This window comes from Mchenga conophoros, linkage group LG12, assembly GCF_057382185.1.
Source record: "Mchenga conophoros isolate Kocher_MC1m ecotype Shallow Benthic linkage group LG12, M_conophoros_male_GT1.1, whole genome shotgun sequence".
Classification (NCBI taxonomy): domain Eukaryota; kingdom Metazoa; phylum Chordata; class Actinopteri; order Cichliformes; family Cichlidae; genus Mchenga; species Mchenga conophoros.
This window is the reverse complement of record NC_140537.1, coordinates 6,043,672-6,115,005: the sequence shown is the minus strand read 5'-3', so window position 1 is coordinate 6,115,005 and position 71,334 is coordinate 6,043,672. Positions and strand designations below refer to the sequence as shown.

At 41.7% G+C, this 71,334-nt stretch overlaps 4 protein-coding genes across 7 annotated transcripts in view; all 4 read right to left on the bottom strand.

Annotated features, from left to right (window-relative positions):
- Positions 1 to 18,814: 18,814 nt before the first annotated feature.
- Positions 18,815 to 35,249, bottom strand: mxd1 (MAX dimerization protein 1). Of its 2 annotated transcripts, XM_085293466.1 has the most exons (6): positions 34,113 to 35,242; positions 33,369 to 33,468; positions 26,113 to 26,142; positions 21,710 to 21,824; positions 21,362 to 21,521; positions 18,815 to 19,939 (listed from the first exon to the last, which is right to left on the bottom strand). In XM_085293466.1, exons 1-6 carry the CDS (start codon positions 34,177 to 34,179, stop codon positions 19,743 to 19,745), a joined length of 669 nt encoding a protein of 222 aa, XP_085149592.1. In that variant the 5' UTR covers positions 34,180 to 35,242; the 3' UTR covers positions 18,815 to 19,742. The 2 variants fall into 2 exon arrangements, with proteins under 2 accessions (XP_085149592.1, XP_085149593.1); XM_085293467.1 differs by lacking the exon at positions 26,113 to 26,142 and having other exon boundaries at positions 34,113 to 35,249.
- A 763-nt stretch (positions 35,250 to 36,012) lies between these two features.
- snrnp27 (small nuclear ribonucleoprotein 27 (U4/U6.U5)) lies at positions 36,013 to 40,991 on the bottom strand. Its single transcript, XM_085293465.1, has 6 exons — positions 40,804 to 40,991; positions 39,457 to 39,583; positions 38,989 to 39,101; positions 38,800 to 38,879; positions 36,673 to 36,737; positions 36,013 to 36,321 (listed from the first exon to the last, which is right to left on the bottom strand). The coding sequence occupies exons 1-6, from the start codon at positions 40,838 to 40,840 to the stop codon at positions 36,267 to 36,269; spliced, it is 477 nt and encodes a 158-aa protein (XP_085149591.1). The 5' UTR covers positions 40,841 to 40,991; the 3' UTR covers positions 36,013 to 36,266.
- A 960-nt stretch (positions 40,992 to 41,951) lies between these two features.
- Positions 41,952 to 67,232, bottom strand: add2 (adducin 2 (beta)). 3 transcript variants are annotated; one of them, XM_085293462.1, is made up of 15 exons: positions 66,862 to 67,232; positions 57,859 to 58,048; positions 57,195 to 57,336; positions 55,602 to 55,753; positions 53,275 to 53,355; positions 51,972 to 52,121; positions 51,716 to 51,859; positions 51,394 to 51,492; positions 50,386 to 50,562; positions 49,842 to 50,090; positions 47,239 to 47,355; positions 47,042 to 47,128; positions 46,810 to 46,936; positions 45,158 to 45,241; positions 41,952 to 43,239 (listed from the first exon to the last, which is right to left on the bottom strand). In XM_085293462.1, exons 2-15 carry the CDS (start codon positions 58,003 to 58,005, stop codon positions 42,986 to 42,988), a joined length of 2,010 nt encoding a protein of 669 aa, XP_085149588.1. In that variant the 5' UTR covers positions 58,006 to 58,048; positions 66,862 to 67,232; the 3' UTR covers positions 41,952 to 42,985. The 3 variants fall into 3 exon arrangements, with proteins under 3 accessions (XP_085149588.1, XP_085149589.1, XP_085149590.1); XM_085293463.1 differs by lacking the exon at positions 66,862 to 67,232 and adding an exon at positions 62,363 to 62,500; XM_085293464.1 differs by lacking the exon at positions 45,158 to 45,241.
- Positions 67,233 to 70,866: 3,634 nt separating this feature from the next.
- figla (folliculogenesis specific bHLH transcription factor) overlaps positions 70,867 to 71,334 on the bottom strand; it is a 9,482-nt gene continuing 9,014 nt past the window's right edge. Inside the window, exon 6 of the mRNA XM_085293076.1 lies at positions 70,867 to 71,334. This exon is cut by the window's right edge and continues 41 nt beyond it. The gene's annotated coding sequence lies outside the window, so the exon portion shown is untranslated.

Here is a 71,334-nt window from a genome sequence, read left to right as displayed (position 1 = left end):
TCCCAGAGTGTGTTTTGGTGGTGCTGCAGTCACCCCCCCCCCCCCCCCCCCCCCCCCCCCCCCCGGCCACCGCAGTGTGGGAAGACGGGATAATATCATATTAGTGGCAAAAATATGCGTAAAGTGTGTATTTTTTACGCACTTTACGCACTTTACGGGGGGGGGGGCTCCTATGTTTCAGTGCTGTGCAGAGCGGTCTCTAGCCTTGGTCCTGATCTAGGCTGGAGACAGAGGCGAAGGACCACGCCCCTGCAAAGTACAGGACACCCACCCGCGGGACCGCAGCCTCAACAGCTCCGAACACCACAGGAGGCGCCTCCAGTGCTGCTGCTCAAGCTGCCTGTCTGGAACAGATCCCAAGTGCAGACATCGCCGGGTCATCTTAAATCACCTTAAACTACTTTCCATTGGTCTCGTTTCCCCCACAAATTATTATCAAACAGGGGTCAGTGAAGAGTTGCCATTGTCTAAAGTTACCGAACAATGGTAACTGTGAGCAGAAATTGATATTTTATTTAGCTTTATGAATTTGATTGGATTTATTTATTTATCTGCAAATTTGGAAAACAGTGACTTTTAAATAGAACTATTTGCACTGTAGCAAATTATTGTCACATATCATCGGACTTGTTGTTTGGAATGCAAAATTCCTTTTTAATAAGTCACACTGATTTCAGTCAAACATTTCCAGAGTTGATGCACTGAATTAATCACACGTCATGAGTGACGAAACTTCTCGAATGCAGTTTTTTCCTGGGGGCAGCAGGGGGCGCCCACTCTGGCTGTAAAGGCTAGGCAGATTGTATAGATGTATATGAGAAAATGACCCTGAAGTACACTCTATTACCTCGATTGATGTCCACAAATGCTAGTTTTCGGTCTTATTAAATATAACATGATACTTATTTTGTAAATTATAGCCCACCTATAGCTTCCCATGTAAACACTGGGCCAAACCAAACATGTTGATTGAGTGATGTGAGTAAAGCAGCAGCCCAAAGAAGCTTCGTAGTGGAATAAACATTAAAGCAGGGATGCTTTATCTTGCCTTACTTTTAAGCTGTATAGTTGTGAGAATGATGGTTCAAAGAGCTCACCTCAACTCTTCAAAATACCAGCCAACAATCAAAAAAGGAATTCCATGACACATACCTCTATCTTTTATATACAGACTGTGCTCAAAATTGAATTTTATGTGACCACGTTCACTATAAAATCTAAACCTTTTGCTTGAATATGCTTGAATGTGTAGCTAAACACACCTGAACACTGTGGGAAAATGTCTCAGGGCTGAAGCAGATGTGTCACAGTTTTAATAAGGAGATGAAGATTTTTGAAAACAACTAATTTTGAAATAAGCTCATAGCTGAAAAAAGAACAAAATTCTTGAAAATCTGTGTCCATTTGCCCCTGTAGTTTCTAATGAGACAAACAGGTCTTAAAGAAAATTGAGAAAATAAAGTTTATAGTCTAAATATAACAAAATGTTATATTTTAAAGAAGTGGAGCAAAGATACAGCTGAACTGAGAGACCGGCCGAGCCACTTTTCAGATCATTTTGATGTTGATTTTGATCCAGGCCTTTCCACAAATCATGTAGTTTAAATAAATAATAATAATATTATCAAAAATCTGAATAAAGATGATGTTTTTCACTTTAACTTTCGTATTTTATTTGATGAATGCATGAACACAGACAGAGAGAGACATTTTAATCACTAGGGGGCAACAAAGCACCAACGTTACACTCCTGAGCTCACAGTCTGAACTGATGCTGAGCACGTGTAAACAAAAACTTCCTTATTATAGTATCCTTTAATTCCCTCATGTTCATGACTGCAGCTCTAATGTGGATCGTGCTTTTGAGCTCTCCTGGGAAGATGCCCGGGCCTTTGATAGAAGGCAGTGATGATCTGGTGAAGGTTCAAAGTCACTGAGCTGGGATGTAAAACTTCAACATAGTGGGCATCTGTGTGTGTGTGTGTGTGTGTGTGTGTGTGTGTGTGTGTGTGTGTGTGTGTGTGTGTGTGTGTGTGTGTGTGTGTGACAGTGAGGGACCTTGGCTCTTCCATCATTGTGACCATCAGTGGCAACAAAAGGGCCTATTGATGCAGGGGACTGGTGACTCAGCAGGAAATATCAGGTACCCACGAATATCTGAATTCTGTGCTTGTGTCTCCTCCCTGCCCACTTTTGTAGTTGCCATTCAGCACAGTAACAGCACGTACACCAGCTGTATTTAAATAAGCTTTGTTAAAAGCATCATAATCTTTGATATCAATTCCTGATTTTCTGTCTGCATTTACTGCAGCTTCAAAAACCTTCAGTTCAACGTGCAGGTGAAATGTGCAGTGCTTTTTTAATATAAAAACAGGGACGCATTCATTCTGAGGCGTCAGTGCAATGAAGTGCAAGCAAGACCAGTGGGGAGGATGTTCTTTGCCTGCAGTCAGTGCCGCCAGGTGGATTTTCTTCTATGCTGGAGATGCACTGGGGTGTTTTATGGCAAAATAACAGAAAGAGGGCGCTGTTCTTCCAGCAAAAGCAGGAATGAAGCTTCCAGGGTTTGTAGCAAATGGTGGAACAAGTGAGAGGTTGGAGGGATAATAAAAAAAATAACATGTTAGGTATGAAAAGGCAAACAAGCAGGAGATGCCAGGTAATAAATCTCTCCGACACGTTACTTGAGGAAACAGCTCGTGTTAATAATGACTGCGTTCCATTTTACTTACCCTGATTTATTATGCATGCTGGTTCACTGGCATTGCTTACTGGGGCAGTTAATGGAACCAAGCCATCATTCATTTTATTAGTTACACTTGTGCTGGCCACGCTTTGACTAGTCACAATATCTGCCATTATGAAGGCCCCCTCTTAGGTTTCTTAGCAACATTGCTGGTACACTGCAGTTGGCTGTTTGAAAATAAGCCGCTGTGTCTAATAGCTTATTATAAAAATCACAAACAGGCAATATCTGGGCAGCTGTAATGTGGGGAAAATGTTCTGCATGCCAACTGGGAAACCTTTATGTCTCGCAGCCCAGAGTGATTACTAGCTATTAGCATTTTAATGATGTGATGGATAGGTTAGCGCAGACGCTGGTGAGGAATAAATGTCTGATTAAAGATTGAAGAGCTACTGTTGCTGTGTTTTTATAGCTGGTAAAAAAATACACATATCTAATCTTATCAAATGCTCAAGTACAAGAGTGTAGCATACAGTGAAACAGTTGTTCAGGCTTAGAAGTTCACCTGTAGGCTATAGACCACACAATATTACATACAGCTTTGCACTATGAAAACACATGTGACGTGACAGTTTGAGAGGTGGCTCAGGACTGTGCAAAAGTTTTGAGCCAATCCCTGTACCAGTGCTCTCATAAAGACTTCTGTAACTGAAGAGAATAACTGCGAATCATGAGCTGGACTTTGTATTTGTGTTATTTTGATTCTGACTTGTTTTATTCTGTTTTATGTGTTTTGATGTTACATGTGATGTTTACCTCGTAGCATGGTAATGGTGTGCATTCTTGGCTAACTCTCCTTTTAAAATGAGATGTTAATCCCAAGGGCCCCCTGTTAAATAAAGGTTAAAGGAATACTTTTGTCTGTTAAGCCACTCAACCTATGAAGCTTTTATGCATAAAAAGGCATTTAACTCAACTCGAGGAACCAGTGTCGTGTCTAGACATGGTAACAGACAATGTAGCAAAGAATTGAAACTCTATTTTTAAGCACTTTGTCACAGTCTGATGCAAAAACACACACTTTGTTCGCCTTTGTTAGTTTTCTCTATGAAAAGTGCACACAGTTCGACAGGCATAAAAACAGCATTTTTGCACCAACAAGGAGATTCCAGAAGATCTGTTTGCTGAAAACTTGGCATGTCTTAGTATGGTGTGCTGCGTGTCTTTAAAAAACAAATGAAGAAACTGCATGTGTGGAGGACAAAAGTTTTTCCTTCCCACTGTCACCAAAGTGCTTGCTCATAGGGAGTCATATGATTGTTGGGTTTTCCTCTGTATGTATTATTGTAGGGTCTACCTTGCAATATAAAGTGCCTTGAGGCGACTGTTGTTGTGATTTGGCGCTGTATAAATAAAAATGAATTGAATTGAATCATTTCCTTAAGAAACAGGAAAAAATCCAGCAAAGACCTGATACAGGTTCAAGACTTTTGCACAGTACTGTAAATCTTTTGTAGTTCTTTCTTCTTCTTCTTTGATACCTGGTTAGCATTATCGCAGCTACCTGCTGTTATTTATCAATGAAACTCAGTGTGTAAGGCTAGCTAGCTGAATCCAACAAATGTCTTTCAAAGTGCCACATAAATATCCAAATATTAACTTTAACTAATATTAACTTTTTCCAATGTAGCTCTGCTAGCTTTGACAATATTGGGATGGTGACTTTTTGACTATTTCTATTTGCTTTTAACAGGACAAGTAAAAATAAGTGTCACTCAGAAACTGTTTGTAAACTGTAATAGATGGTGATTTTCACCTATTTGAAGAAGAAGAAAATATTTGCTTCTCTTTGAAGTTTTTAATATGACATACTTAAAGAACATACTTCAAGTACAAATGACATTTCTTTTCATAATTTAAATATATTAAAAGCAACATAAAAGTCACAGTGGAAATGTAAGTACACACACAGATTTACATCTCTAAATTTAGAAACAGAGAGTATGTGTTAGTTGCCAGAGCGATGTAAAAATCACAATGATTTAGACCTCAGGCTAGGATTAAATTAGCATGTGGGAAAACCATGTTTCTTGACACGATTCACTTGCCAGTCCTTCTCTTCAGTTTTTACACCTTCCACTTCAGTGGGCTGGATTTGAGTCTTGAGCTTGCTGCTTTTGGCCTGTGGGCTGTACATGTTTGACACCTCAGTTATAACATGTAATGTAGCTTCCTCAGGCCTAAATGAAAAGACTGTGGATGCTTCTGAATCTGGCAAGAGGAGGATTTTCAAATGATCTGAAATAAATCATGACACCGTCATGGATAAAAGCTTCAGCCCAAAAGCAGACTGGAGGGTTATGGAGGTAGAGCCATTCCAGTCTTGGTGACGGTGGTTATAAATGTACACAAGTGAACTGTGTTTAAATGTATTTGTATTTTTAGAGAAGAAAAGAAAAGATTCGTTCTTTGTCCAGTGCCCACTCCTACCCTGGCAGGACACCAACGTTATGACTTACCTTTCAGCAGCCAGCTACTCGGTCTTCCTCTCTCTGCAGTCCAGCTACAGTCGCTGCCAGCAAAGTCCCTCCATCTTCGCTGTGGTCTCGTAATTGACTCATAAAAAGTGTGAACAATGTTAACACTTATACACAAGGCTTAGGCACATATATAATTGAATAGATGTAGCTCCTTCATTATGATTTGCTGCAGCTTTGGAACACAGGAAACAAAACAGTTGCCATTTACATTGCGGGTTATTTCAACACTTACTCATTCAGTGGTGTTATTCTCCACATGCGTGTATATAATGGCCTCTAATAACTCAGAAAACACACATCTCCGTGGAGACCTGGGCACAAAACAGTCTCTGGCAGCCCTGCTCCTTTGAAACTCGTTTCCCTTTGGCGCTTTGATATGCCAGGTGTTTCTCAGAAGCACTGAGCAAGGCTCTCTGTGAAGCGCTTCACTACATGTCACGTACAGGCCACTCAGCTCCCTCGCCTTTGTTCTATCTTGGATGCACTGATCTTGTCTGATGTGCACTCTTCGCTCTGGTCCACTGAGATCCCTGTTTCCCGCATGCAGACGATCTCCTCCATCTGTTTGCACACACACACACACACACACACACACACAGGGACACAAACCGCACATATACACTCATTGAAACCCCTTTACCTCAACCTACGCTGTCAGGTATTATGGAAGATGATCACGCAGAGTTCTTGTCACTCTGCCACAGAGCCATGCTGTATCTGGCTGCTGCAGAATTTCTATTCAGGGCATGAAATACTCTGACGCTTCAGTACATTTGTGCAGTTTGCACAGAATTGTTCTTACCTACGAGTGATTGTAGAGGGGCCTATGTGACTTGATGTGCTCTTTAACATTAGGGTTAAAACTTTCCTTTTTGATAAAGCTTACATATAAGCTGGATCAGCTGTCTCTGAATCCTCCCTTGAGTGTTTTCTCGTTCACTCATCGTTCACTCTCTGTGCCTTTATGCACCATTTAATCATTACTTATAACTAAACTCTGCCTCTTTTCCACAGTGTGTCTTTTGTCCTGTCTTCCCCTTCTCACCCCTAACCAGTCGCAGATAGATGCCTCTCCCTGAGACTGGTTATGCCTGCTTTTTCCTATTAAAAAAGAGTTTTTCCTTCTCCTGTCACCAAGTGCTTGCTCAGAAAGGTGGTTCGATTGTTGACATTTCAGCAATGTCACCCCCACTCACTCCTTGCTTTGGATGACCTTGACAGGTCACATGATGGGTTACGACAAGATCTCACTGTGACGGTAAAGACTTGTGCCTTTTTTCACACCTTGGTTCAATGTGATGACTCACATGATCAACAGTGGGTCAGCGACCCTCACGACCACCTCTTAAGGGAACAACACCCACTATGGGTTAAATACCTGGGACTCTTCACCATTTGTTTTTAGAAGTGAAGAAGTTGGTGAGGTGAAACGTCTTCGCCAACCTAACCCTACCATGACCTGACTGAGAACTTACACATGTACATGTGATGTGTACATGTGCACACAGACAAAGCAATCACACACAGGTGAATATAATTATGGAGAGACTGTGCTAGTCCAGGAAGCAAAGCTAACACATGACAGGGGAAGCAACCCTTCAAAATAAAAGAGGGACTAACAAAAGAAGACTGATACAGACATGAGTGTTGATTCCCCCACTTGCACTTAACAGGTACAAATTGTGAAAATAACCAAAACACTAAACTAAACATGGAGAGAGCAACACAGGACAAAGACATGAACACAGAATAATGAAACAGAAGGAGGAACAGATACCAAAACACCCAAATAATTGAAACTACTAATAGAAACCAATTCATGAACCAAAACCCGGAACACAAAAGTGAAACTTATTATTAAAAAAATATGAGGTAAAACAGGAAACAAAAACTCAAAGATATCACAGAAAATAAAGCCCTAATGCCAACCCCATTTTTCCTATTCTTCACCTTTCACATCATTTTATTGTTACAAAGAGAAAGAAAAACAACGGAAAGAGGGCAGATTCCTCGGAAGAGTCCGTGGATTTTTTGAGGGACCCAGAAATCCAAGAACTACAGAAACCAAGACATCAAAAACTTGAGAGTAACAATAAAACTTCCACAGTTTAAACAATAACAATTGAAATATATTCTGAAAGAACGGCACGGTGGCACGGTGGTTAGCACTGTTGCTGCACAGCAAAAAGGTCCTCAATTCCACCATCAGGCCGGGGTCTTTCTGTGTGGAGTTTGCATGTTCTCCCCGTGTTTTCGTGGGTTCCCTCCGCGTACTCCGTCCAAAGACATGCAGTTAGTGGGGACAGGTTAATTGATTTATCCAAATTGCCCATAGGTGTGAATGTGAGCGCAAACAGTGACAGACTGGCGACCTGTCCAGGGTGTACCCCGCCTCTTGCCCTATGACAGCTGGGATAGGCACCAGCTCCCACCGCGACCCTGAAAAGGATAAGCAGAAGCGAATGGATGGATGGAAGAATTCAAAACCCCACAAGAACAAAAATGCTAGCACCATGATAACACCACCTGACAGACTGATTAAATGGTGCAATCCAGCCACAGTCTGCTGATGCCTCTCATTCAGTTTTCTTTTCTTTATATATATTTTCTATAATTAGTCGTGCTATATTTCATAAAGATACTGTAAATCTTGACGGTCAGTGTTTACTGTGCATAGTACTTTGTGAAAACTAACATTTCTTCAAATAAATTTGAATCTGTCAAATAATGCAGGTTAGCCAGTGCGATTCAGACCAGTACTGGTCCTTTGGTGACTTTGTGAACAGTGCCGATTATGGTTCCTCACTCTGTAATAGTTCTTATTGCCAAAAGGTTGGAGTTGTCACAAGTTGCGAAATGCTCCGTCAAACTGCAGAAAATGTTAAATGTGTAGGAAACCGACACAGATAAACATTTTCCTGAAGGAGGAAGATAAGCAAGGACAGCAGAACATAGGAAGAGCATTGTTACATTACAATGGAGATAAGACGTGTGACATAAATGACTAGACGACTAATAGACTGCTACAGTGAGTAGTCATACCACAAAAACGAGCATGACGGGACTTTCAGGAAAACAGACAGTGTCAGGATGTCCGGTGATACCCAGCAGTAATTTGTTACCGCTGCACAGAGGATGACTTTTTTCCACTGCCCATACTTTTCTGTTTTAAAAGTATTATAGAACATGTTTGAGTACGTATCGTACCGAATTGTGCGAACATTGCAGAAAAAGTGCTGTTTTTAGCGCACATTTACACTTTTTTATTACCAAGTGGAACGTAAAACCTTGAGCCCATGAAGTGAGTATCCAATGAGGATTCACTGTGACAGACAATAGCAGTCAGTCATCCGTGGAAGAATAATTGACTGGTGCAGTAGGTATTCAGTGGGAGAGAAACAAGTATGACAAGCCTGTCAGGAAATCAGAGGAGCACACTTCCAACGCGCACTCATTTTGACAAAGTATCTAAGCAATTTAACCGTCCTGGCTTGCACAGTGTCGGCGACAGTGACTTGTTCATTGATACAAAAACTTGATTTCGACACAAAATTCAAAGGTCTTGTCTCCTGCGACTTGACTTCAGTCTCCTGAAGGTTAACTATATGTTTGTATGCTGTGTGAAAGCTGTTAAGTGAAATATGGCAAAGCAGCTGCAGAAAAACTAGATTCAAAGACATCAGTTGAGTAAAAATTGTAAAGAAGTGTGTTTGTTTGCAGTATAGCTTGTGTGAGCCGTGTGCCATTTGTGTCTTATAGCTTCATGTTGGCAATGGGAAACATCAGACATTGCCGATAACAGTAAACATACAGATCATACGTAAGTGCTTAATGATCACCATCAGACAGCCACCACGTCTGTGGGCAGAGTGAGTGGGGTGGAGCGACTCATTATGTACACTCCATTAGTGACTTGTCGCCCACAAATGATCAAATCCCTGAAGTTGCCTCTCTCTTTGTTCGTGAGGTTTTTGTTGTTATGTTTCCATGGCGCACGTCATTTGTTGTTTGATTGTGATCCTTGGGTGTGTGTGTGTGTCATGTAGGTGTGTGCCTGTATTAGATGTCTCCATCCAGGTCTGTGTGAGGTTGCGTATGATTGGTCCACTTAAGTTCAGGTCCATCTTATCCAGGTCCTGGATAAGATGCTGGATTTGACTTATTTGGCAAATTAGGACGTGGACAGGTTAGCCAGTAAACCTCTGACCCTGATACACACCCACAAACAAACATTTACACACAAGTCAATACCATTGCTACAAACACACCAGCAACTGAGTTATGTCAGTACACTTAGCTGGAGAGTGTACTTGGCTCAGCCTTAGGTCTTGAACTAGCAATAGCTAGCTAGCTAGCTAGCTAGAAACCCATTTCAGAGTGTGCACACAGTTTCCGTCAGGCAGATGTGGACTGTCCTGATCATTCAACTGTGCTGAGCCTGTGTCAAGCCTTTGACAGCTAGGACACACAGCTCAGTTATCAACAAGCAGGGCTGGAGCACCAGACTGTGGCCATTTAAATAAGCAGTCTCTGTGAGCCCTCTTGCTTTCATGATCCATACCTCTCACAAAATTTTTCAACAAATAATTGCACTGACAACAGTACAGTAAACCACAGTGGTGATGAGGATAGCCAGTTATGACCGTTCCTATACCAGTTTGATTTTTAAAAATCTGTGATATGTCCATAAGTCTGCACAGTTTCCACACATTTCACAACATACTGTAGTCTACAGTTACTTTGTGGAAAAATCACTTTCCTTCTGTTTTCTTTATGGTATAAAAAAAACAAAACAGTAAAATGCTAATTTAATGCCGATACCCTAGAAATGTGTTTTATTTGCAGAAATGGGAAAAATGACACTGCTGTCCTGATTCAGCGTAATGGTTCACTTATATCCTCTCATCATGTTTCCCATGCTCTCTTCACTATCGTTCCACCGTCCTCGATCATATCTTCATGCTCACTATCTGCTGCACAGACACACCCTCTATAAGAATGAAGTGTACAGGACTACGATTCGCCTCTTAACCTGCTTTCAGCCTCATACTGTTCTCCATCTATTGGATATAATGTCTTCATAAAGTGTGATGTTTGAATAAGTGCAAAGTTATTTGTGTTTACTAAAGTAGCTTGGTTGTGTTTGTTGGTTACATGACATATGCTAACTGTTTTCTGTAAGTGCTTCTTTGATCTCATCCAATACAAAGGTTAGACATGTCAAACACAGCGGTCTAATGGTCTTGCAGATATCTCAGTGATTTAGTAAAACATGAAAACCCTTAAGAGCAGGTGTGTTGGTGTGCTGCCTGATGGTGTTTCATTAGAGCTAGCAAAATTAAGTTTTTTCATTTTCTAATTAAGAAGTCACTGTGGTATTTAAACAGCTCTTTCATCAGCCTGAAAAGCACTGGCTTCCTTAAAATGCCTTGCATACCTCACAGCCTGGCAGCCAGAATTGTCATGGTTCTCGATCTATGATCCAGCGTTTCTTTGTTCCCTCTTGGTATTGTTTCGTTTCCTTGTTCTTCTTAGTTTAGTCATTAGTATTTCCAGGCCTTTGATTCTTGCTCATTTAGTCTGTTCCCTGTCATGCTCTGGTAGTCTTGGTGTGTTCTCCCAAACCCATCATGTCTCTCTCCCTTTCTGTGTCCCCCACTCTCTCGCCCTCTCTGTCTCCTCAGTCTGTCTTGTTCCCAAGTCTGTTTCTTCCACAGTTCCAGTGTCAAGTCTTAATCTGCGTCTAAGGTTTATTTTGACAGTTTCCTGTCCTTTGTTCAGTGTGATTAGTTTTGCTTCCTCCCTGTCTTATTGTGTCTGATTACTTCCAGCTGTGTTTCCTGCTGTTTCCCATCCGCTCTTTATCCTCTGTCGTCTGCTATTCCCTTGTTATTCCTAATTAGTTCCCTGTTTCCAGTTTCCATATTAGATTTTTGTGTTCATGTATTTAGCAGAGGTGTGGACTCGAGTCACATGACTTGGACTCGAGTCAGACTCGAGTCATTAATTTTATGACTTTAAACTTGACTTGAAAAAATGTTCTAAGACTTGTGACTTGACTTGGACTTTTACACCAATGACTTGGGACTTGAATTGGACTTGAACCGGTTTACTTGAAAAGACTTGATATTTTACCCCAAATATAAAATTTAACATGCATATTATATAGAGATTGAAAATGTGACGTCATTCACGGGTAGAACCGCAAAGGATTCTGGGAACTCGTGGCAAGCGGTACTAGCGCACGCAGGCTTTCAATTAAAATCAGTTATACAGCGATAAAAAGAAACACAAAAATGTCAAAAAGCTGTTGTGTTATTAACTGCAATAGCCGGTCGCATGACAGCCACGGGAAGCCGACGAGTAAAGAGATCGGTTGTTATCGGATTACGTCGTTGAAGAGAAATTGTTCGAGCCATGTTTCCAAAGTAACAAAGAGGCGACTGGATTGCAGCCATTCAAAGATCAAATATAACGTCCCAGAACACTCCAGCTCACAGGTTAGTCTGCTCCAAGCATTTACACAAAGGTCAGTCTGCTGTTGTAGTTAATGCGTCATTTTTCTTAGCATAATTGGTGATATAGGTTACAAGCAAGTCTGGCGCTGAACAGAAATTGTCGCGCTATGCTCCTTTATTTATTGTGTTTATTGTGCATAAATAGTGAATTGTCCTGACACAATATTGCGTTTCGCTTCTGTTATTATGGTACATTGACAAAAACATATACTTTTATTCACAGGATAAAACAGTTGTTTTGTATCACTAATTGCCCAGTACGATTACAGCATACAATATTATTGTCACTGCTACATTTCTGTGATGCTACCAGAAATTATTTCCACTGCTAATTAATTACCATTGAGCTCAAAGGTCCTATTAATAAACGGTTAACGAATGTGTATTTATGACGACGATTTGTGAGACTGGTAAACTTATGATACGTACGATGGTCTTTACTTTCTACACGGTGCATTTCAAGGTCCTGCACCCATCCGTCGGTAAACTGTACCTGGGCTTGTTGCAGTGACCGGAAGTTACTAAACTTCATGAGTGTGTGCACTCACTCCAAGAACCGTATGATTATAAATATGCATATAAATATGCTAAGATGAGATAGCTGACTTCATCTAACTAGCAAATGTTTTCCAGGCTACGTTGGTGATGCAGTTTTTTTTTAAATGATATTTTAAAAAAAATATCATTTATTTATGTATGATATTTTTGTCATGCAATTTTAAAGCTGGTCCTACAACCGCATCCAAGAATAACATGCAGCTTATCTCAGAACTGTCGGTGAAAATTATTCTTGGAGCTAGGTTTAATTGAGCTGCATTTTAAAGAGGTGCAATTTCACAATTTGTGTATATTTTCTAAGTTCACTATTTGTCATGTGTTGAGAAAAACACAGATTTAAAAATTACATGGTCTAATATTTACATTTAGCATAACTGCAACATGCTTTTTTTCGTTTTTTTTTTTAAAGACTCGAAAGGACTTGAAATTCAAAATTTCAGACTTGTGACTTTACTCGGACTTTTACACCAGTGACTTGAGACTCGACTCTGACTTGCCTGACATTACTTGAGACTTGACTTGAGACTTGAGGATAAAGACTTGAGACTTACTTGAGACTTGCAAAACAATGACTTGGTCCCACCTCTGGTATTTAGCGATTGTTTTTTTTGCACAGGCAGTAAAGCGGCCTCTTTAAGTTGACCTTTTCATTTGGGTCCTACCTCTGCCTGCCGCTAGTGAATCCTTGACTATCAGTGTTGGTAAGCTGAAGCTGAAGCTGTTATCAATACAAATGATTTCTTGGAATAACTTTTACTTATTACTATATGAGCTCATCTTGTAAAGAGGGATGTACTGCTTTTGCCATATAATGTCACATCCTTATAGTTATAGTGTGTACATTCTCACTGACTCCAGGTTATTTCAGCTAAATTCTGTTTTCTTGCCTCTCCCAATTGCAGTGCATAGTCCTAGCTGCGGCGGCCACTGTAAGACTAACATGTTTAAGTCGGCCGAGAGAGATGAAAAACATGACTTTTTTCTATCAGTTAGTGTAGAAAACCATTTTGTATGCACTGTATTTTAACATATTCTTTTAATATAAACACTTAGGGGGAAACCCTGAACTTTTCTTTTGACAAGTGCAGCTGTTTTTGCTGCTGTTAGCTCCTGTTAACCTCCGATAGTTGCTGTTAGGCTCTGTTAGCTGCTGTGAGCCAGTGTTAATTAAACTTTCTTTGAAGTTGGTCTTACATTGTTGGACTAGGATACTTAATAATAAAATCTCATAGGATGTGATAATGTAATCAAACTTTTTATCATAAGGAAAACTGATTTTTTTTTAAAGGATACTCAAGCCTAACATTATGCCTAACTAGCCTAATGTTAGCTTATAATCAGCTGTTGTTGTTGTGAATATAATCTACTGATAATAAGCAACAATATCAGGAATAAATAACTGTGTTTATACACGTTTTTGTGTGTTGAAGACATGAGGCCTGAAGTGAGGAGAAAGAGGATCGCCCTGTTGCATCGTCCTTCGCATTTATGCTTCTTTGGGGAAGAGGACCCCTTCTTAGATGAAAAAAAAAACAAAGGTATTATCCTTCATATCTTGAGTCTAAAGGTGCAGAAACAACTTAACATTTGTCTCCACAGCACATGAACGTCTGCAAGTTCTTTTCTCCTCCATCTGTGACGTATTGCATAATAATGGATTGGATTTATATAGCGCTTTTCTAGGCACCCAAAGCGCTTTACAATACCACTATTCATTCACTCTCACATTCATACACTGGTGGAGGCAAGCTACAGTGCCTGAGATGTCCATCTCGACCACTGTATTCCAGATGGTGATTCAACATGGTGGCTTACACAAACTGGTGCCCACTGCTTTGTATTTTTAATGGATTATTTATATGTTTATGAGGCTATATCAGCTTGTTGGAGTAATTACATGCTCATCAATGTATATTTATTTATCATTACAATATTGTTATTTATATTACATAGCCTCAGAAAATTACTTATCATACCTAATGAATGCTGAGAGCAGTAAAGGTTTTACTCTGGTCACGTTTCTTTAAATTTCAGTTACTGCTTCTCCACCTCTCATTTCTTCTTTTTGATTCCTCGATTTTGCTTTCTTGGGGAAAGACATGACTCAGGATTCACATCAGCAGTTCTCTATTTATAATAAATTAGCTGTGCTGTAAAAGCAGCCAGAGTGCAGGTGGACTGAATCATTTTGCATCACTTGGAAGAGGTGAACAAGATGAAAGCCTCATTGATTCAACCAAATGATTTATTAAGATAAATAACATGAATGTATTTCTTTTTTGTTCAGAGACCCCAATAAATGGCACAAATACAGTAGTTGGTTATTATATCTTAATCATATATACCAATGAGGATGCATTAACACACAGTCACTGGTAATGGCACGGTTTGGAGCACCATTCAAATGGCATTTTTTTAAGGAAGGGCTTAATTTCAGTGAAACCATGTCAAGCCACATTTTGCATGCATTCCAGCAGCCTGACTCCAAAGAGCCTGGATGCTAAACTGGCATACCTGCAGTCCAGACTTGTTATAGGAAAAACATATGCATAAAACAGCAGGGATTCTATAAGAAGCAAGAATGGTACATGGAAAATGTATTTCAAAACCACAGAAATTCACAAATCCACAGTTCTCAAACACAGAGGGGTTTTTTTTCAGTTCTCTACTGAAGTGTAGTTATAGGCCTGACAAGAAAAACCGTATCCACATAAGGTGAGTAAATTATCCAAGTCAGTCTGCTGGCCTATGTTAGCTTATTGCTCAGAATTGGTTTTTGTTGTACATTCACAGAAATTGCCAGAGTTTACCAAATTTCCTGTTAAAAGTATTGTGTTCATTTATAAAAAAAAATGACCTAAGGATTTCAAATGTTAACATTGGTATTCAGCTCAGTCATTAGCATTTTGATATATTAGTACATCACATAAAGTTTGGGAAGCCTGGTGTAGATGGGATTTGTCACTAAAAGATCTGTGTCAGCATAACATACTTAATTAGTTACACATTGCTAGTAATGTGTTGGACCCCCCTTTGCCTTCAGAACTGCATTAATAGTGGCATAGACTCAACAAGGTGCTGGAAACATTCCTCAGACGTTTTGGTCTGTGTTGACATGATATGATAGCATTTCCACTGTGGCTGGTTATATTGCTGGAAGCAGCCAGCCATATAGGGATGGATGTGGTCACTAACAACACTCAGGCAGGCTGTGGCCTTTCCATGATGTTCAGTTGGTGCGCAGAGAAGTATCCAACTTCGGTAAGCCCGTGTGAACTGTAGCCAGTGTTTTGTGTTCTTAGTTGACAGGAGTGGCCCCTGATGTGGTCTTCTGGCTGGCTTAAGAGTCGACATGTTGTGTGTTCAAAGAGGTTGAGTTACTGTTGAACAATTCGACATTTACCATGCTTTTCCTGCCATGATAGGTCAAGGTACTTGTTGGTCAGTTACAACATGAACTGTGATTGTTTGTGGATGCAAAGGGTGGAGAGGACTTGCATTAGATGCAGCATGAAGGGATGCAGCCTTTTCAGGAAACCCATCCCCCTCTTTCTTTTTCCATTCTAGCTTCGTGTGTGTTGCCTGTAGAGCAGCAGTCAGATGGCGGTGATCACACAAACATGGGATTTGGCCAACAGATTACTCTGGAACACAATGGATGGCTGGCGAGGATCAAGCCCCTGCTAAGGCTTTCTTTTTATATTATCTTCACACACACACACAAAAAAAATGCTCCTCATTACCGTCTACTCAACCTCTACGTGAAAATTACCCATTGTATGAGAAACCGGTGGGCTGGATTTCCCCTGACAGCCTCCATTTGTCCTCGTCCCGTATGCTTAATAATCACAAACCATGAACAAAGACCACGACAAGGAGATAGGTAGGTAAACAAGGGTTTCAAATGTTTAATTCATTTTAATATCACTGGCAAATATAAATTGCTGCTCAACGATTCATTATCAAAGGGGGGCTGTTTCTCCCCTCTCTTACATTTGAAGAGATTTCTTTAGAAGACAGTGTCCAAATTCTCCAATTTCTTAAAAAGTTAAGTGCACAAACCTTAATGTTATTATTCAGCAAACAGACGTTTGACCTTTCTGAGAAGAAAGGCAGGAGGTGACGACGATGTTCGATGGAGCCGTGACGAGGGGGTGTTGTCTTGTGTGTTTTGTGTCTAATGCGATGAGAGCACCACGCCTGAGACCCGTCACGAAGAAGAAAAGAAGGGAATGACCTTTGTGATGCACGTCGCTGTTGTCGTAAACACACTGTATGCGTCTGTTAGGCCGTAACAGGTGTGTCCGTTTTGAGCCGCTTTGTATGCAGGGATAAAAGTGTGCAAAAAAAGAAAAGAAAAGCCAAATATACACATGAACGTGAGTTTTCCCCTGATGTGGAAAGCTGTAGCTTAAACAACTGGTCTGACTGTAGTCTTGTTCTTTGAGAGATTCCACACCTGCTTCTTAAGGCAGATGCTGAGAGCACCAGGGTCTTTGTACTGGAAGTGAGAGGGGTGCGATGTGATCACTGACACATACAGTACACTGCCCAGCTACACACACACACACACACACACACACACACACACACACACACACACACTTTGCCTGAACCACTGATGCCAACGCAGCATGTGGAGGAGGGTGTATTGCTCACACATGGTTGCATGGCACAAACACACACACACGCACACACACACACACACACACACACACGGAGATTAGTGGAAGACAGAAATGAGACGATGGATGGGGAGGAGAGAAAAAAAAAGGTGGCTACCACAGAAAGACATTAATGCTCTTCTTCAAATAAAACAAATAAACAGAAACATGGATTTACAATGTTTTTAAAATCACCCACCCTCTACTACCAAAAAAATACATCTCTGAAGACAATAATGCAGTAAACTCACACACACACACGCTCACATACTGTACACACACGTATGCACCGACAGATGGCATTACAGTGAACACACCTGCCCACTCACACCTACTTTTCAACACCCCCACCCCCCCAACCCCCACCTGGTTAGCGTGGCTGCACAGTCCCTCTCCGTTTGGACAAAAATAAGCAGAGTTCGACACTCAACGACTAAACAATCTCATATCTATTTTTCTGCTTTCCTTTTTTTTCCTCCTTTTTTTTGTGTTTTTGTGTTTTTTGGCGTACCATCATCATGCTTTAAACTGAGATCTGCAAGTGGCGCATGCACAACACGCAGGGAGCTTCTTTTGGCACCGTGCTGCTACGACTGCAGGGGTTGATAACGCGTACATTCAGAAGAAACGACAACAGATCTGCGCTCCTGTCCCTGCCCGTGATGACTGGGAACCACACGCGAAGAGGAGGAGGAGGAGGAGGAAGAGGTGGGGTAAAAAGAAAAAGAAGAAGAAAAAAAATCTCACAAGGCTCAAGAGCCATTTTGTCTGAGGCACGGGCGTGGGGGAGGGAAAGGGGTGTTGGGAGGTAAACCGGCAGCGCCACTGCGCTTGACCCGGACACCTGCTCCTCTCACTTTTTCTACTTTCTAATCATTTTCTTTTTTAAGTTCTTCAGTTTTTTTGTCCCATTATCCTTCTCTTATGGGCTTCGAAAATGGCTAAAAGAAAAATCAGAATCAGCCACAAAGAAATCACTTCCTAGGAGCACCGTGCTGAATTCAGACAGACACTAAAGCCTCGAGGCACAAAGAGACATTTCTCAATATTTTATGGATTGACTAGGCTGTGCAAACAAACTACATATAGGAAACTCTCAATAAACCTCACAAGAAGAACATAAGCTATAACTAATTAAATTGATTGTTTTTGTATATTCATCTATAGATTTATCTAATAAATACATCTGCTGATAGACACTTCTTTCTGTAAACTATTTACATTAAAAGGTATATATTTCTGCTAAAACAATAAATAGCTATGAAGGCAAGGCGAGGGAGAGAAAACTGATTTAGTTTAGCTGTGAGCAGAGAGAAAGAGAGATCCTGTGTGTGTGTGTGTGTGTGTGTGTGTGTGTGTGTGTGTGTGTGTGTGCGCGCTCCCGTTGAAAAGTCAAAGCCGACCATTTGTATTTCCGAGTGATTCACTTCATCTCAAACTGGACTCTCTTCATAAATAACTGGTAGGAACATCCACTCGCAAACCAAAACAACAACAAGTAATGAAATAATGCTCTCAGCCTCACCTGCCTGTCTTCTTTACATAAGTGGAATGTGCTCTCAGTAGATTCCCTTCCTGTTTAATACCTGGTGAATGGGGCAGTGAAGAAGTAGTGTACAAAAACGTACCAACACCCGCCAGAGCGTACCAGTATTGGGCCCAGTGGCTGGTGTTCATAATATCCATGACAAGCACACATAAGAAAGGGATGATGTTTGAAAAAAATAAAATAAATGCCCCGCCATCAGAGAGCGGCATAAAAACAATCAAACCCACCCCTGAAAACCCTCCCCAGTCACAATCTCATGCTGCACAATTTTTTTTGTTTGTTTTTTTCTTTTTTGTCGGTTTTTCTGTTACTTTTTGCTCTAAAGGGCAGGCATGGACAAAAGATTACAGGGCAGTTGCGAGCCTGCCTGCCAAAGCCCGAGTACTGAGGGACGTATTGCTGTCGACAGTTTAACATCACTCACACACACACACACACACACACACGCGCGCTCTAGTTTAGTGTCCACAAAGTCTGCCGACTGACATGTTTTTCAAACACTCAGTTCATCTGGTGGCATTGCTGCCATGGCTGCAGCGGGAGGGTTGGGTGGGGCTTTGCTAAGGGACAGTGTTTGAAAAAGGTGATAGTTTTGTTTACAAAAAAAGCTATTTTAAGTGCAAAGTACCATGCACATACGGTCGACCGGTGAGCGGGACGCAAAAGCAAAAAAATTAAACAAAAAAAGCCCCGCACCATGTCAGCATCACACCTTTGGGAGAGATGGAGCGGTCTGTGTGTGTATGTGTGTGTACGTGCGAGTTGATGTTATGTGTGTGAAGTATGGGTGAAATCTCATAAGTGCTTCCCATGGCTCTTGAGGCATAGAAAAAGAGGCAGTGGGACATTGTGTGGTAACATTCTCTGGCTGAAAGTTGTGTTCTGTTTTTGTGTTTTTTTGTCGGATGGGGGTAGGGGTGGTTGTGGGGGGTGGAGTGTCTTTGACGTCCCGCTCGTATTATCGGTGCGGAGCAGAGCGGGGGACACCCTAAAGACTGACCGCTGATGATGGGCTGGATGTCTTGGAGGTGTTGCAGTCTGAATGGAAGTCGGTGTGCAGACAGGAAGTCCGCGGAGGCCCAGCTGGAGGAGGGGCCTCAGACTTGGTCAGTCCTGGTAAAGAGGGAGGAAGAAGGGCAGGAAGGGGAGGTGAGGTCGGAGCGGGACCAAGGAGTGGTGAGGGGGCTGAGGGAAAGAGGTGGGTGCTGGGTCAGTGACGAGTGCTGTTTATAGGCTGCAGCCCAGCTGCTTAGCCTTCTCCTGAGTGTCCTGCACGTGCTGCAGGCTGGCGCTGGAGTAGCCCTCATCGCTACAGCTGCTGCGCAGGCTGCCTCGCTCGTCCCCTGAGTCGCTCACGCTGCTGGTGCTCCACTCCAAGTCACCCAGCAGGTAGTCCATCCCCTCCACGTCCACATCCAGGTCCTCTGTTTGAACAACAAGAACACAAACACGACACCATTAAAGAGCTGAATGACAACTATGTCATATTATTCATCTACTCAAGTTTCTCCACTTATAGAGAGGATGTTATTATTACTAGTAACACTAATTAAACAACTAGTGCGAGTTAATGGTGGAACCTGTACAGCCAGCAGCAGCAGCAGCAGCTGGTAACTCCCTGCTCTGCACATCCTGCAAAAGCTCTTTTTTCCTGTATTTAAAATCCCCTTTAAACAACAGGGACAAAGCTACACAGCATAAGGGTGACACATGCACAGATCTGTTTTCATTTTAACCATTTAAAGGTTTTTGATTTTGCTCTTTTATTGAGTGACTTAATGCATTCAGGTTGTTTGATGTCATGTCCCTGTAACCCGGTCCAAATAGACAAAAAAAGAAAAGAAAAAGTGAACACTGACAGTGCTCATTTGTGCTAGGAGCACTGTCAGAGCTACAAATGACTTCCAAACAGGCCGCTGGAGTGAATGTGTCTGACCAAACAATCAGACTTCATTGAGCGCGGACTGAGGTTTCCCACTGGGCCTGGTGCTAACTACACAGCACTGTGGAGCTGATTGGCATTTGCCATAGAGTAGCAGATTTGGCATGTCCACCACTGTCGCCCTGTGTGTTTTTACAGATGAGAGCAGGAGATCAGGGACGTCCTGGTCCAGACCTGGGAGGAAATGTACAGGACATCATCTGTTGTCTCATTAGAAGCATGCCCTGATATCATCAAGCATGCATATGATCCACAAACTATTACTTCTCCATGTTTCTTCTTTCCTCTTTTACATCATTTGCTTTGGAGGGAGGACATTAACCATATGACTAAACAACAATGAATGCCACATAAATGGCACTCAGTATAAACTGCTGAGTATCATTTGGAGTTGCTGCAATGACATTTGTCAGAACGGAGGCGTTTGATGCATAATTTTTTTTCACTTGGATTTTTGGGGTATTATTAAATTGAGCGCTCTGTAGGTTGATCACTTTTGTTTGTATCAAGAAATGTAGCATCCTTTCATTCCTAACACTTTACCTCGTCCACATCAGTATAGATATCCAGAATGTTTTTTTCACATTAAGATCTGATGAGTGTGTTTTTATAAGCAGTGTATTTACTAAGACGCTTTACTTTGCACTGTGGAAGATTGTGTTTAGTGATGATGATGAAGACAATACCTGACACAAGAACAATAAAATGATGCCTATTCTGAACTTCCTGCACAACGGTTCACCTCCATATTTTTTTCATGTGCTTTGAGAGAAGATGTTAAACCATCTGAATATTTGCCCGGAGGTTCCAGACATGAAACATGTGAAGAGTGACATGAATAAAAGCATGTGGTGGTAACAAAGTCGTCTGAGCTGGCCACAGCTCTGCCTGTGTGCAGCCTCACCCTGGTCAGAGTCGGACTTATCAGAGGACTGAGTGGAGCCGGTGCTGTCCATGCGGGTCCTCTCCACTCCCAGCTGCTCTAGACGCCTCCTCAGGTGTCTCCGCTCCCGTTGTAGCTGCTCCAAAGTGTGCTGAGCTTTCCTCTCGCCCTCCTCCAACCTCTGCAAGGAAGAAGGAGAGAAAACGGCGCGCTTCATGAACAGCTCCTAATCTGCTCCTGTGTACGTGTCCACAGCAGCTTATCAGCTACTGAAACACGCAATTACTAACACACTCAGCAACCGCAGCGGTCAACAAATTGCCCTCTTCACACCGATTAGGTGAGTGGTGCATGCGCACATCCACGCACCTTGATGTGATCTTTGGCCTTCATCAGCAGGCTGAGGGTGGTGTGCCTGTTAGCATCTGGTCCCAAGGGAACGAGGGATTTCAAGCGCTCCAAACACAGTCGTAGATGTGCCCGTCTGAAGAGGAAAGATAAAAATGAAGGTGGAAGATGCTATTAAATGTACAGAAAAACAAAAAGCAAAAACAAAACAAGAAGGTAGGCCACTGAAATCTGAAAATCCCTGATAAAAACTAGTCTTTACCTGAGCTTTGAAAAGCTGAATGCAAATATCTTAAACTATCCTGTTTTTTTCTCTCTACAAGAAGTTCTACTCTTGTATTGAAATTGACCTTTTACTTAAAATTCACTTGGATGATTGGGCTTCAAGGACCTCAGATTTTTCACTGAGGGGAAACAAGCAACCTCTTAAAATACATCCAGGGGAGATTTTGTCTTCATACTAAGAGCCCTGAAAGGACTGTGTTTACATTTCTCCAAATACTGACAAATGAACAGGTGAATTATAACGGCAGCGTTTTTTGCCATCTTTTACTCTGACAAGCCTCGAATCAGTCTTGTGTCATTAGACTTTTCTAGGAACATGGGAAATAGGTGAAATGACTTATGCAAACGTGCAAACACACATGGAAATACAGTATATTAGGCAAAATCAGTGTTGGACAATTCTAATGAGTCTGAAAGCCAATACACCTTCCTTTATTCCTCTACACAGCCTGAACTGCCTTAGGCACGGCTTCCTGTCTTTCTTCAAGTACTCTTCAGGAATAGTTCTCCAGGCTTCCTGAATGACATTCAAAGCTCTTTGGATGTTGGCTGCCTCTTGTTCTCTGCCAACACAATGCCACACTGCTTTAACAATGTTGGACTTATTATTGAAGTACTGGCCAATCCATGACTGATGGAGTTCCATTGAGTTTTTCTATCCAGGTATACTTTTACTTCATTGGTAGCACGCATATTCTGAATGCTCACATTTAGACAAGTTTAACGGCAGTCTTAAAAAACACAACAAACCAAATCCTAAAGTGATGTAATATGTATCCATGACTACTGCACAGTGACATGGCCAGATAATTAGGACCAATTAGCATTTCTGCGCCAGACTGCTGTGAGGACAGGACTCTTTTTTTTTTTCCCTCATCTGTGGTATGTCTTGTCTCTACTTGTTGCAGGTGATTACAAGCAGCAGTGGATCCTTTCTGTTTCAGCAGGAAGTTAAAGCATTAAATAGAGTGGGAATACTTCCTTGTTGTGACAGTAACTGTCATAGTCAGGGTGGAATTTTTTGTCCACTTCACACAAATTGAGTTAGTTCAAAGAGGAGATTTGCGTGTGCTGAAGCAATACCAGCCGATAAGTTCCTAGCATCAAAGCAAATATGAGGAACAAGCTGCAGTGAACTGCCTTTGTACTCTTCAGGCCTCATCAACCAGGTGTCATTACTGCAAGTATTTGTCAGACTGGAGCCACTAAACACTTTCTCCTCTTTAATGCAACCTTTGGGATCAAAGAGTATAAAGGTAGGAGCAAACGGAAAGAGGCGCCCTGTATGTTTCAGGAAGTCAGCAGTGTGTTAACTATTACATAATAGAGCTCGACAGGATGTGCGCCAACGGTCCTCTTAAACAAGAAGAAAACCAGAAAGCCATCTGCACCATATATTCAGAACTGCAACTGATGATTGATGTCACTTGCCCTTTATACCCCAGTCACACACACCTATACACAGTTCACAGCCTCTGTTTCCACCTGTATGCCCCTCAGCCCCTCTATGCTGGCAGCCTTGGCAATTTCTAAGGTCTGGTGGGTGTTGGTGACCACTTGACCCCGCTGTTACACAACACACACCTCCAGCCTCGTCACAGTGTGTACGTGTCTGTGCGCTTGTGTTTGCCTGAGCGAGTGGGCGTGTGTACGTCAGACTCTTCCTGAGAATGAGTGTAAAAATTGTTTTCTTTCTTTCTTTTTATTCTTTTTTTTTGACTGTGCAGCTGAAGGGCTGGCCGGCTGAGCCGCTCACTTATTGTCTGCTGCAAATAATCCTAACGTGAGTGTCACTGCCGGAAAGAGTTTATTCAAATGGTGCGCATGGAGAGCTACGAGGCTGATTTGACTCTGGGCAGTGGAAGCGCACAAATATATTCTCAACCCCTTGCCCTTTAAAAAGATAAACACACAATCGGCGAGCAGAGCTTTTGCACGCACATACAAAACAGCTGAAGCCAAGTGCCTGCTTCTCAGCTGACTCAGTCCAAAGGACATGCAGACTGTCATTACATAACATGGAAATGGTCCGGCCTGTGTTGTTCTGACATAATAAGGGCTGGCTAATGTTTGTTAAACACTGACAGAGAGCAGACTCAAACAGCACGAGTCACATGGCGATTCAGAGAAACACTACGGCGTGGTCCTAACACACAGCTATTCCAGTGACAGGTTATTCTGGTTCACTGTGTCAATAGGTAACTATACAGTAAATGTGGAGCTGCAGCCTCAGGCCACAGCCTACATTTCTCTGGCCTTGTTTCACACTTGCATACGACTGACCTGAATGCATGTGTCTGGTCCAAAATGAGGTGAATGCGCCGCCTCAGTTTGTTATACTCAAAGCAGTTGCAGCTGTCGTCACCCCTTTGACCCAAAATGGTTTCTCCCAACTAGGTCAGCTGGTGCACTTTGCCTGATTAGCAGTAAATCACCTCGCTTTCAGGGCTCTTGCCCTCTGACCTCTAACAGTGAGTAATTTAACCAAGCCAATACTGATGGAAGGGAGGTTGGGTCTCATTGCACTCCTGAGGCTTTCCTAGCAGTGGGCTGCTGTGACTAATTTACTACTCGCCACTGATGGCTTTCCATCATCACGTTAGTGGTGGGAGAAACTAACTAAGTAGGTTCTCTAGTGGTCATAATTGTGTTTTACTGCAGGGTATGAGGTGTGTCCACAAACACATACAGAGGGCTCAGCCTGTCCACTGAGCGGCTGGTTTGGATCATCTAGCTCAGAGAGTGACAGAGACTGTATCAAAATATGACTCCTATTGCTTTACATATGTAAACTGAGGACTTTACAATCATCCAAAAATGGCTTTTATCAATTGTTGGGACAGTTTATGTTCACATAAGCTAAAAGAAAATCAGCAAATTCAGGAAGCAGAATTGATTAACAAGCGTCATGACAGTTTCAACAGTACCTAACTCTAACCGTTCAATGTTTTCACCTCCACCCTTTTGCTAGTAAACCATCTCCTCTGATAACTTTTACATTTATTTCCATTACATAACCAAATTATCATGAATGAATGCTCTCCAAAATGTTGTCAAGACAACCAAGTTGTGCAGCACTGAAACTAGATCGGCTGCTCTCAGGAGCCAGAGAGCACAGTGAGCCACCTGATACAACCGTGACCCCGTCGTTCATCTCATCAGCGTCAGGAGGGCACCGTGACAAAACAGTGGCTCTGTTCAAGCATGAAACGATTCTCTCCTTAGTTCCTTTTGTTCATCATAACTTCCACCCCCCTCAAAAGAAATTACTTAACTACACCATAAAGCTCATTTTATTCTCATTACCCCCTTATCACCTAAATTCAAACTTGATTAGTTACGAGTTTACAAAAAACAACACGTCCACCATGTCTAGATATGCCACGTCTCCCTTCTGCTTATCACGGGTTATACAGCTTACCTCTTACATAAGCTAACAGGGCAGTACACAAATAAAACTTGTGCTTTTGTTTCACGATGCAACGCGCCAAAAGAGAAAAGGTAAGGTTTATTCAGGACTGTAATCTAGCTCAACTAGTTTCTCTGCAATTTGTGCATTCATGCAACAGGCGAGCCGTCAGCCTTAGTTCGTAACTGTAGGTTTCTTAATCCACCAGAAAGGCGCGTGATGTGAGCCTGTTTAATGTGCATCTGACCTACGTCGGGCCCATCCATATGCAGAAGGGATCCTGCTTCTCACGGGTCTGCTGTGCGGCTTCACCGATAAACCCGAGGATTCCACTGAATCGCGCTCAATAATTCACCTGATAAAAAGTTGAGGTCCAGCTTCACCTGTCTACATACGCGCTGCTTTTCTTTTGATCGCCCACTCATGCATGTAAGCAGGCTCATAAAAGAGGACCAACGAACACGTCACACCACATCACCAGAGATTCGCCTACTACAATTTTAAAATCCTGATAGTCACTCTGAGAGCATTCACCTTAGATCTGGAACTTTAAAAAATGTACCTTCTTTCAAAAAGGTTTCAGATTATGTTACAGGTTACAGGACCTGAACTGGCACTGAACTAATTTAAAGACTTCCTCAGTGTGGGAGGGCATGGGGTGGCGTGAATTGATATTTTCATGGATTGAAGAACACAAACACACAGAGAGATTTGATTTCTTTTTTTTTACCTGTTCTTTTCCATTTCGTTGTGTGTAGACCTGCAGAGATAAAACAAAACACATATGAAAAATCAGACATAATAAAAAAGCCACTGATTAAAAGGAAAAAAGCTAAGGCTTCCCCTTCTCCACATGCACCGCAATCCAGGCAGAGGAGGGAGCACGAGAGAAAGGGTTGTGTGGGAGTCTGTGAACAGCCGGAGCTGCTTACAAAATAAGATTCAAAGAGGGAAAAAAAGACAGAAAAAAAAATGAAGAAAAGCCTGGGTGTTCTTATGCCTGAGGCCTGTTTCATGGTGGAAGCTTTTTTTAAGGACCACACTCGTACACAGATACGTGATGAGGAGGCCCGACGGTAAACATAGTAACAGTAACCAGAAACAGGAGTAGATGGGACTCTGTCCCTTCATATTGCCTGATTATCCATTGTACATGCAAGCCTGAGCAGAGTGGGGGTGGGGGGAACACAGTGAAGGTAAAATGAGAGATAGAGGTGTGCTCGCGGCCAGCATGACTCTGTCATTGCAGTATTAAAACATCTCTCTATCTGTAACACACACACGTACACACACACACAGAAATGGGGTCAAGTGTAGGGTTTGGTAGAAATGTGTCTGACCTGTGAGAGAAAGGATAAACAGGAGAGCAGGTCACGAGCAGAGAAGAAGATCCCCTCTACATTCTTGAACGCTACTCAACCTCCACCTGAACCCCACCATCCACCCCCATGCTGAATCCCAAAATAGCCTCTGCATTTTTCCAGCTCTGCAAACTAATGCACTGTCCTGCCTACACACATACACACAAACACAACCTCAAAGGTGCCCCCTCGTGTGTAATCTCAGTTGCTGGGCCAAACCTGGGTTTAAAGCTCGGGGTTGACCATATTTTCACTGTGTCGCAGCGTGTCACTGCAGCATGTGTGTGGCTGTCTTTCTGCCACTCGCTTTGGGTGTTCTCTCTGTCACTTGGCCCCCTCTAGCCAGTGTACATTCCTGTATGGGGCAGACAGCCGCTAGTGACATAACAGAGCTGGCAGGGAAGTGATCCCACTCACTGAGGCTAGATTTCAGGCTCTGAGACACCTCATAGCTCTCTGCTACTTTACCAAACACACCTATGCCACCACAATGCAGAAGCAATATTTAAGATGACATGCTATGCTAATTTCCAACTCCATCACTGTTCTAGTTACTTAAAGTACAGTCATATGAAAAAGAAGGTTTCCACAGGAGAAAACTAAATACACACATTTTCTGCTTGCATAGGAACTAAGATCTTAAACAGCAGCCAGGTGCTGCTAATTAAATGCATTTGTTTAACTGATCATCTCCAAGTGTGAGCACCTCTATAAAAGCTGAGGTTTTTGCAGTTTGCTGGGCTGGAGCACTCAGGTGTGTGTTAACACAGGGCCACAATCTTTCGAAGAGTAGATGGCCCAGCAAATTCCCTCTGTGCAGTGCTCAGAGAAACTACTGGCCTCAGTTAGTATGTTAAATATTAAAGTTCATAACAGTACAGTTCAAAAAAGAATGAACATATGGTTGATTTGGAAAGACTGACAGGAGAAAGTCTCTTCTCTCCCCTAAAAGAACATAGGAGCACAGTTTAGGGTCCCAAAGTTGCACCTGAACAAACCCAAACAATTTTGAAACAATGTCCTTTAGACAGATGAGACCAAATTGGAGATGTTTGGCTATACTACACAGTGCCAGCCCAAAGACCACATATTAACTTATAGAGGGGTGCTGACTTGGACTTATGTTGCAGGCACAGGATTTGGACACCTTACAATCACTCAGTCAACCATGAATTTCTCTGTATAATAAAGTATTGTGAATTATAATGTGAGGCCATCTGTCTGACAGATAAAGCTTGGCTCAAACAGAACGACTAAAAAGAAAATAATTAAGATTCTGCAGTGTCAAAGTTCAGATCTCAACCTTACTGAAATGCTGTGGTGCAATCTTAAGTGAGAAGTGCATCAAAAATACCTGCAAACCCAATGAACTGAACCAATGCTGTCAAGACGAGTAGGTCAAAATTCCTCAACAATGATGTGAGAGACAGATAAAGTCATAAGGAGACAGCTACTTCGAGGTATTGCTTAAAGGTGGTTCTACAAGCTTCTGAATCTTGGGAAAGTACTTTTTTGTCACAGAACTATACAGAGCCTTGTGACAGACAGGCTTGTGGGTCAACCTCAACATTTGTTTTTGGAGAGGAAATCACTGACCAAAAATAGAGAAAACACACAACAAACAAGTCTCACTAAATGAGCTACTGTCACCTCAGAGGTCCTCAGAAGGTTAAATACTGGATCACAGAGTTGCTGCCAAACGATTCACCAGCGCACTTTTCTTTCAGCTGCATCAGCCTGAACAACACGGCGTGATGACCACCGAAAGGCACCAGTTGACTGCAGAATGATTATGGCAAGCTCCTCGTGTAATTTCCACAGTGCACTGTAGTTGCGTATTGTATGAATGTGTGTGTTTGTGAGTGAGGAGGGGGAGGACTCTTTCTCCTTGTCTGTAATGGAGGCGCTGCTGTTCTCCACTGACGGCCAAAAGTGAGAGCAGAGCAGGAAAGACACAGAAGGATGGAGGTGGTGAGGAGAGAGAAATGCGAGAGGGAGACAGAGAGAGAAATGAGGGGGAGGGTGGACTCCTTACTACTGACACACATGCACACGTCCACGCCAGAAACATGGCGAGTCCCCTCCCCCACTACTACTACTCACACATCTACGCTTCGGGGGAAATGGCAGAAACCGGAGGGGCATATGTATAAATTCAAATATAAATGCCTGCCCTATATTTGAACAGAATCAGCAGCAGAAACAACATAAAACTGATCAAATAACACCAATTAATTGATTTGATCTTTTCCAGCAGAGATCAACCCAGGTTATTCTGTACTGTTAATCACCAAGAGACAATGTCAGATCCGACTACATCAAATCATCGTTGCAGAGATACCCTTATTAATGCCGTGTGATTCTGCTGCCCTTAAATAGCAATGAGTAATAGCTGAAAAAAAATGCTTCAGAACTGGAAATGGAAAAAGGAAAGGCTGGTGAACGAAAAGTTGTTTTTTTGGTTGTTTTGGGGTTTTTTTTTTACCAGAAATAGCAACAAACCAAGTAAGTCTACACATGCTAGGACATGATCTGAGTTAGAAGCACGTCTTTTCAATACTCTACACCCTGTGTTTTTGAAATCACAGCAGAAATGGTAGCACACTCCAAATTTGTCCCAGTCACTTTTGTCGAAATCAACTGATATACTGCTCGATGTAATGAATAAGCAGTTGTTTCCTTTAATAAAGAGGACCAATGCTGTATATTTTCAGCTTCATATATTTATTTCTAGACCAGAGGAGCTTTGCATAATTTACAGTTCAAAATAATGGTCACATATCTCTCCTAATGGGCCTTTGTGCCGCCGTTCAGTTCACAATCCACGCGAAAGAAGCTGCTTTAGCTCCCCTACCCCACAACTTTCTTGTGATTGCCCCACATGAAGAGAAGGTTTGCAGAGGAAATGGGTGGGGCTTCTGAGATCACAATCAAACTTGATTGTGTCAGAGACAAACATTAACACTCTCATTGACATCATACACAGCTGTGAATATAAAAAAAATGTCCTAAATTCATATTTATCTTATAGCAGGCCTTAGTGCAGCTCCATCACTTCATTAACTGTGAAACAAGCCGTTTTTAGCTCTTCTCCTTTAACACCACAATTTTCTGAACTAAGCTTTCCTCCGATTAACTGTCCCTCATAAAGACATTGACTGATCAGCAGATTGGTGAAGCTTCTATGCTCACAACCAGAGCTGCATACACTCTCTGACATGATAAAGATCCCAGAGTAGAAAAAAACTGTCTGAAGCCTGAGTAATTGGCTTTCTGGGATTACTGGGACATACTCAGATGTCATTATTTAAACCTTTGACCATATTTAGTATGAAGATCATAACTGTATAGATAAGACAGGAAATGTATATTTCAGACATGATGCTGGTTTCTATAAGTTGGCTAAACTGTTTTCTTTTGACTACACTTGAATTCTTGGCCACAAAGTTATTAGATTAACCATCCAGAGTCAGGCTGGTCAGCTTTATGAGTCACAAGATGCACCTCAACTTCTTCCAAATTCATTTCCTCCATTGCACATTTAGTTTTCCCTCTTTTATTGTTTACTTTTAGTTACGTCAGCCACTTACAGAAAACCGCACAATGTTTTTTTTTTTTTTTAAAGTATACCAGTGATCAGGAATAACAGGAAAATGTCTAGATTTCTATCAAATCAGAGGCAGATGTAACTGCTACAAAAACCATACAAATACAGGAGTAGAAAAGAGTGTTGATAGTCCAGAAAATATACCTACAATCCTACATCAGATGAGTCCTACACAAAGCAGATTATGCACCCCAGCATATATTTTCTGCACTGACGGATGAACAATGGATGAACAGTGTACCCTCATGGCAATACACCTGATACACCAGTTTCACCAACAAAGCATGTCTCTGAAATATTTTTAGAGGTATTATGAAACTCTTCTGTAACTGTAGCATCGAAACTTTTTATTGCAGCTTCATGCAATATGAACCATCAAGCACTTTAAAATATTTATATTAATTACTGGATCTGTGCAAACAGCTGGTGGTGCTCTCATCAGTTGCTTCTTTGATCTGCTGCTTTTTTAAAATGTTTGAATGAAAAGAAGGCACATAAAGGTTGGGATCAACAATATGTCAGTTTTGTGTTTACTGAAGGACAGAAGCAGGTGCCTAGATGTCACTGTTTTATCTCAAAGATCAGTTTCCAACAGCCTTTAATTTACTTCATCCTCTCTGTTGAAACAATCACCTGCAGTAGTTTAAACCTGCCTTTTCTTTGGTAAAGTTTGTACACACAGGAGATAACTTCCTACACAGGATCATGACAGCAAACTGGATTCCAATCGCAGAGTGCAAATTGATCTACGGATTGCGGAGGCAACACAAATCTGTCCTCATACCATTGATTTACGGAATTCAGGTTAGAGACTCTAAATTGACTAGTGTCCACTTAGAAGACAAGCGCAGCCCGGACTCACCACCACCGGACTCACTTAAATGTCTTCTGCATCACCTTGACTGACCCACTTTTCCTTACTGTGGGGTCATTGACTTTAAGCCAGGATGACGTTTGTATCTGTCACTCATATACTTTAAAGAACACATGGGGAAGACTAAACGTAATCTTAACCTAACAGACTCACACATACGTGTGACATCAGAGGACCTTTTCTGCAGTGTTATATATGAATTAGCCATTAGACTCTGAATTACAAAATATTACTTGGTAGCAACACCTAAAGTGGCCTATGCATACAGCATGTCAGTGCTGTTGACAGATTATGGAGCGCTTCTAAAGCCCTGTCCACATATAAGGTGAGCTGATGGGTGGACACCAGCAGATATTTCAGGTTCTGGTTGCATAGGTTATCCTCTTGCACATGTGCCACCCTGTCATATGTCAGTCAACACAATCCTTTACCACCATTGGTAGATGCTTTTCCATCAATACTTCACTGACAGATAAGGCATAGTCTGCACATCATGTAAATGTTAACTCAGCCTACGTACAGTAAATCTTTTTCATACAAGCTATGGATTGAACATGTACGCATGCACCCTGTGCCATGGGGTGCATGGCACAGGCACCCCATGGCAACCTCATATAATAGGTTATTTATTATATAATACTGTTTATCAGAATTTTCTTCTCTGCAAATATTTCGAATCAAATAAATAACTAAACAATGCAATCAGCTGCTACTCCAGTAAGTCTTTAATCCTTTGTACCAACTCAACCTCCACCGACTCAGTATGCAGCTAGTGAGACTAGCTCTTGCTCTTCTATGCAGCGTCAGTGAGCTGAACCAGTTCTCTATGTGCTGCAGATTCTGCTTAGAGAGGTCTTCCATCTCCAAGTGAAACTTCAGGGTAGAGGGACAACTGTAGTCACTCGCTGTACACGGTGGAGTTGGAGCCTGTCCAACCCTGGGAGAGATCCTCTCTGGGGAAGCATGGGGATCACTAAAACTGCAACATAACTTGAAAGCTAGCTGGTAAACCAACATGAGGCAGTAAGGGTCACCTGGTTACCAATGACTAAACATTCATGATAAGAACACTGTCCATTAGTAAACTGACTGCAGATAGTGTTATTCTATGAGAAAATAAGAAAATAAATGCTGATATTTTCACTATATTAGGTATACTAAAAACTGAACACGTAAAACACATACGTGAAAAATACTATTATAAGTATTGTGGTATTTTGTGTTGGTTGAAGAAACAAAGATGCAACAGGCAGGCGGTAATTCTAACAGTTAAAACATTAGCTGACATCAGCTGTGCTCTCACTGTGGCAGTCAGTGATAAAAAAGATAATAGATAATTCATAATCCTATGTTCTATTCTTCATCAACATCATAAAGTGTGCAGGAATGACTGAAATGCAGATATGGTGATCAGACGCTAACCGTATCTATAGCTTACAGTGGAAGATCAGAGAGCTGACTTATTTTCTGTAACAATCCGAAAGCTTCTACGGATAAGCTCTCAGCAAAATACATGATCAGATACATACAAATACAATTTTTTTTGCAGATATATTACGTAAAAGGCATTAACATGTTATTTTGATTATAAAATTGGCCTAGCTTGTCTGTCTTTTCTTTGCAGTTAGATTGGTGTTTGTAACAGTGTGTCTGACCCGGTCACTATTTGATGTCAAAACAACAAGGTAGTGTCTCGCAGTCATAACCCTTTTCAAAGCTTTGGATGTTTGATTGTGACCATGTTTGGCCAAGAGCACAAAGTCGCTGTTTCAACAGCGTTGCTGTGAATATAACAAATTATGCAAATAGGGATGAGGCTGCTATCTCTGAACTCACTGCACTTCCTGCCATTTTAAATTTGGGCAGTTAGCGTGTCCACCTGGAAGCACAGTACAGAAATGCATTAAAAAAAAATTTTTAAAAATGAAAAAGCAAGCCTCACATCACAAGCACCAAATAAGGATTTTGACTTGAAACACAAACACTAGTGTGATGAAGAATGGCTTAATCCTCCAAGAAGTGAGGAGGGGAAGAGAAGGGGGGGGGGGGGGGGGGGGGGTGCGGGGGACCCCTGAAGTGAGGATGTGATGGGCGACTTGTTGCAGAGCAGGAAACCAATCAGGCATGTACAGTTTTGCCTTTACCTGCTACTTGTGTTTTTCTTGCTTTTGCTTTTCCTTTTCAAACTTTCCCTCTCCCGGCTGCTGATGAATGGCGGCATGGAGGCATAGCCATGTTCAGCTTCTGCAAGCAAGTAAACAACATAGTGGTCACATGTCCTGAAATCCTGCAATGGAAAATATACCCACAGTGAACAGAAGGAGAGACTGCACAATGTGTCACATTTCAGCTTTAGCTTTTGGCATCCCGCAGCAATGTCTTATGCTTTTTAGCAGGCATGCGGGGAATGGGTCTCAAGTAGTATCTTTTAGCCCTTTCCCCCTTCCTCGGGATGGACAATGATGTCATCTTGAACTGGAATAAACCCCACTAGCAAACCACAACAGAAGGAAAGGAGGGGCGTCCACGAAAACAATGTCTCCCTGCACATCTGCCACATATGCATTCATTCTTTCATTATCGCGAATGCAAATGCCCGTTTGTCTTTACACGTATGCATTATGCGCCTGTAATCACATATTTATTAGCACCTGTTTGGGGCAGGTGATGCAGCCTGCTGAATCGATGCGTGAAATTCGACATTTATGAATTTATTTCATGGCCTGATTGTTTGATGTAATAAGAATAATAATGGGAAGCAACAGGATTTAGGAACGCATCAAACGACGTGTGCTTAAATCCGAGTGATTCGGAGGGGGAGGGGTGTTAATGTTACATTGCACAGAGTGAATAAGAAAAGAGTAGAAAAGAATACAATGATACTTTACCTCGTTCCCTGCGATCAAGGTACTCGGCTGCTTCGATCAACATCTGCACCATTCCGATCGCCGCCATTTTAAACAATAACACTGATAATTTAACAATCCTAAAAGGAATTCCGTGGCTGTACACAGGCTGCTTCAGGGTCCTGCTTCTTTTTCACACTTGGGTAGCTCGCTGTTCTGTCAGTTATTATTTTTAAAGAGCCAGAGAGAGCGCGTTACAGAGTTGGTCCTTCACTGTTAAAGGCCTTGAATGCAGCACCAGTCAGTTCGAAAAGCCAAACTTCCTCTGTGGTTGTTAAATTAAGGATATGGTGTTAGCTGGCTAGTAAGGGCTGACACTAATAACACTTCTTCAGGAGCTAAGGTTACTTTGTTCCCTTTTAAGTCAAAATGCCAGCTAAATATCGTCAGCTTTATAGTTGGCTCTTCGAGAAAAGACGGCTTGTTGACAAAAACAAAACGAAAGGCTGTGTGACATACAAAAATAATCCCCGAATTGCTCTATTTGGTGAAAAAAAGGCTGGCTAACGTTAGCGCCAATGTTAAGCTGTCAAATTAAATATGGAAAGTTCTTGCTATCTCGGTTGTATTTGGAAAAGCTTCGGCCAGTGAAAAAAGAACGTTAGCATGTACAGTTGCTAGACACTTGCCTTGTGAAAATTATATATATATATATAAAAGAGCTAGCTGTTTTAAAGTTCAGCCGACGATGTCATCCAACCTTATCGGTTCAGAGCTATGGCTGGTTAGTTTTGCGCCGGTTTAACGCGCGATAAGTCTCGCTGGAAACGCAGATAGCGACTGACATCAACTGAAGAAGAGTGACTGTTTGTCAAACAGCTTCCAAAATAGTGGCTTGTTGATCTGGACACCAGCTCTCTACTGTACTGTACAAAGATTCTGGGTGCTGCAATGTGATTGGATACTGAGTATAACCTCTCAAGCTCCTATTCGGCGTTAAAACCGTCAATTGCAGAGAGGGTTCAGCGCTTACTTCAACTGTGGACCTTAAGCAGCCATTTTGGTTCTAATTAACATCGGCTGAAACACACTGTGTACAGCCACAATGGAGACAGTTTCTGCGCTATACACTCCTACACAGTAATTGGTTGTTTTTTTCTATGAACTTGACAGCTATTGGCCCTAGTGGGCACGAGCCTATCTGACAACGCCCGCTTTTGACAATCAACACGCCTCTCTGCCATGCTGTTTCTCGGTGTATGGCAGCGATTGGCTCCCGTTGTGTCATTTAATAAATTTTGTGATACATGATTGGTCCAATTCACATGACCTCTTATCATTGGTCTCTTTCTTCTCCGTCACAAACTATCTGCACGCATGCGCCCGCTTGTTGCTTTCTGATCCATAATGGCTTTAAAAGGCTCGGCGCTAGATTGGATCTGCCGGAGGGATGCTCGGTTATGATTGGTAGTTGGGGTAAGGACAAGTACAGGGATTGGTTATTTTGGTGGGTCGGTTCTGTCAGACAGCACAGCTGATCCAATCTAGTATGAAACATTTAAACGCTTGCTTCAAAATGAGAGGGATCATTATTTTAGAGCACGATAAACCCTGGACTTGAACAAATACCACCCCAGGAAAGGTTTCTTAGCAGCCTTTACGTAGGACTGAATTTAAACCTGGATTTGAAACAATCCTATAGGATACATTTCTCAGAGAACACCAAATGAGATTATGCTATATTTAAACTAGAAAGAAACGCAAGCATTCACAGGAATAACCAATCTGATCCTATTCAATCCTTAAAAGGGACAATGAATAATGTCATATTTAGCCATTATTTCAAAAGAAACTGTGTTCCTGCACAACCTAGCGGATGGATATTTAATCAGTGCATAAGCATTTTAATAAATTAATTTTCATAATCAGGACAGAAAGCATGTTTTTTTAATGCTTTTATTTCAAATAAATCATCCATGTCAGCAATATTAAGCTCAGTCTCACCCAGCTGTGAGTACATCTTGCAGGTACTTCTATTTACATGTATGCATTTGCTTATAAAAAGGTATATACACGACTGTTAAATCACACAAAACACATAAGATATTGAACATGCCATCTATTTTCATAAGGGTGGGGGGAAGGGAGGGTACACACAGGTAAACTTATTGGGGAACATTGGAGTTGATGATACTTTCAAGCAATGAAGTCCAGCGGCCTGTTAAATCCACCCTTTCTGTTCATGTACTGCCTGTAAAATAAATATATAAGAAAACATTATATCACTGTTTCCCTCCCAACACACACAGATTACATCATCGAGCACCAATGGGAGCGTTGGCATCTCTGCATAGAAACACCTGCGGAGGTGATTGGCTACTTTAACAGTGATAGATGCTGAGAGTGCACACTGTGAAGAGGGGGGCAGAAAAATTGACGTAACTCAGCAACACGACTAACAGCTGGGGCTCCAAAAGAAACTTTAAAAAGGATCTGTCACTAACAAAGGAAAGCTTATGAAATATCCAAAGAGACGTGCTGCACTGTACAGACACGGCACAACCAAACAACTACAAATGCTTGTTTCTGTTCAATGACCTACCTGTATTTTCTCTTCATGGTCACATTGACGGCATACGCGTTACTTGAGCCATCAGTCTTCTTCCCCTGTGTAAAAACAATGTTACTGCATGACATATCACGAAACAAACTTTTAAAAAACATTCTTAGCTAAACATGACAGTGTACAGATGAAGCTGAATTGGGTCAAGCTCATGATAGCAGTTGGAATTCTCTAAATATGCATTTCACGGAACTGAAGGATTTTGATCAGTGGAAAACAGTTTTGTTAATAGGACACAAACCCAGTGGCCTGCCAGAGGAACCTCTTTATCAACAATAACACTGCTAGTGTTCAATGGACTGAGTTTTGAAGTGACCCTTTTCAACCCACTGTTTGCTCTTTGTGATTATATTAAGCTTACCAACTCTTATTGGATAAACAGTTTGCCCAACCACAACTATTAGCTTATAATTGCAACTATTCATCCACTTCTTGTAACTGCTACTCTTTATTTAGTGATTACTTTAAGTCTATCCACTTATTTTCCCCTTTTGATCATTTTCATAATAGACAGGTTTCATACCATTTAGAATGTTAATCTATTCTTATAGCTAACAATTTGATTTGATTGAATCTTTATTTTTAATGTGCCTGTTATTCTGTTTTCTGTCAAGATGATCCCACATTGCTTCAATAATGTTGATGCTCGGCTATCTAACCGGGTGTGCTTTGGCAGTGTGACTGGGTCATGCTAAACAATGAAGCCCTTGCCAGTCACATGCTTCCCAGATGCTATTACATGGTTGATTAAAATGATGGTACTTTTCTGTGTTCATACTGAACAGCACTGCTTGAAGTGCAGCCCCAAACCACAAAAAAGCCTCCACCCTCTGTTTTAGATTGCTGCAGACACTCAGTGTTGTACCTCTATCTTAACCTCCTGCATACATATTATGAAAAACTGAACCAAGAAACTCACATTTTGATTTATCATGTCTAAGACTTGTTACCACCGATTTTCAGTTCAGTTCTTGTGTAATTTGGAACACTTCAGCCTTTTCTCCTTTTATTCTTCCTTAAGAATGGTTTCACCTTTCCACTAACACTATTTTTGATGAGGCTTCAGTGAACAGATGACCACCCGAAGGGTCAGATGCTTCCCTGTGCCAGGTCATTGCTGGATTTGTTCCTACTTCAAAAGAATATTACTTTTAGATACTGTGACAGGCTATTAGCAACAAAAGTCCCTAAAGGGTTAGGGTTATAACACTGCTCGTTATAGAAGCAAAATAAATGAGAGCGGCTCAAGACTCTTGCACAGTACTGCAAACTTACATTAGCCATGGGGGGCTTGCTGTCATGTGAAAGCTGCTCTATTTGTACATGAATGTAGATTCATGTACAAACATTTCAGTATGTGTCAATTATGTCAATTTTTAACCGTTTTAAGCCCACCATAGAACCAAGTCCGCCTGAGCTTATCTTTACATTATTACATGCTGTAGTGCCATTTTTGGAGCATTTCCAGTTGCTATACATCAATAAAATCATTATATCCTAAATTTAAATCATACGAATGCAATATGTCCATAGTAACTACATAAATACCAAAAATGTGCAATAAACTAAAAAAGAAACTGAAAATTGTTTTTTTTTTTACAAATTTTTCTAGTTACAGAAACTTCAGAGGTACATCCCCCAAAACTGTAAATGCAAAGTTTCACAAAATAGTTCCCAGCCACAGGAAATTTATTTTGAGTGTCTTTATAATTTCATTTTTGAGATACACTCATTTTTACAACCTGCAGCAAAAACGAAAATATAATAGGGATTTGAAAATAGTTATGCAAATTGGAGCGTGCACGCTCCAATTTGACAGATAAGCAGGGGGGAAAAAAGAACCATAACTCAAAAACAACAGTATTCCCCTAAATAGAAAGAGTCAAGGGAAAAATGTGAAAAATGTCCCCTTTATTTAAACAAGGACAACCTGCTTTTTACAGCAGCTGCTCTAATCAATTTCATCAGTGCCAATGTGCTTTTGGAAGTTCCATTTCAATCCACTGAAATAAATGCAAACATACTGTGTGTGTGTGTGTGTAGTGAACTTTATTAGAAATAAACTGCACCCCCTTGTGGCTGCATAACACATAGAACAACTCTCACCTTGCTGGTATCAAAGTTCCCAAATCCCATAAGCTTCATCATCTCAATCTCCTCCTCCGTTTTGCCCTGCATGTCCTCCGCTATTTAAAAAATAGAAAAAAAACATTGAATTTAGTCTCTGTTACTACAAAATGCCTGAAAAACTAAGATTCCTGCTTAATGTGCAAGTGTATAAATAATGTCTGATACCTGAGATCTGAATGGGCTTTGCCGTCTTTTCCTTTGAGTCTTTGCGCTCATCATCTCGTCTCTCCTTTTGTCTCGAAGGAGAGAGGGAGGAGGATCGATGACGTCGGGGAGACCTGCAAAAGGAGCACAGTGATGGCTGCAGGATGGGTTATCACATCTAATCAGAGCAAATAAGGCACTTTGTGGTGCTCTTGTATTGTTTAAAAGAATCTCGACAAAAAGTTTGTTAACAAAGGGCAAAGAAAATCACAAGTGCACCACTACTCATCTGAAACAACACTTCTCTGTGATAGTAAACTGGAAACTGCCGTTTATTCAGTATATACTAACAATACTCATTGTGACCAAAATCTATCACAGCTCTGCATGGGTAAGGTCTCTAAAATAGTAAATGAGGTGGAAATATTAGTCTTGAAAACAAAGTTTCTCTAAACACAAAAACAAATACACCAACAAACAAAAATTCACCTTGAGCGTCTCCTGTGAGGAGACCGTGAGCGACTCCTGCGACGGTCCCGTTCCCGATCTCGAGAGCGATCCCGCTCCCTTCGTCTTCGCTCACGCTCTCTAGAAGTTGAGCGGGAACGTCTTCTTTCTGGAGGACGAAATGACATCATGGCATTAACTGAAGCGTCTTGAACAGCAGACTGGCATCTATATACTGTAGCAGTCTTAAAAATCCAAACGTCGGCTATTTTCTTCTGTACTGTGTTGGATTTCTACCATACCATATAAAATAAAACGTCTAAATCTCACATATAATTGGGAAAAACTGGTTGAAATTTAACAACTTTTTTTTAGAAATAACTGTTTTGCTATTACTTCTGTAGGATGGAGTATTATGTATTTTCATAGGTACTGGTATCATGTCTGAAATTGGGCCAACCATAATCAGCACACAATTTCTTGCTACTTACCTTGGTTGTAGTAAAAAGCAAACCGAGTACAAGGTGCTAAATTAGTACCAGTTCAATTGCCATTTATAGTCAAAAGTACTGTACCATTTAGGAACCCACCAGACGTGACCATAGCATAGACTTTCACCTTTAATTTATAGGGTTTAATAAAAAAAATGTTGCATTAACTATTTAGCAAAAATTGAAATGACAGTGAGAGGCTATGAGATATTATATCCGCTTCATGCGTGAGAGTACAACAAGCATACAGTCCTCGACTGACCCTGAAACTGCTTGTTAGTCCACTATGCATCAATTTTTAACCTCTAAAAATAGAGGACCGTGTATTGGATTTCCCAAACTGATCATACAAAAATCTCGGGAAATTAAACTGTAATTTGTCCAGCAGATTTTCTGTATCTTTGAATCAAAGCTGTATCTTTGCAAAACACACGTTAATTATCCTGATAAATCACGCAGAAATATATATTTTTAACATGCAGTTTTTTTATTCCAAAAAAACCCCAACCAAACAAAAAAAAACAAAACAAAAAACAAAAACCCTACATCAGACCCAAAAATGCACTGCTGGTTAGGATGGCGTCTTCTCCTCCCGTGGACCCCTGGAGAGTGTTTTTGTTTATCCCCCATTTTATGCACAGTACGTGAACGCAGCTCGGGAATCGTATCGAAGCTACTGCGAGTTCTCCACACATCTAGAACCTTTTGTTAATACGACAACCCAGTCGATGCACACAGTTACAATTAAAATATCAGTTTTGCTTCTAGTCCCTTTGAGGTATAGGTTATTATCTTTATCAGGCAGAAAAACGCGATTTCATAAAGCACATTTACTTCTCGGCGTGTTGGCGAAGAGACGACGTTAACAGAAAAACAGCTAGCTACTTCAGTTTCTTACCTCGTCTTGGAGGAGTTCGACTCCTGCTCCTACCCATTCTCCGAACAGATAAGATACTAGACTCACAAAAAATGGAAAATAAATGTAATACAAATCAGCTGGAAGTTATTTGTATGTCGCTGGTGGATGCTACTAAATGCTACTCCAAACCGGTCTCTTTTTTTTTTCTTGAGCTTCGTATGCAAGTTTCCGGTCACGTACAGGAAGAAGAGCGCCCTCTACCAACCTGGAGGATAGTTTTCTTGTTTGGTGGCATAGCCTTTATGATGTTAACCAAAACATCCAAGACCAGCTAGTAATGAATAAAAGCTGTTGTTCATTCTTCTTCTTCTTCTTTTTAAAAAAATGAATAGTATTTAATGATACATGTGAAGTGCAGAGCTGTAGTAACCTCAGAGAGAAAAAACTGAAGAGACAAACCATGAGGGTATAAGTAAGATGGCAACTGTAGTACTGCATGAAGGAGTCAGGAGTGGTACATAAGAATGCCAGAGTGGTGCAGGATGGATACGAAGATAGTGAGAGAGTGGTGATGTGTGCACTAGGAGCAACAGATGGGTTACAGGTGGGGGTGGGATTACAGGGATCGACTCTAAGACCCTTCTTGTTTGCAGTGGTCATTGACAGGTAGGAGGTCAGGCAGGAGCCTCTGTGGACTATGACATGGTTCACATGGTGGTCTATAGTGAGAGTAGGGACCATCTCTCAAGGCTGAAATGGTTTTGGCATGTGCCGAAGATGGATAGCGATAGATATACTGGGCAAAGGATCTTGGAGATAGGGTTATCTAGGAAAAGAGGAAGACCACAAAGAAGATTTGTGGATTTAGTTAAGAAGTACATGAAGAGGACTGGTGTGACAGAAGAAGATGCTAGGGACAGGGTGAGATGGAGCCAGATGATCTGCTGTGGCGACCTCCAAAGGTAGCAGCTGAAAGAAGCAGCAGCAGCATTTAAACAGATCGTGTGCATTAGCTTTTAAATTAATAGCAGTGGCTGTCTTAGGTATTTGGCTGACTTTGAATTCAGTTCCATCATCCAGCATGTAAATGCTTTTGCAATCATACTTTTGAGGTATCCTTACCTCAAGGTTGTATGGGAAGGAGGAAGAAAATTTAAGCAGAGAAAGAAACAGAGACAAAAAAAATGTGATTTTAAGTCAAACTCAACCTTTAATGACTGATACATGGTAACCTTGCAACACTCACTTATACATTCTAATATAAAATAAATTAAGACCATGAGCAAACATCACACGTCAGCGTCAGCTACTAGTTCAAACAGAAAGTCGTTACTGTTCAGAGGTATTCTGCACATTTAAAAAGAAAACGACAAAAAGTGGAATGTTTAGTACCTTCTGTTTACTGGCTTACAGACTGCACCGACAAGCAACAAACTGTTTATGCGTCATCCCTTTGGCTTCGATCAAAGCGTTCACAGCAGCTCGTCGCGAGACCTCGCGTGCTCGCCCAGCTTCGTCTTCCCATTCTTGTCCCTGCTGTTTTAACACCAAACCAGCGTTCAGCAGAGCGCGATCAGTAGCTATCAGCATATTTCTACATTGTACTGCACCTGTGCTCACATAGTATACCTGCAACATCTATCTGATACTTAGAACCAAATGATGACTAGAAGATGCCTATGATAATGAACAAACGCAAACGTGCTAGGATGTCAATCTATGTGTCATTGTGCCTATACATGGAGGAGGAGTGCATAACTCATTGGGGCGTTTGTGTCTTGCAAAATTGTGGATTTATTAAAAAAAAAAAAGTCTGATCACAGTAGTAACCTCAGTTTTAGAAATGAAAATGTGAATGCCTGTACAGTGGAGTGGAGTGATGGAGCAATAGCGCAGCGAGGCTAAAAAATAAGACGTGGGTAACACAGAAACTGCGTGTGACGAGAAGTGCGTCAAAGTATCCCACCTGGGTCAAATATTATGTGAAAATAATCACCAGTGTTTTGTTTTTTAACTTCCTTAAGATGAGTCACCACATATATCATATGTGAGTGGTACAGTAAAGTATGTGTCGTTTGAGTACACCATATCTGTGAACGACATCCTAAATGGCTCTTTAAATACATCTGATGTGGTCGACTCCACCTGCTACTCCGTCATACACTAGGAAATATTTCACTGTAGTATTTCACCGAGGTTCTGCCACACGACTCCAAACGTCTCAGGTCTCTGCCTTCTCTTTCTGCTTCTTGCTCTTTTTGAGGAACGACGGAGGCTTGAACTTCTTTTTCTTCTTGGATGGAGACTTTGAGGGTGAGCCCTCCGGGGTGCCGCCCTGCGGTTTGGCGGGCGGGGCGGCGGGCGTGGAGGTGTCGTTGGTTGAAAGGGCCTTCATCCCTTTCTCTAATTCCTCTGTCGTCTGCTTCTCCTCCTCGCCTCCGTTCTGAATGGCCGGAGAGTCAGTCTTTGTCTCCTCTGCTCCGAGTATCGGTGAAAAACAAACAAACACAAAAGTAAATATATTCAGCAGCCAGATAAAAACCTTAAAGCTGGGTGGAGCTGCAAAGCGACATGCTGCTGCAGATGAACATGCTTGCTTAATGAGAAGTGGGTGCTCTGTGGTTGCTCTGTACTTACTAGCGAGACAAGACCAAAGCACCAGAGGTGAGCGAGTGTAGAGTGACACAGAAAAGGACAGACAGACACAGAAGGAGACAGCACAGCAGACACAACAGGTACACAAACAAATGGATGTCACTACAAAGGGCTGAAATGTGACAAATGTGGATCAAACTAGAAGTGAGTCAGACATTTTGACTTAATTAACAACACAGCTGAGTGCACCGTTATTACTGTTTTAATTACTGTAGCAAAATATACCTGAACCAGTTTGCTAAAGTGAAGTCAAAATGTCTTTTATGACAGAGAACTGTGACACACAGCGACAACAGCCTGTGTTACTCCTACAGACCTACACAGTGATCAATCCACAGAACGCACTGTGAACAATGTTTGTAGTCGACAACACATGACAAAACGTAAAAGAATCACAAACATGCTTCTTTTTGTTACACACAGTAAAACCTTGAAATTAATATATTTCAATTGGAAGAATGTTTCCAAATGAAACACATTACTGTCCCTCAGGGAAGGAGTGGGCACCTCTTGTAGTTTTGTGGGGGTGGTGTGGGGCTGGGCCATCTTGTGCCACTTTGAGTGACCCAAGTTTTGCCAGCAAATGTCCTTCCTGGGCTTTGGGTCTGAACAGGAACCCCTACAGTTGTGGAGACCTTCCTGCATTTGGCCACTTGGGGTTTCAGAGCTCATCTAGGTTCTCATCACCACTCTGTGTTCTGACTTTTAAACTGGTGATTCGTGTGACTTTGATGGGAGTGAAAGTATCTTCACGTCATAAATCACCTCACTGCCTGTTAATGTTGATGTTTTTCTCATCCTTACTAATGCTGCATACATATTAGCTTTAAATGAAAGTGTAACAGACTACTTACTAAAAAAGGGGATTAGGGAAGGTCACACGCACACGTTCACAAATACATGTGTGAGTTTTGTTCTGTTTTTTTGTCACTGAGGTAAGTTTATTAGCTAATTTCTATTTTTCTGTCATACATATATCATTTCACTGGATGACGCTCATATTAAAGATGGCCAAGGGTTAAGATAATGAGGTTGTACTGGTTCTCAGCCAGTTATCCTCTAAACCCTCAGTGTCAGATTTCCTACTCTTGACTCTGTATGATGTAACTAAGAGCTAATATTCCTAATATGGTCATCTCAGGAACACAGCCTCACCCACCTGCTGTTTAATCTTTCTATTTGATTAGTATAAAGATTTTAAAACAGCTAAAATAGTTATTTATACAGAGAATGTACTGAGGAGGTGCACGGCCCATTTACAAGATAAAAAAGTTTATTTTGAACCGTGCAAATGGATACACAAAGCTATCTTAGTAAAGTCTTAATGAAAAATGCTGAGTTGGAACCGAGCAGAGCGCAATGGGTTGATTTTTGATAAAGTGCCATCTGCTGGTGAACATGCAGGAACTTTATGGAACTTTCTTTTTTGGGATTAGCCCACTGACTGTCACTCTCAATATCATCTTTATAGAAAAATAAAAGACAACAATCAACAGGCAGACTTTGTGTGAATGCAGATCTGACTCAGATCTACCAAATGTGTGCTTAAAGCGCACACAGTTAGTGTCTGCTGCATACGAGGAGAGGAGGAGTAGCACGGCTGTCAGTGAGTATCTGAAGCATGAGAGGATAGAAGCAGCACATCATCAGTCACACATGTAAGATCTGGAGCAAAGCTGTGAGTCAGAGAGTATGTGAGGCGAGCCAGGCAGGCAGGCAGCACTCTGCCGAGCCTCACCTGAGAGAGGAGGGTGGCTGGGAGGAGCGCCCTTTGTGGGGGACGTAGTGGGGGAAGACTCCTTATCATTTGCCACCTCCTCCTCTACTTACACAGCACGCACATAAACAAGAATAACACAAGCAGTGAGGGACAGTGAGGGGACAGCTGTGCAGAAGGTTAGTTTTTTTTTAAAGGCAAAGAGTAGTGAACACAGTTTAGACCACAGTCACAAGTGAGTTTGCTTAAAGCTGCTGTGTGCAGCATGTCGGGAGTTGCGTCAGGGATCCGGCATAAAAATCAGCCAAATGTGGAGCTGCCTGCTGTGGCGAGCCCATTGTGAATGAGGGAGCAGCCGACAGATGCTTTTAAAAAGCACCTGCAACAATTTATTTGAATTTTTAAATGTTACACACAGCATCTATGAGAAGGTTAGAATAACGTGTGAAAGTGAGCAGTAGCATAATTAGCCATTTTTGTTACACCATGTTCCCAAACATATGCAGACATTTTTTATGGCAATAGCAGTAAATGGTGCTGGGTCAGTTTAGGAAACTAAAATAATAGAAAAATGATCTTTATTAAAAGAATAACATGAAATGTATTTTACTCCTCTGTTTCTGCTAGCTTTGGTTTTTAGCTCATCTAATATTTTGCATAGGAAACATTTTTAATTTTCCTAACCAAATTCCAGCCTCTACTTTTATATGAACAGTGATGTATAATAAATAATAATGATAACAATAATAATAATAATAATGTATACTTTATTGATCCCCGTAGGGAAATTCCTCTCTGCATTTAACCCATTCACTCAGTGAAGCAGTGGGCTGCCATTGGGCAGTTGTTCCAAGTATAAATGTGAGTTTAGTTCAAAACCAAGCTAACATGCTAAACAGGTAGCTGATAGGCCGAGAACCAGCCTGTTAAGTTAGTTAAGAAGAAGAAAGAAAGTAGTGTACTTTATTGGTCCCCGTGGGGAAAATCCCTCTCTGCATTTAACCCATTCACTCAGTGAAGCAGTGGGCAGCCATTGGGCGCCCGGGGAGCAGTGTGTAGGGACGGTACCTTGCTCAGGGGTACCTCAGGGTAGCTGTTCAGGGGAACTAGCTCAAGCTAACTCTCTTCAAAAAATGGATCGTCACAAGCTACCGAGCACCCGACCTCACTTACGCTCTGGTGGTGGACCGACAGCAATTCTATGCAGATACGTTGCGACACATGCTAGCCTTCCCCAAATAGTTGTTGCACTACAATGAAGACAATATTTGACGACCACCCCTCTACTCTTAATTTTTCTGTTTTGATACCTCGGTAGATATCAATAAAGATGTGGTTTGATGGACATTAGAATAGTTTTTGGGTTTTTCCAAGGGTAGCTGCATAAGCAGAGACCACCCTCATTAACTTCTGATGGAAACCAAGTCATTTAGAGCAGGTCTGAAATATGACAAAAACACTCAGTTCAGAAAAGATATTTGACTGTTACTTATCGTTAACACTTGTGGTTAACATGGAATAAGATATTCAGCTATCACTTATAGTATGTCTGCATACTTTTGGCTCTCTGGTCTGTCACGATATTTAACTGTAATATTACTTAAGTATACACTTATTTGACAATCAGTGTTAGCTTATTAGACATGCTGTGTGTTAGAAGCTAAGCAGAGTACCATTGGTTCCTCCATCCTGCTTCCTCTGCACCTCCTTGCGGTACTCCTCCAGCTCCTGGTCCGTCAGCTCATTAAAGGGGTTTGGAGGTTCTGGCTCTGGTGGGACTTTAGGTGGACTGACAGGGGACTAATAGAGAAGCAGAAGCACAAAATTACAGCTTTTACCTCAGAAGATTAACCTGTAAGAAATAAAAGTGAGTTGTAATGGAGAGAGAGAGAGACTGCAAACTACCGGAGGACTATCTTCTGTTATAACACTGGCGAGGACTTGCGACTGCGGTCCGGCTGTTTTCATGTCCTGACGATTCTGCTGTCGTATCTGAGGACAGAAAAGCCGTTCTGTAAACTGTTTTTGTTTCACGTGACAGTACACCGAAGGGAATATGGACACTGGGGAAACAGAACAAGCCAAAAGCAAAGAAGCGTTACCTTATTTCGGGTCTCGATCACCTCTTGGGGATTGGTGAACAGAGGCACAAACTGGTTTGGGTTCTCTATCTTGATGGCTGTGCTGCCAGCTTGTGTCACCTCTTCTGTCTTCAACCACTAAGGCGAAGAAAACCAACAACACAACATCATCTAATTCAGTATTCACCTGTTGTTCACATCTTGTTATTATTGTGGGGGGTTTTTTTTCGTTTTTTTTTTTCTTTTTTCTGAGGCATTTTAAACCATTTTTGAAATTCTTGAAATATTTATACCCAATCTGTGACACAGTGTGTATTTTGCCACCAGAGGGCAGACTCTGCACTGTCACCGTCATAAATGAGTTGGTGGGTTTCCCCCTGCAATGCAGAGAGCAAGGATGGCGGGAGGTGCTGAGGAGGAGAGAAAACACAGATGCACAGCCAAGCTCCTCCCTCTGATGTAAGACAGCCGCTCTCCTATTGTTTTTATCTTTAAGGGACTCGTCATTTGCAGCTCTGCTTAATCCTTCCCTTGAGGTATCTGGAAACACAAACAGCGGCTCCACTGTCTACATCCGCCTCCATATGAATCACAGGAAAATGCTCAGCTTGCCTAGTGTAATGCAAATAAGATGTATAGCAGAAAAGATGGGGAGTTGCATTATTCTGTTCCTGTGTCCACCTCTGCTTTGAACCATCTCACATGCTCTGCCCTCTAACAGGCTTTACTGTTGCTTAAAGGGAATCACTGAGCATTACAGCAGGGTAAGGCTGCTAGCCTCTGATTGGATAAGTAAATAGATCTGTGTCACTGTGCTGAGGTGAAGCCTCGAAGGGATGCCCAAGACTTACTGTGGGGCAAAAAAGTATTTAGTCAGCCACCGATTGTGCCCCCACCTAAAATGATGACAGAGGTCAGTAATTTGCACCAGAGGTACACTTCAACTGTGAGAGACAGAATGTGAAAAAAAAATCCATGAATTCACATGGTAGGATTTGTAAAGAATTTATTTGTAAATTAGGGTGGAAAATAAGTATTTGGTCACCTCAAACAAGGAAAATCTCTGGCTCTCACAGACCTGTAACGTCTTCTGTAAGAAGCTTTTCTGTCCCCCACTCGTTACCTGTATGAATGGCACCTGTTTGAACTCATCATCTGTATAAAAGACACCTGTCCACAGCCTCAAACAGTCAGACTCCAAACTCCGCCATGGCCAAGACCAAAGAGCTTTCGAAGGACACCAGGAAAAGTATTGTAGACCTGCACCAGACTGGGAAGAGTGAATCTACAATAGGCAAGCAGCTTGGTGTGAAAAAATCAACTGTGGGAGCAATCATCAGAAAATGGAAGACATACAAGACCACTGATAATCTCCCTCGATCTGGGGCTCCACGCAAGATCTCATCCCGTGGGGTCAAAATGATGATGAGAACGGTGAGCAAAGATCCCAGAACCACACGGGGGCACCTGGTGAATGACCTGCAGAGAGCTGGGACCAAAGTAACAAAGCTCACCATCAGTAACACACTACAACGGCAGGGAATCAAATCCCGCAGTGCCAGACGTGTTCCGCTGCTGAAGCCAGTGCATGTCCAGGCCCGTCTGAAGTTTGCCAGAGAGCACATGGATGATACAGCAGAGGATTGGGAGAATGTCATGTGGTCAGATGAAACCAAAGTAGAACTTTTTGGTATAAACTCAACTCGTCGTGTTTGGAGGAAGAAGAATACTGAGTTGCATCCCAAGAACACCATACCTACTGTGAAGCATGGGGGTGGAAACATCATGCTATGGGGCTGTTTTTCTGCCAAGAGGACAGGACGACTGATCCGTGTTAAGGACAGAATGAATGGGGCCATATATCGTGAGATTTTGAGCCAAAACCTCCTTCCATCAGTGAGCACTTTGAAGATGAAACGAGGCTGGGTCTTCCAACATGACAATGATCCAAAACACACCGCCCGGGCAACAAAGGAGTGGCTCCGTAAGAAGCATTTGAAAGTCCTGGAGTGGCCTAGCCAGTCTCCAGACCTCAACCCCATAGAAAATCTGTGGCGGGAGTTGAAAGTCCGTGTTGCTCGGCGACAGCCCCAAAACATCACTGCTCTCGAGAAGATCTGCATGGAGGAATGGGCCAAAATACCAGCTACTGTGTGTGCAAACCTGGTAAAGACCTATAGTAAACGTTTGACCTCTGTTATTGCCAACAAAGGTTATGTTACAAAGTATTGAGTTGTATTTTTGTTATTGACCAAATACTTATTTTCCACCCTGATTTACGAATAAATTCTTTACAAATCCTACCATGTGGATTCATGGATTTTTTTTTCACATTCTGTCTCTCACAGTTGAAGTGTACCTCTGGTGCAAATTACTGACCTCTGTCATCATTTTAGGTGGGGGAACTTGCACAATCGGTGGCTGACTAAATACTTTTTTGCCCCACTGTATATCCAGTAAATATTATTTCTCATCTCTCTACATCCAGGGCTCCGAAATCAGTTTCTATCCTCCACAGTATTTCGATTGCACCGGCTGCAAGTTATAGGACATGTCGTATTGCACAGTTAGTAGGAAAGATGATTGTTTTAAAGACAATCGCAGTAACTTAAAACGAGCCTCACAGTGGTGCGCTGGTGTCCCGGGCTGGCTTGCTCCTGGCTGACTTTCTGGTACGTGTTGGGGGTGTTGAGCCATCGGGTCCTCTCCTGCTGCTGGCGCTGGGCAAAAGGATGCTGCCTCAGCGCTGGGTGGACGCCATCGTCATCAAACTGGTGGAAGGCCGTGACGGTCGCCGGTACCTCCACCTCCCTCCGTGTTCGCGTTCGCTCTAGAAGTACAGGGAAGCGGTAGGCATAGCCAGTGCGGTAGCCCTGAAAAAATAACATGAGGAAGAAGTTCAAAGGTGCAGAAGGGACTGAATAATAGTGGAAATGTCACATTTTAGTCTTCTAACTTTAAGAAACTTGGGCATATCCTTGCATACACGCACGTAGATCGTTCATATATTTTTTTTCTGCTCTGTACAAGTCAGACAGTCTAATATACAGTAAAACCCACAAAACATGCGTGCAGAATTTTACATGTACAGCTAATTCTGATGTTCAATAAAAAATATCAGTGAGCTGATTGTGAAACACGTGTTTGTTCAGGGTGATTCTTGTTTACCAGGTTATCCAGAGTTCTCATGAGGGCTTCAAACTCATGCTCCCCAACGCGGCTCTTATGCAGAGGTCCGAAGGTGGAGCCAGCCCAGCCGACCGTGCCGGCTGGAGTGGGTTTGTGGATGGTACGATCCAGCATAATCAGGTTCTGTTCTCCGCCAGCACAACACAACGCCGACACCTGACAATAAAAAGTCGAAGACAAAAGTGCAATTTCTATGTTTCTAGCATAGGTCTGCTCTGCACACATGCACACACATCCCAGCAACTTCAGTGGTTGAAAAGGAAGCAAATTCAAAGTTCCAGGAACTGCAGTTCCTGCAGCGGCCACTTGAGGCTAAAAGCATCTCAATAACTCCCAAACTGCACGGCTGCTTTGATTGACTGTCTTAAAAAGCTTTTTTTCACCCAGGAAAATAAACTGTGGTATTTGTGCCACTGCTGAAATGCTGCAGGGACTTAAACCATGCATTATGCTCTGTAGCTGTGCTGGTGATCGAAGCATGCACTTCAGGAGTCCCTGTTGGCTCTTTGACGGCTGGGTGCTATGACAACTGCCTGCACAGCCAACAGAAATAGACATCCAGTAGGCAATGGAGGCAAAAGCAGAGGCAAAATCAGGACCATAGGTAGCGCTTGTTGTAGGTAAATGTAAGTTAAGTTTGTTTTGTGTTCCTCACAATAACTCCACAGATATATTAAGGGTGGCTACACCCTGAATTTTATATATGATCTATGATTTAGATTTAATCAAGCTCAGCAGTGTTTTACAAAAACCCTGACTGAACACCTTACAGTCACATATCTGCTTCCCTTCAGGCTTCACTGCTGCTCCTGTAGGATTACTGCAGAATTGCTTTGGCACATGCTAACATACCTGTAGTGTTTTATACTGCAGTGCAGAGCTACTGGCTGAAATACGTGATACTTCATTTTCCCGCTCACATAGCCACACACTCCATCTCCAGTGCGTCAGCTGTTTGTCAGTACTGTGTGCTTGTGTGTGTGTTACCTGGATCTGGCAGGCAGCCTGGATGTGGTAGATGGTGTAGAAGGCCTCCTCCACAGACTCCCCCAGAGCCACTATGCCATGATTCCTCAGCACCAGAACCTGAAAGGTATCATAAAATAGAAATATTACCACAAGAATGAAATCATCTCAGCTGGGAGACAGGCTGCAGCTCCAGTAATTAATCCAGCGCACGACCACATCACCCTACGTCTTCTCTCCACTCACTCTGAAACCCATGTGGGAGGCACAAGGGCAGCAGCTGCTGAACTGAGCAAAGATATGTGGGTCTTACTGTCAGTGTTGACTCTTTTAGTCTGCTCACCTTACAGGTAGGTCCTAAGCTCTTCTGTAACTCCACTCGGTCCTCCTCCTCCTCCATAACTCCATTGTAGTCATAGTAGGCTACGTCCCCAACCAGCAGTGCCTCATGGGACAGTGGCAAAAGGCCAGACTTCATAGCTGAAACCTAGAGATAGACTCAAGTCACAATGTGCTAAAAAAAACTTCTTATTTTAGGGAATAAACAGAGTAAAATTCAGTTGATTTGTGTCTGCATGTGTCCTCTAAAGCTGCCTCACTGCTGCTGTAGCCGGTGTGTGGAGATGAAACAGACAGCGAACATCTGGCCTGGCCGAGTAGATGGCAGAGTGCAGGCTGAACTTTTCAGTGTCCACTCCCAGGTTGGTGCTCCCCTTCTCCACCACTTCGCCCAGGATATTCACCTTTACCTGTAAAAGTGCACAGCGCCATCACAGGGTCACATTTAGCAGTAAGGCTTCCTGTTAAGATATTTCTATAACGTGGAATTCATATAGAGCAAAAATATAACACAAGTTGCATATGTAACAAATGTAGCTGTAGGGGAATGAATGATGTGCACTTTTTACTTTTATACCTTTGCTCATGAGTGATGGTTCTGTTCTTCAGTTAGTGTGTGTTGGTAGCAACTTCAATAAGTCAGAACTTAAATCAAGGCTGCGGTGATAACAATGATTAGTGGAGGAGGAGGAGGAAGAGTTATTTTCTTGTGCCTGTAGCAGCAAATGAGTCATGACTGAGCCACAGCTTCATCTGCAGGCTCAGGCTGCTGAGGCAGAGGGCTCTCCACAGTTAGCCAACAACCTTTTTTTTCACAAGGCACAACTTTTCGTGGCCAGACCCTAAAACTCACTTTCCCCTTCAAGCAAGTGATGCATAAATCGTTTTAACTTGTACTTATACTGTACTTATTTATATATCTGTTTATAATCTAATAATTGTATTTTAAAAATGTGAGATTTGGTCAGATGTCAGATCAAAAATGCTGACCGAATGGTTTAAGTGGCAGATGAGAACAACAGGAAAGAGCAGATAAAACAAAACAGGAAGTTGTTGTTTGTTCAGTTTCATTGAAAGCACTGGCTTCACATACAATGTAATTGTGCCTGTTTGTTTAACATGAAGACTCTTATATTAGTTCTGAGGGTAAAAATGATAATGAAGTTAAATGAGAGATTGCAGTGCTCTTATTTTACTCAGTTAGATTTCTGACTGTCGTAAAGGGCAGCCAACATGACATTTGTAGCACAACATCTTACATCTCCTAGATTTCTGGGATGCCCATATTATTATCACCATATTGTTCTATGGCATGTAAACATTGAGACATGAGATTTACTGGAAATCGACAGGCATTTTGACTTTGATGTATGCTTTTTCATTAATAATATTTCAGTCATTAATCTCAGTGTAATTTTAAAGAATAAATGATCAAGGAAATCAGTTGGACATCCACTGTAGCACTCATTAATTATATAACAAATGAAGTACAATCAAAAGTAGCATTGTATCAGTAACAATGGAGCCAGAAGAACCCAGTCACATGTGTTGCTGCTGACTCACCAAACTGGATCCAGTCACCTCACTATAGGCCAGTCCATCTGGAAGCACAAGGAAGTGTTCCTGTTCTTTACTCACACGCAGCTGTCAGTGAGAGAGAGCGGGGAAAAAAACTTACACTACTGTCTTTTATACACAGACTGCATATAAAAGATGGCCATAACCTGCTTTCTTTCTAATGGCCACCAGGGGGTGACACCTGGTTGCAAAAACACTTTGGGCTTTAAAGGGAACCCCGGCTATTAAGACATGTTTGCACTAAAATATGTACAATAACATATGTGGTATTAAAATACGCCAAATGTTTTCCTTTTAAGCACATTTTATATAAAACCGATTTACCAGTAGGCCGCCATAGTTATTTACTTCTCAATGCACTCTGGGTAGTGATGTGACACGGTTGCACCGCATCGAGTTCACAGTTAGCAGCGCACTGGAAATGGTTTCTGTTCAACCTTTCCAGGTTGAACCAGAGCAATCCGAGAGAGAGAATGAGAATAGTTAACCAGCACTTAGTTTAGATGAAGATGAAAACAATCCGTCGCACGAGGACGCGAGAGTGAGGGAAAACTACTGGTGTCTATGCGGCTACTGCTTGCCAATGTCGTGCCAAATTATGTATCCCCAACAGAATTTGTTTCCCCTGCTTTGGGACCTTGGTACAACAACGGATGGGATTATTTAAATAAACCAATGACATTTTGACTGATCATTATTTGTATCCTTCTGTAACTGTACAGAACTGTACTGAGCTAAAACCTCCAAAATTTCAGGAGCAATAAGTCTTTGGACAGGGGGAACAAACTGTGGTAGAATCAGCCTGATATTATTTGTATCCCACTGTAACTTTACTGTATAAAGAGCTAACATCTCCAAAATGTCAGGAGTAGTTAGTAATTATAAGAAGTGTTTATGAACTAAAAATCACGAACGTGGGATACTGTTAGTCCATGATTTTGAAAGCCCAGTGTATGCTCCCAACGCAGGGGAAACAAATTCTGTCGGGGATACCTAGTTTGGCACGACGGCTTCAAAGGTTTGGTGCACTGGTGTTGCATGGAGAATCTGTAAAAATAATGATATCGTAATTTCACTTTATAATGAAAATTTGAATTCTATTAATGTTTTCATCATGCGGTTATGCGATACCATGGATAGCTGCTGCCATAAAACTGAGCTCTTTACAACAAACGCTCTCAGTCGCCATTGGCAAGCAGTAGCCGCATAGACACCAGTAGTTTTCCCTCACTCTCGCGTCCTCGTGTGACGGATTGTTTTCATCTTCATCTAAACTAAGTGCTGGTTGACTATTTTCATTCTTTCTCTCGGTTTGCTCTGGTTCAAACTGGAAAGGTTGAACAGAAGCCATTTCCAGTGCGCTGCTAACTGTGAACTTGATGCGGTGCAACTGTGTGACATCACTACCCAGAGTGCATTGAGAAGTAAATAACAATGGCGGCCTACTGGTAAATCGGTTTTATATAAAATGTGCTTAAAAGGAAAACATTTGGCGTATTTTAATACCACATATATGTTATTGAAAGCACAGTACATATTTTAGCGCAAACATGTGTTAATAGCCGGGGTTCCCTTTAAAGAAAATAGCCCTCAGCTCCTTTGTTCTCTGACCTCAGTAAAAACTTTACTTCTGAGGTTGTGGTTTGAACCGTTAGCTTCTTTTAGAATACAACTTTATTGTAATGATTTTAATTAACTTTATTTTGTCTGCAGTACAATAAGGTGACTTAAGGGTAAGCTTTACGATTTGTCCCTCAGATTCTCACCCCGGTCCACCAATCGTTCATCAGGTCCACTAAGATGACGATAACAAAAGTACTCAGGTGTAGGTTTCATTAACAAGATTCATTAAGAAGTAGGTGGCCATCTTTTGAATACAGTCTATGATTTTATTGACACATCAAAAATCAAGAAAATGCAGCACAGAAAGACAGATTTATATCATCTCACTCACACATATAGCAGGTAAATTCCAGTTCCCTTGATCCTCTTTCTACTCCGTGTGTTTATCCTGCAAGTTCATATGGCCCATCTCCTTCATTTTACTTGCACTTAATCACACAGATAATATCCTCTACAGATAATTGCTTTTCCTTTATTCATATCTGAAACTAAGTCATACCATGGATTAATACTGCTGTCAAATCACTCAGCGACTTATGAGAAGCACATCTACAACCTAATCTCTTAATCAGCCTGTTCAACTTACCGGAAGGCAGTGTATAAGTATGTTTCACATGCTTCCATTAATGCTTCTTAAAAGAAATAAGGCTAAAGTGAGGAATGTAATGTGAGAAGGCAGCAGAACTGACTGTGAGACAGGTGCGGCCGATCTGGGCCCAGCCAAAGAGGTCGAACAGGCGATGTGTGCTGGCCAGCTTGCAGCGCATCAACCTCTCCCCCTTCACCATGCTGCCAGGCTCCCAGCCATGCAGGTCATTGATGGGTGTCACCATCATCATGTCTGTGCGAGTGGGAGGAAGAGAGAAAGCAGACAGAGATAGAAAAGAGGAAGTAAAGCTCATGGTCTGCACACAAAAGACTAAGCGTTTCAATAAAACATCATCACCACATAGGTAGATAACATCTCATTTAGCTCTTTTCCTTAAAGTCAACTTATCGTGGATGCTCATATTAAACCAACCTGGGAGAAATACGCTCGTTCTTTCTAGTTCCTGTCAGTACTCGCACTGCAGCATTTTGGATCAACTAAACACTTTCCAGGGAGCTTGTAGGACAAACTGATAGTAATGAATTACAAAAGACAAGCCTAGAACAATAAATAGCACACTTAACTATTCAATAGCATACTTAGCTTATAGTGCTAGCACTTGCTACTAGCAAATAAAAGTAGCTCAATGGAAAAGAACAATAGTCTAAATCAGTCGTCCCCAACCCCCGGGCCTCGGACCGGTACCGGTCCGTGAGTCATTTGGTACCAGGCCGTGAGAGTTGAGGCTCAGGTATGATATGTATGGTTTTCAGGGTTTTTATCAGTTTTCAGCGTTACTTTGTTATCGTTTTTATCGTTAACTCGGTTTTCCTGGGTCTTTTCACGTGTGTTATGAATAAATCTTCTTTTTTTCGGTACCGGTACTAGTTTTATTTTGTTGTATTTATCCGCGACACCTTAAAGGCCGGTCCGTGAAAATATTGTCAGGCATAAACCGGTCCGTGGCGCCAAAAAGGTTGGGGACCGTTGGTCTAAATGTAACAGTAACCTTACACCTTTGACTCTGGAAAAGTTCTTCATGAAGTATGACTAGTAAAAAGAAACTCCTGCAGTCTCATTAAAATGTTAGCAGCAAACAGATCATGGATCTGCCTTCTTTTACCAGCAAATTTACAATTCACGGGCAAAATCAGTACTGTAACTCTCAAGATCCTCCTGAGAAAGGCAACCGCCATCAAGAACGTAGCCGCCTTATAGGATGTTCATCAGTGACCTGACCTGCTTCCCACAAGACGTTCTATTTCCACCTCGTTCCCAGATCAGTGAACATGATGTGAAAGAAATGTGATTCAGCAGACCAGGCCACCTTCTTCCACTGTTCTCTTCTAATGTTCACCTTCCCACATCAGATGCTTTTAAGCCTGGACATGGGAAGGTATGAGCAGGGATTACTCTGTTGACACCTTTCTATCATAGCTACCATTAAGGTTTTCACTCTCCACATGCATCACTGAACCTTGGCCACTGCAGGAGTCTTTCCTTGCCCTTCCTTGGACTCCTTTTGGTAGGTACTATTCACTGTATACGCTACAAGAACAGCCTAACCACTCAGGTCTTACTGTAACGAGACAATCCATATCAGACACTTCACACGGAAAAGTTTTAATGTTGTCTGTTTATGTACATAAAGCTAGGATGAATAAATATTTACTAAAAGATGTGGAACACATACTTGAGGGGGAGACGGGCAGGGAAGCCGGAGAGCCATGTGAGGCCATGAAATCAGCCAGCTGCCTCAGTGCCCATAGATTGGATGAGCTGCCACCCTTCTTCATCTGTTCCTGGATCAGCACATCCAGCTCCTCTCTAAATGACTGCAGAAACACAGATAATAAATGACTATATTATCAAAGACATATACACAGATCATGCCTTAAAAATCTTTTCAGCTTCATAAAAATGTTTATTTGAACTTCCTTTTGTACAGAGTTTGAACATTTGAATACTGGATTGACTCCTTTTCCCCCACAAGCTAAAACTCACTGCAAGTGTTTGAAAAAGCGTCTAACTGCAACAATTTCACAGGAGCTTTAAGCACAATCACAACTTTATAAACACTTGTCCGTTACATGGGTGAGGGTGAGTGAAAATATTTAATGAGTCACCCTCATTGCATCCGTCCTTGTAATTCATAGTCACTCTCACTCCATATGCAGAAGCACACACAATCACTCAGCATGGAGGTCCAGCACTGGCTGTAACCCGAGCTGTCACATGGCATTTGAGACCAGATTTATTCATCTATGAGGAGATAATCACATCCAGAGAGGAGAGAGAGGGCAAGAGAGGCTGAGGGGAAAGAAAAAGAATAAATCAGACGTGAGCAGACGTCTTACTGGACTCTGAAGGAGGCTGGAGATGCGTTTCTTATGCTGTGGCCCGATGCTGGGGGTGGAGTGCTGGGGAGACTGGAGGCCCTCGGAGACTCCATCACTGGGACTGCGCTGCACCGGGGTGCCCTTTGGGGTGGGAGACTTGCTCATCTTTTACTATTTTGCAGTGGGCGTCTTACAACCAGGGGTGGATCTGCAAAGAAAAAAATGCAGTTAATTACAAAAACTGTAAATTGTAAATCGCAGTGGCCTTTTCAAGTGCTTACAAACCGTCAGGTAACACTGATCATTGAGATGTAAATGTTTCTGCTGATTTACAAACTGTGAATGTCACCAGCTCTAGTGCACCACATGTGGTCTGCAAAATAATCTGATGTAAATGATAGTCCTATTAAATTTTACTCGTATCGCATCAAATCACAACAACAGTCACATCAAGCTGCTTCATATTCTAAGGTAAAGACCCTAACAATTAAACGACCGCCTATGAGCGAGCACTTTGCACCAGTGGGAAGGAACCTCCAGCAGAAGCAGGCTGAGGGAGGGGCAGCTGCTGTGACCAGTTGGGTGTGACGACAGGATGACTGTATAGTAATGCTTCACATCTGTATACTGTGTACGGATGTGAAGCATTTATGGGGAATAAAAAACTAGCATATCTTGAAGCCACAAACTGTGTTGTTGTTGTGATACATCAGTTAATTTGAGAAATCTCTGTATGTCTGTTCCCTCACCTACCAACTCTTCGCACCTGCTTATCCAGTTGTATTGCTGTGAACATATTACCCAGGTCTGTGGCAATACAGAAGGTAGACTCTCAGTTACCAGCAGAGAGCATCTGTTGTCAGAGGGGGGCAGTGTCTTGCTCCAATAGCAGAGAAATGCAAAGTTATAACATACTGGAACATTTAATTGATGCACAGCATCATCAACATGCAGCCAGGATTTGGGATGACTGCATGGCAGCATGTTTGCACTGACTGAAAACGTGTTTTTGTAGACTCTCTAGAGTTTGAAAAGGTTCGGTTGATTAGTTCTCATATTTTGGTAAAAACTGTTTTCCCTGGTCCACTCTGTGTGGAGGAGACAAGCACATACACAGGTTTTACCAGCACAAGTTAGTGTGAAACCATCGCCCTAAATTGTGTCTGTTTTCAACACAATAACTTAGCGATTGTGGTCTCAGTTCATTAACTTCCTGTTTTATTTTGAAATGACTCACCTAAGCTAAGTCTACATGATTCCTTTCCTTTTTTCTCTCCCATTAGCTTATGACACACCCAGGATGTATACATCCTCCCTTCGATCTCTCACTGAATGTTTCAGCATTTTGTCACGCTTTCTGGCATGTTGGGATTTTGGGTTGTTTTTTTGGATCCTCCCTCTTGCCTCCATCTTTGTCAGTTGTTCTCTACCTGTGCTTGACCCAAGCATTGCACATTAAAAACTGACATAGCTGAGTCCACTGTTTGGCTCAGCAGTTACAGATTGTCTGCACATGATGTGTATATAGGAAGGCGGCCGGGCCGGATGGAGTGCTGGGCCGGGTGCTAAAAGACTGTGCTGCGGACCTGGCGGACGTCTTCACCTCTATATATAACACCTCGTTGTCCTGTTCACTGGTACCATCCTGTTTCAAAGCAGCAACCATCGTTCCCATCCCAAAACAGTCAAATGTCACATGTCTGAACGATTTCAGACCTGTGGCACTCACCCCCATTCCCGCCAAATGCCTGGAGAGACTGGTCATTAAACACATCAGAGCTGCTTTTCCACCATCCCTGGACTCGCACCAGTTTGCATACAGGGAGAACCGGTCAACCGAGGATGCGATCGCCACAGTGCTGCACACATTACTGAAGCACTTGGAACACAGGAACACCTATGCACGGCTCCTCTTTGTAGACTACAGCTCGGCTTTTAATACCATCCGGCCATACAAACTCCGTCCCAAACTCCACCAACTGGGACTTAACTCCTCTCTGTGCAACTGGATTGTGGACTTCCTCACTAACCGTAGACAGAGTGTCAGAGTGGGTAAGAACACCTCTTCCACCCTTGTGGTCAACACCGGTGCCCCTCAGGGGTGTGTTCTGAGCCCTCTGCTATACACTCTCTTCACCCATGACTGTATTTCCTCCTGCGCGTCCAATCTCATTGTTAAGTTTGCAGATGACACTACAGTGCTCGGACTTATATCCAACAATGATGAGACAAACTATAGGACAGAGGTGCAACAACTAGAGTCATGGTGCCACGACAATAACTTGGTCTTAAACACCAAAAAGACCAAGGAGATCATTGTAGATTTCCGGAAGAGGGGCCATAACAACCATCTGCCTCTCTTCATTGGCAGTGAGGCGGTGGAGAGGGTGAGCAGTTTTAAATTCTTGGGGGTAACTGTGACCGAGGACCTGTCCTGGGGCAACCATATCACCTCAGTTGTACGGAAGGCCCGACAGCGCCTCTACTACCTGAGGAGACTGCGGAGCGCACACATTCCCAGATCTCTGATATTGAACTTCTACAACTGTGCCATCAGCAGCGTTCTGACGTATGGATTTCTAGTGTGGTTCCCCAGCTGCACCAAGGCCGATCAGCAAGCACTCCAGCGGGTGGTGAAAGAAGCTGGCAGAATTATTGGAACAAGTCTGCCAGAGATCAGTAATATCTTCCCCACTCGCTGTCTGAGGAGGGTGCACAGTATCCTGCGGGACCAACATCACCCTGCGCGCCACCTTTTCCATCTGCTGCCCTCAGGGAGAAGGTACAGGTCTATACAGGCCAGAACATCCAGACTGGCCAACAGCCTGTATCCACAGGCTGTGAGGCTCCTGAACTCTCTGCCCCCCTCTCACGGACAATAACCATATCCAACTTCTTAATAGCAATGAACTGGTCTGCATTGGTGCATCATATCTTTATTCTCTTCCCCCTCCTGCCCCCCCCCCCCCCCCCCCCTCTTTCTTAAACAGATAACTATCATATCTGATATCATATCTCACAGTACAATAATATTGAATGGGTTGCACTGTTGTATTTTGTCATGTTTCTCAGGTCTTTGTCTGAATTTCTACGAACATTATTGCTAAGGATTGTCTTATTGCATTGGAGTCACACTGGGTTAAATATGTACACTTGGGTTTTAAGGGGTATTTATTATTTTCTTCTTTTTTTTGGGTTGTATGGAAGCCCCAAACGCAATTTCATTGTTCTTGACAATGACAATAAATAAATAAATACTATAGTAGACCTTTGTAAATTGTAGCCACAAAAACAAAACAAAAAAACTGGTTTGCTCTCTTCTCTCACTCCAAAAGCATGCATGACTCTGCTTATTAGCAGAGAGCGACAAATATAGGATTTTTAAGACCAATACCAATATTTAATAATAATAACACTGGTTGATATTTTTATCGATGCTGATACCAATAGACCATGTGTGGAGAGTATGGGGAAATCTGTGAGTCAGCCATATATCATCAACAGATGTTAGGGCTAAAATCTGTGAAAGGATCGCCTCCCCTGTGAATCTGCTGTAAATAATGACACAAGGTAGCACAACAGTTCATACAAAAAATATTTAAACTTAAAATCAGTGTTTGTTTTCTTTTCCTCTTTTTTTTTTTTTTTAAATTAAGTGTAATTAAGTGTGCAGTCTGGGAAAGACCACTGAGCATCCAGACGTTCCATCCAGGCGTGGCCTGGTAGGTATGCTTGCAAAAGTCACATACACGTCCCCAGACATTCAAACTAAGCCCAGATGTATTCAGAGTTTGCGCTCTTAAGCCTATGTAAACCATTTTCAATTTCATTTTTAATGATATGTAGGGAAAAGGAGCATTTGACAACACAATATCCTGAATTTAGTTTAAAAACAATCAGAAGGCACATCATGGACAAGCCTTTCCTTACAGCAGGAGTGCTGCTCTGCTGTGGTGTTTTTTAAAAAAATTTTTAAATGGAAAACACGTTTCCACCTTTCACTTTCTGTTCACACCCAGCAGGAAGAACGGACAGTCCAATCAGGATGTGCAGATGTGATTTAAAAAGTAAAGTAGGAGAATAATAAACAGTTACAATACACTCCAAGAAGTATATGAAAATAAGTTTAATAACCTATTCTTAATATTCTACCCATATCATTCTAAAGCAGCAGCCATAATCCTTTTCAGCTTAAAAAGACACCCCTATCACAGCTTAGCCAAGGAAGTGTAAGTAAATATGCAAATGAGAGGAAAAACTTTTAAAGCTTAAGCACGCAGGAGCTCTGCTCACACCAGCCCAGAGAGACACTGAAGAGATCAAGCAAACGCGATTGAACATTAAAGTACAATTGTGTCTTCATTCAGCACGCTCATTTAAGTACAATTCAATTCAGCTCTAAATACCTCTGTGTTTTTCAGCATCCTGCTTCAGAGCAGATAAATAAACAACAAGCCGGCCTGCGCATTAAGCCTCGGCGTCCTTGCACGTTCAAATGGGAGCATTAAGATGAAAAACCTACCCTCGCATTAAGGATGCCGTATTCCTCGGGGCCCTGGACGGTGGAAATGCAGAGCTATAGAAAATGCAGCATTAGCAGTAAGCGCTCACATGCAGAACCACTAAGAGGAAGTTAGCATGCGATATGGCTCGGTAATTGGAGAAAGAGTAAAAGAGTTACCGTAAGGATCTTCAGAAAAGAGCTGGCCACTCCCTCACTCAAACACACTCTGCTGCAGGGAGCAGATAAGGTCGCGCACACACCACACCCTCCCTCCAATGCTACCACTCACTAACTGTCTTCATTACTTACTTACTCGATTAGGTGCATTACTGCAATGCCACTGTTTGTGTAACCTCAGCTGAGATGCACTCTCATCCTCTGAAGGTACGAGAGAAAGTGGCAGCAGACACATGTGCATTACTGCACCTCGCTGCAGTAGACGACTAAACCTTTAATGGAGTTTCTGAATAAACTGTGCACTTATCCCAACATCAGCTGTGCAAAAACATCAGCCAGTCCCTGAAGAATTAAGCCCCTCCCCCAAACACACACACAGACTGTGTTATATTATATGCAAGCTACACTGCTGCTTTAAATCTACATCTATTCACATAGATGGGTTTGTTTTAATGCTTTTGGCGCTCGTGTTTCACCAACAGCAGCAGCTCTCTCTTTTCTCTACCAGAGCATGGTGTGTGTGTTTCTCTGTCTCAGGGGGCAGAGGGGGCCCAGCTGCTGACAGGCACCAGACAGAAAGCTGCTCTCTCCAGGGAGGATCCTAATGACTAAAAGGGAGACATGGACTTCTGGCTGCTGGCCTTCCATCACTGCCTACACCCCCTATCATTAGTCTCCCTGTGATGGCTGAACATGCTGCATCATCACCTCACTTTTGTTTCACAAAAGCTCAAGACGACTTCCTGAGTTCTACAGCTGAATCAGTACTTTCGAACCAAACAGTGAAATCAGACAGGAAACGATCATTTTTAAGTGAATCTCGTTCTGCTTTTTTAAGGATTTTTTTCTTCAATGTTTATCCTTAAAATCAAACCCCGGAAACTAAACACGCATTTCTCTTTTAAAGACACGGACCTTGTAGTGCATGATTTTCCACATTTGAGGGTTAGATTTGCAGCAGACAAAGCTATCATCGAGTGGTTTTAAGTCATTGTGTCTGAGCATTCACATCCAGCAGCGCAGAGGCAGAGAGCACTGACTCAACATTTTGCATTGCTGGATCCATTTTCTTTGGCTTCCCTTCCATTTAGTTCATTTCATACCTTTTCAGCAAATCCAAACCAGCATTCCTTCAATAAATCATAACAGATTCTGGTGGTGAAACTGAATAATTGTGGTCAGTCACTGAGTTTTAATGTCCTCCATCACAATTTGCATTTACAGTGCTGTGAAAAAGTACTTGCCCTGTTGCTGATTTCTTAGGTTTTGCATATTTATCACATTTATATCTTTCAAATCATTAAAGCAATTTTGTAATTACATAAACACAAGCGAATGCAAAATCCACTTTTTAAATGATTTCATTTATTTAGGGATAAAAGCTATCCAAACCTAACTGTCTGTGTGAAAAAGCAATTGCCCCCTAACCCTAATAACTGGTTGTATCATTCTTGGAACTGTTATCAAGCGTTTGTGATAACTAATAATGAGTCTTTCACATCACTGTGGAGGAAGTCTTGCCCACTCTTCTTTGCAGGATTCTTGTAATTCAGCCACATTGGAGGATTTCCAAGCACGAGTGGCTGATTTAAGGTCATACCAACGCATAGCAATCTGATTTGAGTAGGCATAAAACGCCTTATGAATAATTTTAATTTAAAGAAACCATATATGACCATTTAACTTTTGTGCATTTAGCTCTTCATCATCTCTCCCTCTCCACCACTGACTTCTCTTTCACCACCTCATCCTCCACAACTCAAGCCTCATCTCCTAACCTGGAGTCAGGGCTCCAACACATAAAAATATGCATAAACATGTTTATTTTTTCCTAATATTGTTGCAGTTATTGTCAGCCGTGTGGACATGCAACTCTCCTGTCTCTGGACAACTGGCCACTAAGTTTTTAAATCCATCAACGTTAGTGCCACCTCAAAAGACGGTTTCATTAATGCTGGCTAACAGAAGCTAACAGCAGCAAAACAGCAGCACTTACTGACAGAAAAGTTGAGCATGTCCTCAACAACTCACCTCAGTATCACTGCCATCAGACACAGCTGAGCTTCATCGACTCATGGATTTGTACTCCTGTCACAAGGTTTTACAGCCTCCTCTGTAGCAAATAGAGGTGGAGGCATATTGGCAGCTGAGGTAAACAGCGGACTACTACAGATGCACTTCAGATGAATTTGAGGTAACTCAGGGATAAAAGCCTGAGATAAAACAAAATGTTTAATTGACACCTGTCCATATTTTAGTCCTGATTTGCTGCTAAGTGTTAATATTATTGACGTATGTTAAAATATATTGTGCACATAATTTTTGTATACACAAACACACACAAAAAAAATATTGGTAAAAAGACACCAGCTGTACTGGGTAAAAACAAATAAACAGAGTTTAGTTGACTCCAATTTGCTAACATGTAGCAGTGAGATTTTACACTTTAGATTGGACACATTAATATTAAACATTTGACACAAGAGTGTCTTGTAGAAATGCAGTGTGCAGTAAATAAAAGTGCATTTATGCAAGATTGATGTAGAGGTATAATAAGTTTTGCAAATTCTCTGTAGGACAGTTATGTCTCTGCAGCCTCTAATGGGAAATTTGGCTCCAACTTGACAAAACATCAACACAGAAAGCATTTCAGCACATGAGACCAGCAGCTGAAGACACACACAAGAAATGGAGTGAACTACGTTAATTACAGTATTACTGAATCCTGCAGTTATTGAATATTCCTTGTGTGATAATGCACGGATGATAATGCATGAATTAAAAAATTCAGCATATGCTAATTGAGTCTAAGAATAAAAAGTATGGAGCTGGACATGAGCACAATATGCTCTTTAAGTTGTTTCAATTTAAATTCAAACAACAAAATTCCCACTTGCCAGTATCGTATAAAATAAACTCCAGTTTTGGTGATTAACAGTTTTTTTGTTTTTTTCAATTACAACCACCACCAAACTGCTCTTTTAAATACATACTGTCAACAAATTATTGAATTAAACAGGATGAACACAAGTTACAGGCTGAAAAGGTGTCTGAAGTTCATTGCACCTACCCTTTTTACATAGCATATGCTAAGTAGCTATCCCTCTGCATCTGGAGTTCAAGAACAAATAACTACACAAAACACACAAAAAAACCAAACATTTTTAAATAAAAAATAATCATGCTTTTGAACATTTTTCTAACTTACATAGTGAATTACATCATCATAATTCCTCATCACAACTATTTCACATCTATTTCGTTCTATTTGTCCTGACCACTGCTTTATTAAAGAAAAGGAAAAACTATTTATCTTTCCAAATTCAAACAATCGTCACATACAGCTTACAATACAGTTAAATTTTAAGGTGCTTTGGTTCATTATAACCACAACAGTGTCTTATTCGATAGATGGATAAATGATAAACAAAATCCCCCCATAAATGCTATGATTTCTCTTGAACAGGGTACAGTGTGCAAACCATTGTTTTTACAGCTATTTCTTTTTTCAGTATCGCTGAAGTCTGACTACTGTGTTACCCCACAGTCACGGCCTGCCATTGTGCTGGGGGAGATTAAAAAAAAAGGGGGGGGGGGGGGGGGGACCCAGATGTGTCACATGGCGGGGAGAGGGGAGATGCGTACAGGCCAATTGATCCAGAGCAGTGCATGCAGAACACAGGATTGTAAACGAGGATTAACGTACAAAACTGTTTTCCGAGTTTTTCCCTTCTTTAGCATCCTCCTTTCTTCCGCCAGTAAACCGCGTGCGCTCTGCATGGCTGCCTAGCAACATTCGCAAGCACTGCAGCATCAGCACCAGCAGCGCGGAGGTTCCGGTAATGGCCTCCTGCAAAAAGGCAGAGACCAGCGACGGTAGCACAACACTACACCACCCCCCTCAGTGAGCCAAACGAGCAAAGGCACATTTAAACCCAACTACAGTCCAAATAAAGGCCGCGCACAGCTAGCGAGCGAAATACAGCGCAGGGAAAGCAACGACAAGCACACACGGTGTGGCTAAAGTAGCAGAGAGGCGCTGCCATTACAGGCTCTGTTAACAGACAGCCTCACACCCACCGAGCCTGGCTGCGGAGATCATTTACAGGAGGGGAGAATGTGCGTGAAAGCTGCATGCGGCGTGGGCCTCTTAATTTCATTGTGCAAAAACAGAGTTGGACGCGCAACACCAGCAGCTTAAACATGAAGTAGTTCAGGCAGGCATCGTCAGAGAAATGCGCACACAACGCTCATGCACGCGTCAGGGAGGACCCCGCACTACACCCAGCCTTTTCTCCGTGGATAACTACACGTAAATATCAGCAGTGTAGGCTACTCACCTCAGCGCATCCTCGGGAGCGTGTCTGCTGAGTGGGTGCGGCACACCCACAGCCTGAAGACGTCCTCAGAGTGAAGGAGTTAATTGCAACAAATCTGTGTGCACTGGCTCCTTTGTCAGAGTGTTTCAGGGCCTCAGCTGATACCAAGTCAACCGACCCTGCTGTGTTGTTTTTTTTTCATCGCTCAGTGAGCCAGGACCAGCCCACTGCCACGCCTGTGCACAGTCTAGCACCCTAAACACTCCCAGTCAGTTCGCTACAGTGAGGATCCTGGCAGTGTGCTCGGTTATTGTGCTCGTAAAGCCTTTTGACGCACAGTCCTGGAGGATTTTTATTATCGCTGTCTTTTTGTTTAGTCGTTCAGGCCCACTTCAAGTGAAGAAAATATCATACATCAAACAGGCGCCACCTTCTGTTTTTAACACAGCACAGCCCGAGAAGCAGGGATATGCAGATTGTAGGTGTTTGGAAATGAGTTTGTCAGATTGTAATTGAACTAGAAAGACAAGGTGGTGGGAAAAAAGGAGCCGCAGGTCACTTCCACTTTTATTGGACTCTGCTGGAAACCATGTAAAGACTCTGTGTTTTTACCCCACGCAGACACATCCACTCCAGCACAATCAAGCACTGCTACACGAGGTTATGCAGTTGATCCTTTGTGTTTTTTAGGAGGCTCAGCTTGAAAAAGTACTAAAACAGACTCCCGTGACGTCACTACGGGCCAACACAATATTTGCTCAACCTGCAATTTTATATAACTGATTTCTTCCCATTCAAATAAAGTTAATCAGATCACCAGAGAAGATTATGGATATAGAGGTATGATAACACTTAATATGGCCAGGATGTGAATTCCCCTGTAACTGTGTGGAATTTTCAATAATGTGACATGGAATTATATTTAGATGCAAATACTTAAAGGCAGATACACTAAGGGAGTAACAAGTCACGTTTTTACAGGAAACAAAGAAATAATGATACTGTAGGTAATTTTAAGTCATGTGTAAGCAATGTTATGTCACGCATGAGTAATTAAAAAAGTATTGTATAACTTAGGTATTTTACAGGGAATTATTCTGTAAGTACTTACAGGAGTACTGCGTAACTTCTTCATAATTTTATGGGTAAACAATATTTTCCAATCTTACATTATAAATACACTTTTTCAAGGAGTGACTTGTTCCCCCTTTATTATTAGTGTGAACTTTAAGTGTTCATAGCTAAATATAATTATTGTAGTTTCAAATAAAATAATTGAAAACAATTCAGTTTAATTACAGGGGAATTATGCATTTAGTCACAGCCCAGATGTGACAGTTACATTGTATCAGTAAACTTTATCACCTTTTATGAAGGACCTATGAGGATGGTACTGAGTAATAAATTGCCAATAAGGTTTAATAACGCTTTATGTAACAGTCAATAATATGGAGAACTCCTGATTGTGTAAACATTCACAATTAACTTTATTTTATGTTTACCTTTTTACAAGTAGGATTTCCAGTGTTGTGGTAGGCAACCTTTTTTCTTTGAAACTTTCAGCAGCCTTGTTATCACGCCTGTTATGCAACTGCACTGCAACTATAGTTAGAAATATGCGCAGTAATGCAGGAGCAGTTGTTTTGGAGATGGCAAGACTTTACAGCAGGATGCTCTGGAAATTATCGTGCACTATGAGTGTGAAGATGGATGTTTACAAGTCAAACAATTAATCAATTAAAATCTGCAGGGTTCTGCTACAAGCCCCTCTCATCAGCAAATGTAAGAGCAGTGTGACTTTTGCATGGAAAACAATTAGAAGAGCTGGCAGCACCATGTGGGAAGCTTATATGCCAAGACCAGTCTGTCCATTTTCAGCCTCTGCTCCACCTCAGCTGGAGTCCCTCTTCTTTAAAGGGTTAAAGTCCCAAAACTCTACTTAATAGTTTATATTTATATTTCAGGCTGAAGTTGTTAAAACAAAACAAAACAAAACAAAACAGTGGAGCTATGCAAACATACTGGCCTTTAAAGGGTTAAAATCCAAAATGTAATTAAATGTAATATTTGATATTGATATTTCAGACTGAGTCATTTAAAGTGGAAAAAATATTACTGTATAACATTTTACAGCAATTTTTGCAAAGCTATCATTTAAAAAAAATCTGACATGACAGAAAAAATGAAAAATGCATGAAAAGCAATGTTGCCTCCAAGCATTGACCCATCTTAGGACCTAATAAAAATAATAAAACACTCCTTGAAATGTACTTTTTAGACTTTCCGCTGCTGGTATTCTTTTCCGATATAAAACAGTGGAGCTCTGTAAACACACTGACCTTTAAAGGGTTAAAATAAAACATTTTACAATGTATTTCACAGGCTGAAGTAGCTTTAAAAGACTGAGTCATTTAAAGTGGAAAAAAGTATTATATAGTAATATTTTTACAGCAGTTTTTGGGAGGGTGTCATTTTTCATCCTTAGGGTAAAAAGAGTCAGGATTTTAAGGATCATATAAAGATTAAAACAGCTCAAGCTCTTTTAAGATATTTTACTTTCAGAAATGTGATTTTTTTCATCATTCAGCCTAATTTCCTTAAAATTTACACATCACTGTGTATTTATAATCACATCAAGAGTACTTTAGAACTATGTAGGATTTAGTTGAACATTTCTACTCATGACCATTTTGTTTGAAGGAGATTTGGCTTCAAGGTTTCTGTTGGCATCTGCAGCTGAGATTAAAGGTGCGGGATGAGGTTGTAGGTGTGGGGTTGGCAGTTGTTTTAAACATGACATCACTTTTCAGCTATTTGGGTTCATGGTGCTGGTGAAATTGCCTGGATGAGGCAGTAGGTGGAAGCTTTAGCTCCTGCGATCTGCTTTAATCTGCAAGTGGAGGAGGAAGCTGTAGGTTGTAGGTTGAGGCCGTCAATGGTCCTTAGAACATTCATGTGGTGTAGCAACTGGACTGCGGTTAAATGAGGCCGTAGGTGACGTGCCTGCAGCTCTGTGGGGGTGGAGATTAGACCAGCAGAGGGATGTTATATGTTTTAATGGTCTTTGTAAGAGACTGTTGGATGGGGATCAAACAGTGGACGAGAGGCTGAATGGGGAGGTGTGTGTGGTTTCCTTCCCAGCTCCGTAAACTGCATGAGGGAGCAGGTGGGTGTTATGAGCAGCTGGAGGCAACACATGGCTACTGTAGGTTGGAAGCAGATGTAAATAATAGGTGGTGGGTGGCAGAGGCTGGTACTTCTGCTTGTTTCCTGCTGCTGCCTTGAGTCAGAAAAAAAACTGCTGAGGTTCAGATTGGTTACGAGTTGTATCAACACCCTAGATGACTGTAGCTTGAGCTCATGGATGATTGTTTTAAGGTGTACAGACTGTATTAACTTCTTATTTGTGTGGACTTTTTACTCTTCTCAAGGATCTACATCACACGGGGGGAATAGATTAATCAAACGTTGGAGTACCTCTAGGTTCAACTTTGGGCTCTCTGTTGTTCCGTTTGTACATTAATGACTTACCCAAAATGTATACACCTACTCAAACCCGCCCAAGGAAAGTGTGATGATATGGCTGCTGAAGAACTCCCAGCTACAACAATTACATCAAATGACAAAATCTAATACAAACTAGACACACACACACCAACTTTCTGTACACTGAGCTACACAAAAATAGTCAATTGGTAATCCCTAGTTTCCAATTAGTTGCTAGGTTGTGCCGACAAAACTGCTGATGTTGCGTTGCAGACTGCAGATGAGGGTTCAAGTGATGTTCTTCATGTAGACCTGAAAAGCAGAACAGTATCAGTTTCTCTAAATATTTCTAAAGATCTTTTGCAGCAATCATGGGGGGGGGGGGGGGGGGGGGGTTGCCTTTCCACACAGGCTTTCAAACCTTTAAAGCCTCTTTACTCTTGAACTGCAGGGACCTGGTCAGAATTCATCAGGTCTTTTGAACCTTAATTGTCCTTATAAGTGAACTGAAGTGTATGAAGCTTTAAAATTTTCTACTGCTGAGTTTATAAAATATAAATATCCGAACAAAGGGTTTTTTTTTTTTATATATTTAAAGCTGAATCAAAACAAAAGGAAACAAAGAACTACAGTCTTTAATTTTTCATGCATTTTCACATTTCCACTTGTATTTAATAACATTAACAAGTGACAGCAGTGTGACAAATTCATTCTGTTAATCAGCACAAGTCTTTCCCCCCCAAAGAAAACCTTCTTGAACACTAACACGAGTTTAACATTTACATGACTCTTACAACAAGTGTTGTATATAACAGGCTTCTAATAGGCCTACACAGAAAACAATTTAAGTGAAATTACAAAAACAAAATTCCTTTTACATTTTAAGGCTGCCAAGGATACAATCTGTAAAATGAGAATCAAAACATTTACTTCAACAAAAAAAAAAAAAAAAAAAAAAAAAAAAAAAAAAAAAACCCCAAAAGGTTAAAACACCACAAATGAAAGTCT

Excerpts from the sequence above, each read along its gene's own strand:
- mxd1 (XM_085293466.1), bottom strand. The coding sequence starts at position 34,179 with ATGGCGGCGATCGGAATGGTGCAGATGTTGATCGAAGCAGCCGAGTAC. Across the intron at positions 33,469-34,112 it reads CCTTGATCGCAGGGAACGAG|AAGCTGAACATGGCTATGCC; the intron begins GTAAAGTATCAT and ends ACTTGCTTGCAG. Across the intron at positions 21,522-21,709 it reads AGGCCAAAGATCACATCAAG|AGGTTGGAGGAGGGCGAGAG; the intron begins GTGCGTGGATGT and ends TCTTCCTTGCAG.
- snrnp27 (XM_085293465.1), bottom strand. The coding sequence starts at position 40,840 with ATGGGTAGGAGCAGGAGTCGAACTCCTCCAAGACGAG. Across the intron at positions 36,738-38,799 it reads GGAACTTTGATACCAGCAAG|GGGAAGAAGACTGATGGCTC; the intron begins GTGAGAGTTGTT and ends GTTTTTACACAG. Across the intron at positions 36,322-36,672 it reads ACCATGAAGAGAAAATACAG|GCAGTACATGAACAGAAAGG; the intron begins GTAGGTCATTGA and ends TTTATTTTACAG.
- add2 (XM_085293462.1), bottom strand. The coding sequence starts at position 58,005 with ATGAGCAAGTCTCCCACCCCAAAGGGCACCCCGGTGCAGCGCAGTCCC. Across the intron at positions 53,356-55,601 it reads TCGGCCGCACCTGTCTCACA|CTGCGTGTGAGTAAAGAACA; the intron begins GTCAGTTCTGCT and ends TCTCACTGACAG. Across the intron at positions 45,242-46,809 it reads GCAGGATGGAGGAACCAATG|AGGAGGAGGTGGCAAATGAT; the intron begins GTACTCTGCTTA and ends CTGTGTAAGTAG.